Source organism: Prunus avium, chromosome 1 (assembly GCF_965620075.1).
Source record: "Prunus avium chromosome 1, drPruAviu1.hap1.1, whole genome shotgun sequence".
In the NCBI taxonomy this organism is placed as follows: domain Eukaryota; kingdom Viridiplantae; phylum Streptophyta; class Magnoliopsida; order Rosales; family Rosaceae; genus Prunus; species Prunus avium.
In genome coordinates this window covers 17486157-17558063 of record NC_142284.1, presented here as the reverse complement: position 1 = coordinate 17558063, position 71907 = coordinate 17486157, and the positions used below count along the sequence as shown (strand labels likewise).

The 71907-nt window shown below is 36.8% G+C and overlaps 6 protein-coding genes across 9 annotated transcripts in view; 3 read left to right on the top strand and 3 right to left on the bottom strand.

Annotated features, from left to right (window-relative positions):
- The window catches only part of BIO2 (Radical SAM superfamily protein), a 4570-nt gene extending 4080 nt beyond the window's left edge, over window positions 1-490 (top strand). The window contains exon 6 of the mRNA XM_021963025.2: window positions 50-490. Within this exon, the coding sequence (XP_021818717.1) occupies window positions 50-358 (309 nt within the window). The 3' untranslated portion in view covers window positions 359-490. The remainder of the gene's footprint in view (window positions 1-49) is intronic.
- Window positions 491-3056: 2566 nt separating this feature from the next.
- LOC110760716 (tRNA synthetase class I (I, L, M and V) family protein) lies at window positions 3057-14501 on the bottom strand. Its single transcript, XM_021963026.2, has 27 exons — window positions 13842-14501; window positions 13659-13724; window positions 13252-13395; window positions 12718-12938; window positions 12423-12588; window positions 12053-12166; window positions 11556-11653; window positions 11221-11299; window positions 10755-10913; window positions 10486-10575; window positions 10266-10399; window positions 9989-10148; window positions 9769-9852; window positions 9405-9617; window positions 8657-8782; window positions 7242-7379; window positions 6903-7006; window positions 6728-6791; window positions 5653-5741; window positions 5387-5528; window positions 4906-4969; window positions 4759-4826; window positions 4526-4648; window positions 4073-4138; window positions 3668-3779; window positions 3442-3533; window positions 3057-3330 (listed from the first exon to the last, which is right to left on the bottom strand). The coding sequence occupies exons 1-27, from the start codon at window positions 14373-14375 to the stop codon at window positions 3232-3234; spliced, it is 3549 nt and encodes a 1182-aa protein (XP_021818718.2). The 5' UTR covers window positions 14376-14501; the 3' UTR covers window positions 3057-3231.
- Window positions 14502-26469: 11968 nt separating this feature from the next.
- On the top strand, window positions 26470-27669 carry LOC148297452 (uncharacterized). Its single transcript, XM_088247099.1, has one exon. The coding sequence runs from the start codon at window positions 26470-26472 to the stop codon at window positions 27667-27669; it is 1200 nt and encodes a 399-aa protein (XP_088103225.1).
- A 12851-nt stretch (window positions 27670-40520) lies between these two features.
- On the top strand, window positions 40521-44139 carry LOC110745560 (putative phospholipid hydroperoxide glutathione peroxidase). The gene is made up of 7 exons (XM_021945662.2): window positions 40521-40709; window positions 41374-41450; window positions 42286-42347; window positions 42435-42553; window positions 42849-43016; window positions 43112-43152; window positions 43894-44139. The coding sequence occupies exons 1-6, from the start codon at window positions 40536-40538 to the stop codon at window positions 43142-43144; spliced, it is 633 nt and encodes a 210-aa protein (XP_021801354.1). The 5' UTR covers window positions 40521-40535; the 3' UTR covers window positions 43145-43152; window positions 43894-44139.
- Window positions 44140-44972: 833 nt separating this feature from the next.
- LOC110745559 (small ribosomal subunit protein mL104 (rPPR9)-like) lies at window positions 44973-46916 on the bottom strand. Of its 2 annotated transcripts, XM_021945661.2 has the most exons (2): window positions 46658-46915; window positions 44973-46409 (listed from the first exon to the last, which is right to left on the bottom strand). In XM_021945661.2, the coding sequence occupies exons 1-2, from the start codon at window positions 46840-46842 to the stop codon at window positions 45131-45133; spliced, it is 1464 nt and encodes a 487-aa protein (XP_021801353.2). In that variant the 5' UTR covers window positions 46843-46915; the 3' UTR covers window positions 44973-45130. The 2 variants fall into 2 exon arrangements, with proteins under 2 accessions (XP_021801353.2, XP_088101248.1); XM_088245122.1 differs by having other exon boundaries at window positions 44973-46916.
- A 2839-nt stretch (window positions 46917-49755) lies between these two features.
- LOC110745561 (Tetratricopeptide repeat (TPR)-like superfamily protein) lies at window positions 49756-57817 on the bottom strand. Of its 3 annotated transcripts, none has more exons than XM_088246875.1 (5): window positions 54743-57817; window positions 53039-53318; window positions 52448-52575; window positions 52205-52362; window positions 49756-50138 (listed from the first exon to the last, which is right to left on the bottom strand). In XM_088246875.1, the coding sequence occupies exons 1-2, from the start codon at window positions 57740-57742 to the stop codon at window positions 53274-53276; spliced, it is 3045 nt and encodes a 1014-aa protein (XP_088103001.1). In that variant the 5' UTR covers window positions 57743-57817; the 3' UTR covers window positions 49756-50138; window positions 52205-52362; window positions 52448-52575; window positions 53039-53273. The 3 variants fall into 3 exon arrangements, with proteins under 3 accessions (XP_088103001.1, XP_088103000.1, XP_088103002.1); XM_088246874.1 differs by having other exon boundaries at window positions 52205-52308; XM_088246876.1 differs by having other exon boundaries at window positions 52205-52308; window positions 53039-53297.
- Between the last annotated feature and the right edge of the window lie 14090 nt (window positions 57818-71907).

The following is a 71907-nucleotide window of genomic DNA, read 5'->3' as shown; positions in this document are numbered from 1 at the left end:
CAAGACTTGATTAGTTTAACAGAATTCATTTTGCTACATCTATGTGCAGCCAGTTGAAATTTGGGAGATGATACGAATGATTGCCACTGCCCGTATAGTCATGCCAAAAGCAATGGTCAGATTGTCAGCTGGCAGAGTAAAGTTTTCAATGCCAGAGCAGGCATTGTGCTTTCTTGCTGGTGCAAATTCGATATTCACTGGTGAGAAGCTGTTGACCACTCCAAACAACGATTTTGATGCTGATCAACTCATGTTCAAGGTGCTTGGTCTGATTCCCAAAGCTCCCAGTTTCTCTGAGGAACCAGCAAAGGCATACGAGGCGGAGGCTTGTGAGGAAGCTGTTTCCAGTTCAGGCTGAAATTGTTATACAAGAGAGTGTTGGTCTGTAGTTTCTTACATTTTTTAAGCTGTAATTTTAGTGTTAGTTTGTAGCTGAAAGAATTGCACTCAAAGTAAAATTCAGTTAGAAAATAAAAGCGAAATTTAGTAAGTCGATGATTGGATGATAACTCTATAAGCCCCATTAGAGAACTCACCATATTCACTGGTATGAGACCCAACATCACACATACACACACAAAGACAAACGCAGACGAAAATATGCGATGTTCTCTTTTGTTGATCAAGTCCTAGGCATTTGTAATTTCTTAGATTACAAATGAACCTGTAGAGAAGCAGCGCGGCAGGAGGCTTCTGCTGTGACCAATGCTGAAGCCCCACGTGGCGAAAACCCGAACAGCAGACTGGTTTTTGCTATGGTTTTGATAAAAATAAAATTTTATCCATTCTGAAAATACCAACGGCTCCCATGGGGGTTTGTTTTTTCGGGTCAAACGGCTTCCATGAGATGTTTACGTACAAAAGAGTTGGAAGAGGTTTTTGACTTCCTCTGCATTTACTAACACTAAAGTGAAAACCAAAGAGTAAAAACTAAAAACAATCCCTAACTTCCATTCTCAAGTTTTTATTTCATACATTCTTCCTTCATTCTCTCATATTACTATGCTTGTCAAGCAACTTCAAAAGATATGGAACCACTTATAAAGTTGTTTACAGGTCATTTGTTAGTATGTATTAAAATCCAGGACAAAACTGCTTTTAAATACATCAAAATCAGTTCCAGAATATCTCAAACAGATATCCTAAGAGCTTAACTAAGCACTATCAATCTTAAGAGACCACCGCCGCACCGCCGCCCCCCAATCTGCATGAATAAGAAATAGAGGCAAGTCCTAAATCTCAGAATGATTCCCAACAACGAACTCTCTTCCACAATCCCTACACTTCCTCCCACCCAAGGACCAACACACAGCAGCTCCAAAAATGTTTTGCTTTCTTCCCCCTCAAAAAACAAGCAACTTCAAACATAGAAGTTTTCCTCATGTGCATAGTTGGCAGTCAAGATAAATCAGATTTCACTAGCGGATCTTTCATAAATCATAAATTTAGACACTTTGCTGTCTGTCTCCAAGCTTCTCATCAAATAAATAAACAAGAACATGTCAACGCAACGCAGGGCCTTTGTTTTTCCTATGACAGCACAAAACAAAAGTCCAGTCATTCAAACCCGAAGGCATGGATATATAGTCACTCATGTGTTTCTGTACTCTCTTCCAAAAGGAGATGAGTCCTCATTTGAAGGTGGCTGATTTTGGGAGATATGATTATTTGGGCCAAAATAAAAGATGCTGGTCAAATTCATGGATTCCTTACGAGTGACAAAAGCCCATTATTGTTTACAAGCTTCACAATTCAGTTGGGCATAAAGAAATCCCAAATTCGGTGCAAAGTCGAATACACAACTTATTCTAAATCATTCAAAAAAGGTCACTAAATTACTATTGGGTCATATACTCGTTAGAAAAATTAAATTAACTTTTTTCGAAATACCGTCGGTTTGTTCCAGCCAAGGGTATACGTAGACAATCTAGAAATTCAATTTAGATGCAACCACAAAATCACTTCTCTAAATTGAATTCCTGATTTAACCACATTCATCCAAATTCCATAAATATTTTCCACATCCAAAATTCATCAATTTACATCACTATAAAATGCTTTCAAGGGGTCCTTCACTCCTTGAAAATCCAATTAAATTCTTCCGTGACTACAAACGGCTTGATCCCCAAAAGGGTATGTTGACAGTCTAGAGTTCCCTAGACACAACCAAAAACATCAAACAAACTTTCACTCTTCATATTTGCATCAAAGGGTGTTCTCTTTTCACAAGAGATTGTAATTAAGATATATTTTCATCCTGAAATGGGTCCTACTCAAACTATAGAAACTCTTATTTGCAATAAATACGAGTGATATTGTGTTGGATGAATCTTTTATCACTTTTTTATATTTTTATCTAACAGTGTTACGGAATGAAGGCGCGGCAAAACTGTAGGGGGTCTCACTGAAGGCTTAACTTCTTGTTCTGCTCTCCATGCGGAACCGGAACCTGCCATTCGAGGTCTTAAACTAGTGGCTGGTTTGGGATATAGACGAATGATCATGGAGACTGACTCATAAATTTTGAACCACAATATTTATGGACGAGTGAGTAAGAGGGCTTGGACTATTCTTCCAATTGTGCTGGAAATCAAACATCTTGCTTCATCTCTGGATGTTGTGGAGTGGTGTTGGATCTCTCGTAGTGTTAATCGAGCTGCTCATGCAGCAGCGAGGATTGGTTCCAGAGCGGTGGCGCAATGTTGCTGGGCAGATAGGCCACCACCGTCCCTAGTGGGTGCATTCTTGCTTTCATATTTTGGTGCTCTTTGTTCTTTGTCCTATTTCCTTTTTCAAGTTCGTCATATCTTATACTTTTGATCTGATTATAGAGAAATAGTTCCATTCTTTTATGTTCATCTAACGTACAAATGTTTGTTATCTTTCCTCAGACTTTCGTCCAATCGGCCTTATGAATTATTATTATTATTATTATTTCTTGTACATTTGAATCAGATTGAATGAATATTCAAGCTCACTTAGTGTTTCCCCCTTTTCGTTTAGCCATCTTATCAATAAACAAATATCGTATTTGCTTTTACAGCAAAGCAAGGCAATTGAAACAAAAATTTGGGCAAGCTGTTACATATGCACAGCAAATCAGAATGGTAATTTATAACTGCCCGCGATATGGGCCCGTATTTGTTTTCTAGTATATATATTTTTTTTCACCGGACGAAAAGCTTGAAGAAAAGAAAATCAACCTACAAAAATATTGTCCAAAATGAAAACCTACTGAGATTTTGTTCTGAAATCTCCAACACTCAAGAATACATGTTCCCCCAACACCAAATCCACTGGAGGAATGTTTTCAATGCAATCAACGGTTATCTGCAGAAAGAGAAGTAAGATAAGCAGAATGAGCACATGTAATGACATGCTTTTTTATTTTTTTTACTTTTGCAATATGAACAGCTTAACGGATTAGAATGTAAAACAAACCTTTCCATTTCCCGCCTGAAACTCAGACTTCAAAGTTGCATGATCCCTTGATAACAAGTATGTTTGCAGACACCGTACGGATTCAGCATTTCCTGCAACCATTGAGGAACAGGAAGAAGCAGATAAGACTTCAGTTGTGCAAGCGTCAAACCATATTAAATATGTCTAGAATCAATTCTATTTCGTTATTGTTCTTTTCTTTTAGGTTCTGGGGAAGAGTAGCAACCCGAATACAGAGGGAGAATTGCATCTGAGTTGAACACTAGGGCAGGTCGGGCCAAACTGATAACAAATGACATGCCAGAAATCCCATGGAAACTCTCCTCCGCAACAATGAGCTGCAATGTGTAAAACATTGAAATTAAAAATATCAAGACACAAGAAATTAATTGGTTACCCTATGTGTCACCATGAGAAGATGAAAGAAACTACTGCAATGCAAACGAACTCGTTAATATATTCCTGGTAAAATAAAGCATGCATATCTGAAGTCTCATGAACATGTTCGAAATATCAGGGAGATAATATTTTAGTCAACTTCCAAGTGACTATTTAACTTCCACACCAAAAAACAAACAAACAAACAAACAAACAAAACAAAACAAAGCAGAATCCAGTGAATGCAACTTACAGCATCTGATGGCATCACACTAGAAGGAAGCAGTGGCAAACCAATGGCATCCCTAATGTATTGTTCCTGCATACAAAATACTTATCAGCCCTTGACATAGAATGTCATCAGAAATGATCTTTGACAAGACACGCATCAAAAACTGATTTCCTTGGGGAGTGTGCTATTCTGGAGAAAAGTACGAAAGAGAACTCCAAATGGAAGAATTGTAAGTAAACCAAAAGGGAAATGGGGGAAGACAGCAAATAGAAAACTTTAAACCCTATAAATAAACCACCCTTAAAATCAAGAAACATATGATTCATAGAGGTAAATATACCGACAAATTGCAGAATTATGTTGTATTTCTTATGGTAAGTAATTTCTTTTAACTGATACTAAAAAGAATTAATTCCCGCATGCACATCTATCACCAACAAAGGGCCTAACACACTGCCTGATGAAAAGGAGTACCTGTGAGTGCAAAACCCGTTGTGAGACAGATTTGTCTTGATCCAAAGAATCAAAGTACGCTTCCACCATGTCAGTAGGTTCAAGGGCAGCTTTCTTCCGTAACTTCTGAATTCTGTTAACAATCTGATATGGATTGAGGAAAATGAGACAATGTTGCACGAAAAAGAGACATACTTCTACATAATTAGAAGTAAGAGTTTACCCAATAACCCAACAAGAAGTAGCATAAATACCTCACGAGCAATACCGGCCTCAAACAACGACTCATCTGGACGTAAATCCAAAATCACCAAAACATCACCTGGAATGTAGAACAAAGAAAAAATCAAGATACAGATACACGTCACATAATATATAACAAGATCTCTCAAAATCCCCACCATCTCCGGTTGCATCAATCTCCTTTTCTGTCGTTCCATTAGGACGTTTGAAATCCCTAACAACCTGGAAATTAAAGGAATGACAATAAAAATGAGTTAATGCTATCAATGGAGTTCAATGAGTTATGCTATTGATGGAGTTCTTGCCAGCATTTTAGGCAAGATCACACATGCCAAAAATGCTGTCCTCAAAAAAGATAAATCTTTTTCATCTTTTCCGTCATCCTTTTGATACAAAAAGGCTACCTAAATATAATATGCAAATACCATTGATACCATATAGCTAAGCTCTTCTTTTCGAATATTGATCTAACTACTAATATAAAATGGCTGTGATGTAAATAGATTGCAAGGGACAAAACATTTTATTGTAAATAAAATAAAAAAGAAATGTCAAACGAAGTGAGGTAGATATCATGGCAAAGAAGTTGAGCGGAAACAGAAGATAAAGGATATTATCTTAGCAATGGAAGATGAGCACCTTAATATCAGCCAGTTTTAAACAATGACCAGAAAGAGTAACTTCTCCAGCTTTCTCGAATCCTAAAATGCTTTCCTGGGACATAGCCTTGACTTCTTTGGCAACAACTCCCATAGATTTTCCTAGCCGCTTACCTAATACGCTATAATAAAACAAACGAACAAAGCCATTAAACATAAATACAAAGGCACATTCTTCAACCCCCACCCCACCCAAAAAATAAAAAAAAACTTTCAAAACAGTCCTCATGTATACAGTTTTCATACCTAAAATCAGGCTCTGCACGTAACGAAGCATACTTCAGTGTATCATTACATGGGACAAGCGACCGTATATTAAGTTCCTCCAAAACATACTGGGATAAAAGGAAAACAGCTAACATGTTAGTTGGGAAAGACTGATGCCCAAGACCAAGAAAAAATGAGTTCATCTACATGGGATCTGCAATGAGCCACTACTACTACTGACCACAGTTATAGATCACAGACATTAAAAAAAAACCCTGTAGTTTTACTATTCAACAAAAACCAAAAACAAAACAAAAAAGATGACCGCCAGTTCAAGGTTGATTGTAAGTGGTTTAAAAGACTTTCCTGGCCACAAACAAAAGTTAGCATTCACAAGAAAAAACAAAGAGAAACCAAAGTGAGCAAAACCAATTAATCAAGTAGCCACATTCTTTGATTTCCCGAAAGTTTTACACAACCAAACCAGTCAAGGACACCAAGGAGAACACACACACACGCTAAGACTACAAATATATTGTATTGAAATTTGGAGTTTGATGCACTTAATAAAATAGCTGAGAACCTGGAGTAACCAACAAAACATTGTTTCAGGAAAATCAGAACATAGTATCATATATTGGTCCTAGCAGAGACGTTTATATACTGATAGATAGAGAAGATGATCAGAAAATAGATAATATCGGAGAAACAACTACTTGTTACAAATTACATCTTGGTAAAACAAAATGGTTGAATAAAATGAGGTGATTTAAGAAGAGACATTAAATACTAAGATTGTGGAAAGCATTTCTGGTAGTAAAATCCATAATTAAAAGAATGTTCGTGATTGAACAAGAAGATATGGTAGAGCTAGGGCCATTGATTCAGATCACTTACTCAGAGACACATGTAATACGAAAAAAGAAAAAGGAACCTATTACTTGCAACACAAAGCTGAAAGGTTAATTAGATGTAAAAGATTGGTGGTTTCGACTGAAAGGCTATTATGCTACCATGTAGATTGCAAAAAGGCACTTTCACAAACAATACCATTAATTGGTACCACAATAACCAGACATTTCTACATGTATGAAAACGTATAAGCACAATATACCTCTCTTAGCTTTCCAGCAATATCATCAAGAAAGTCTGCATCAGGATGAACTATAACCATCTCCCTTTAATTTTCAGAAAAGAAGACTGTTTGTTAGATAAATATGAAGAGACAAATGGCAGAATAGTTTAACAACAAAAGTAACAAAGCAACAAATGGGAAGGTATGAGCACACCTGAGGGGTGTTTTGAGAGGTTTGTTGTGACGCTCACGAATATTACGGGCAAGATCAATTATTGTCATCATTCTTGTAACACTTTGCTCGATACGTTCATCTCTCTGTAATGGAAGTAAAATTTAGTTAATATGTCTCAACTAATCTAGAAGATCAATATGTCAAAATTAAGTTCATTGAATTACAGTCGGCCACACAAGAAGGAGCTAAAAATGCATTATTTAATTGTTCCACATTAGAAATATTAACTTGACAAATTCATAGCTTAAATAACTACAAAAGGTTTCAAAAATATTTGTTTGATAAGATCTTCATAAAGAAACAAATGACCACCAATACCTTTCCTTCTGCTTGAGGAAAACTGCAAAAATGAATGCTTTCCTCTGACTCATCCAAAACTTTCCGCATATTTTGATAAAGGACCTCAGTGAAGAATGGGGTTAATGGTGCCATCACTTTACATGACACTAAAAGGACCTGTAAACACAAAATAAACGATACTAAGTCATATCTCAAGAACTGAATAGTTACAAACTACTGAGGTTAATGGTGAATCTGAAGTGCATATATCTCAAGAGCTGAATAGTTACAAACTAAGTCATAGTTGAAGGCAATATGTAGAGAATAATTATTGATAATGATGCTCATAAGAATTATAACCATGGTATGCAGAAAGAAAGATGAGAAAATGAATGCCAGGTAGAAAATTTTCTGATACTTAACACGGTGATACGAAAAATAGATGATAGCTTACATATACTAATTTATAACTTAACAAGAGCACAGGAGGAGTAAGTCCAGAGAGAAATTAGTTACGGAGGATACTATGACCGAAAAGAATTTAACAAGTCAACACTATGCTTGCAGATGAAGCATTCTGATTCTTAGTGAAGAGTAATTAGAAACTAGGAGTCTTTTTTTCATAAGAAGATATTAATAGAGCCATTGACACTTTTACAGTCCAAAAACAAACAGGTCTATAAAGGTACATTCGAGTTAATTACAACTTGGCTCCAACTAGAATGAACCCTCTATTGGTTAACAAAAGAATATTATAGAACATCTTGGTTTCACAATTGGAAAAAACATAAAAAATAAAAAGTTGATCAGTAGTATAGCCTGTACATCACCCCTTCATTGGGTACTATAGTATAGTACCAAACAGAACATGATTCTGAAATCCAAAGAAACATGAAAACACATTGTTAGACTTTAAACTCCCAACAATGACACTCACAGCGTATTTGAGGACCTCCAAACGACAATCTAGTATCACATGCAATCTTTTTACACAACGTTAGGATTGAAAGGTGTTGGGATGGGGTTTAGTGGTATAAGGGGTGACAGGCGGGGGATAGATAGTAAAGATGAGGGGATCAACATAGCAACTCCCAAATGAATATTATAGTAATTTAAAATTGTTTTAGAAAAAGTCTGTTGATTCTTTTTTCTTTTTTTAACCATATACGCGTACGTTTCTTCTATTAACAAGACTTGAATATAAAAATGCCTATGGCAATAAATAAAACTATATATGCAAATGAGCCTTAAATACAAAGGCATTGCAAAATGTAGACAAAAAAATCAACAAGTAAATAATAATAAATAAAAAAACCAAAATCACATTCCAAGAATCGCAAACTCAACCAACCATGCACACCATCATTCATGAAAGACCCAGCTGTTGGTCACACAATGGAAAGTAACATAAAGAGAATAACCATCATAACACAAGAAAGTTACCATCACCATACATTGAAGAGAGTTGAGAGTGCCATCCTACAATCTTCTTCACCAGTACGACCCTTTAGCCTCTTGCGATTGAAACGCACGTATATATTTGTCAAGTTGTCAAGAAACTTCAAAAGATATGGAACCACCTATAAAATTGTTTACAGGTCATTTGTTAGTATGTATTAAATACATAATTAAAGGCATAGAATGATTTCTAGAATGAACACATTTCTTTATGCGAAAATGCAAAAAAGAAACATTTTATCCCAAAAAAACAGTAACTATGTGGGAACCATGAAAATAATTAATGACCTCTAGGGGGAAAAATCATTATAACTATTAGATCCAAAACATAGCAAATCCAAAGAGATAATAACAATGAAGCATGCATACATGAGCAAAGATGACAATGATATTTATGTAAACAAGCCCAAAATTAAATTCTGATTTATCCATTTTTTCATTAGTGGATTTTTCATAAATCATAATTCAGCAGAGATATACAAGTTTCATGTATATTCATGAAAAGGTACTGTCCCACACATGGAATATTATTGAAACCAGACACTTCAAGTATATTTTGAACACCTAAGACAGGATACTTTTATTGCAACGTCAAAAAAGTACTAATTAACTGTTACAATTTAGATTATATTCTGATCTTGCATTCTAATTATCTAATCTGCATAAAACCAAAAAGCACAAATCCACCTAAACTTTACGGGAAATAAAAGTTACTTTGAAAATAATGGTTGATATATAGCTAACCGTGTAAAGTCGATAACCATTCATCTCTTGCTGGACAAAATATACAAGACTCTGTGTGGCTGAGTTGATCCACTGGTCAAGGACATTTGATGACTTTTCTACAGTGGCACGATTTATAGGGCGGAAAGGGGCAAAGCCCTCAACTTCAAGTCTCTTAGCGTTCTGAACAAGGAACCTATATGCGTTGTACCAAGGAAGAAATACATCCTTGACCTGAAAAGAATAAATAAAACGTACTTCTAAATTAATTGAAGGGAACCAAAACTAATAAACATATTTAAGACCATATAATTGAAAATAACTACACAACCACACAGAACTCCAATGCAATAATAAAAAGAACAGTAGATATAATAGTACTTACAACACCAAAAACACCTTCTTTTTTGAAACGTAACGGCTCAGCACGCACAACAGGAGAGTTGATGAGGTATAACCGTAGTGCATCCTGCACAACAGAAATAGAAAACAGACCAAACATTGGTAAGATTCAACATCTAGAAAGGCTTTCATATCAAACAAAGAAACCCAGACAAAAATTTTGTATGTAAAATGAAAACTTGAAGATACTACAATAAACTTACAGCCCCGTAGTCATCGATGACTTCCATTGGTGAAGGATAGTTTTTCAAACTTTTACTCATTTTTTTTCCATCCTCGGCAAGGACAAGTCCATTGCAAATGAGGTTCCTAAAAGCAGGTTTTCCAAATAATGCAGTAGATAACACCATAAGAGTGTAGAACCTGCAGAGCGAGAAGGAAACCAACAAAAATTCAGAACATATGGGTTAGATATCATGTCACATATTTTCTTTCTAGGGGAAGACACTCAAATCTGGAAAAGAAAACAAACAAACTTACCATCCACGAGTCTGATCTAGCCCTTCAGCCACAAAATGCCCAGGAAAATTTTTCTCAAAAAGTTCTACATTTTCGAATGGATAGTGGATATAAGCATAAGGCATGGACCCACTCTCAAACCAACAATCAAACACCTGAAGAGAAAAACCAACACATCAACATCAAGGTAAAGAAGAAAATACCGGCTACTACCATAATAGAGTAGCTTGAATGTACTTACATCATCTATACGTCGAAGAAAGCCATATTCAGGACCACGGCTAGAAGGAATAGTGATATTATCAATGTTGTGGCGGTGCAGATCGAAAACCTATTAAAATCAGCATAAGAAAATATTAGTTTAGATTTTCTAATTCATTAAGAGAATAAAAATGAAATGAGATTAATTCATGCATGAAACAAAAAATATAAAAAAACATTATCCTTGAAAATCTAAGGATCAGCATTCATAAGTAATTGCAGACATGCAGACACAGAGAGGAATCAAACCTTAGCACCAGAAAGCTTTTCAAGCTTCTCAATAGAATCCATGACAACTATTTCCTCACCATCCTCACTGATCCACACAGGAAGTGGAGTGCCCCAAAATCTACTTCGACTAACTGCCCAATCTCTTGCATTTTCCAACCAATTGTGGAAGCGTTTTTCCTGAAATAATAGAAACCAGGGAGTTGTTGTCACCACAGTTCAAAATTCCATAAGTATCTCCCATCTGAGGACATACTGCGTATTTTTCATAACATAACACGAAACACGAAAATAAATTTTAAAATAGCATTCTCACTAGCCATTTGCATCCACACAAAAAAAAAAAAAAATCAAATCACAATGTTCAAGAAATGAAAATTTAGCAGCACCAAAAAAATCTTTTTTTAGCTTTTTATTTTCAACAGTTTAAGCATAGGATTAGATGATAGTACAGCCGCACTTGCCCATGTTCAGAAAAAAATTTAACCTTCACAAAATCAGGAACCCAGTAAGTCTGCGTGTTGTTTTCTAACAATTTTTCTTTCAACTGCTCCACTCGGATAAACCTGTAATCAAATGGCAAAACTCATTTAGGATGAGACTACACATTGGCAGGAGACGAAATAAAAATGGTTGAAACTGACACAAGTCGTAGAGTCCTACTATAAGAACTTGCAATAAATTTAGCATGCATGGAAGAATCTGTTCGAACAGAATCTACCAAAAAAACAATTGACCAATGAAAACTGAGCTTTTAATATATAAAAAATTAACAGAGTATAAAACTGAAGTGCGAGATTAGCTAGTTAAAAAAGCAGTTACCAGCTTGGAACAGCTCTGTAAATGAGTGGAGTTTTAGATCTCCAGCAAAAAGGATAAGAGTGAGTAAAGGTTCCGGACTTCACTAGCCTTCCGTTTGCCTGAGCAAATACGGAGAATTACATCAGAACAGAGGAGAAAAGCAATACTTACAAAAAGTACAAAATCATCTCTTGGCAAATAAATCGCCATGAGAATAGAACATCCACACACTGAAGAGGATTCTGATTTCTACTTTTTTTCACTTTTTTTACTATGATCCTTCAACTAATGATGATGACAACAAGAAGAACAATAATAATGACTAGCATCAGAACACATGAACCTAGACATTATTTGATGTCAAAACATCTTTAAATGATGAAGATAAAACTGAACATTTCTGTAAAAGTCTATTTCTTCTCAAAGTTGAATGGCATAGCTATATCTTTTCTTCTTGTTGAGTACAGGTTGGGTAAGTAAACCACCCTACTTATATGCGTGTGTAAACTGTCTAGTACCTTCACTGCTTCAATAATGGCTTTATCTGCATCCTTGACATAGCGCCCACTGAAGTCGGTAATTCTTTCCGTGAAGCATCCATCATCATCAACTGCTACGATCAAGTTCTCTCCCTACATGCAAAAAAAACAAAGGCAAACATAAAAAACATGGGCCTGAAAGTAAACTGCAAAAAATTGAGATGTTTAAATTTCTCGGGAAAATATTTAATTTAATAGGCCACTTAAGAGGAAAATTTCTTCGGGACTTTCAACACCATTAAAGCAGTAAAGGGAAGTTCCACAGAGTGTTGAAAATCAAAGAGAACTTAAAGATGGCGAAAATTTCAACCCTTGATATTATAACATTTACATGCAACCGGGTGCATACCTTATTGATTACTTTATTTTCCAGGCAAACACGATAATCATCTTCACCAAATGCAGGAGCACAATGAACAACACCAGTACCACTGTCATCAGTTACGTAGTTGTCGGCAACAACTCTGAATGCCACATCAGAGAACTCCTTAAAGTAGTCAAACAGTGGTTCATACCTGCAGTTCACAGTCTCTTTATAATTGTGATACGCATAAATAACTACATGAACTAAGTAAACAAAAGAAACCACAGACTAAACTCCAATCTGACAATAATTTGAAAAAATAAGGGACAGAAGTACTCACTTCTTTCCCACTAATGAAGCCCCAGAGACTTTCTCCAATACTTCATATGAAGTATCAACAGTTTCTTTTTTCCCACCTGAGGATCCCTTGGTCTTGGAATTGAGCTTTTTTGAATCATCAACAGATCCACTTGCAACAATTTCTTTTGGTTTATCACTCGGAAGAGCTGACAACCGAGATTCAGCAACAACATATACTTTTCCGGAGTACTTGTTGCGAACCTAATTTTTTCCCACCTCAAATTAGATTCTCAAGTGATATAGCATAAAAAAATACATGAATAAAGTTGAACAAAAAATTAATGACATCACAAAATAGTATGATAACCACTAGATGGCCAGGATATCGTATTATGACAAAAATTAAAAGAAAAACAGTTTAAGCGCCAATATGGGGTTTAAATTTGCATGATATGGTCAAAGTGACATTGAAACAAATAAATAAATGGATACACTTTTAAAAATAGCAAAATAGAAAATAGATATCAAAACTACTGTTATAGCAGAAGCAAAATTAAGTGACAAAGTAACTGACCTTCACGTAAGTGAAATTTGAATTGACACATAGGGCTAAATTGCTAGGAAGGGTCCACGGAGTAGTTGTCCAAGCCACAAAATTAGCCTTTTGCAGATCTCCGACAATTGGAAAAGCCACCATAATTTCAGGATCAGGAACATCCTGTGTTACTCCATAGATGTCAAATATGATAGGAGATTCTTAAACACAATAGGAAAGAAAACAAAAGGTTGAATTAATGGTAGAGCAATAACGCAGACAAATTCCTAGTTTCACCAGTGGAATAACTTTGACTAGCCACTTAACCATGGAAACGAAAAATACACGATCTCATCACATTAACAAGATTCAACCACAGCAATACAAACAAAGATAGAACTAATTCAGCAAAATTTGTATAAAATATCAACAGAAGTATCACAAACCCTATATTCTTGACCGGCCTCAAAATTGGAGAGCGGCGTCTTGCAGCCAGTACTGTATGGCATGACCTACATAAAAGAAAAACAATTATGTCATCTCCCAGACCAAAACCTGTTTAATTCAGAAATTCTCAATACCCAGTTGAAGACAACCAAAAGAAAACACAATGCAACCAACCAACCAACCTTGAAGCCTTTATAAACAAGACCCTTTTGAAATAACTGAGCAAAAACCCACCAAACACTCTCCATAAACTTCAAGTCCATGGTCTTATAATCGTTTTTGAAATCAATCCAGCGCCCAGTTCGCGTAATAACCTTCTCCCACTCCTCCACGTACCTAGTAACAATGCCCCTACACTTCTCATTATACTTATCAATCCCCATCTTCAGCACATCGTCTCGGCGCTTGATGCCGAGCATCCGATCAATCTCGTTCTCGACGGGCAGGCCATGGCAATCCCAGCCGAAGCGGCGGATGACGTGGTGGCCGGTCATCGAGAAAAATCGAGTAATGATATCTTTGATGGTGCCGGCCAATATGTGGCCATAGTGTGGGAGGCCCGTGGCGAATGGAGGACCGTCATAGAAGACGTACTCAGGCAGGCCCTCAGTGCGAGCCAACTGAGTTTCGAACGCCTTGATTTCGGACCACAGCTTGAGAATGGTGTCCTCTTGCTTGGGGAAGGAGAAGTCTTTGCCCTCGCAGACTTCCTCCATTGAAGCAAGGGTTAGGGTTTTACAGAGGTGAGAGAATAAAAATAGCTGAAACCTATATATCTATACGCAGACAACGAATCTATATATATATATATATATATGCACGCAGAATCCCCAAAACTCTCTTTAACTGTCTTTTTGTAGAGCAGAACAGGCAACTAAGCATAAAACCTCTAATGGAAAAGGGTTTGAGCGAATCACCGTTAAGAGAAGGGTATTTTTGTATTTTTACATGCATTAAAATGGGAAAAATTAGAGAAATGTATTTACAACGAATGGGATTTGAACCTTTTCCCACCACGCCTTTCAGAAAAAAATAGACTCAACCCCGCTGCGTTGCATTCAAGTTTGCGTTATTAACGAATTCGTTTTGTATTTATACATATAATTACAAATACGATATTAATTTTCCCATCTAGGTTATGTACTGTACATGTCCCTAAACTTGGCCCCCAATTGCAATTGGATCCGTAAACCTTTTTTTGTGCCAATTACATCCTTTAACTCGATAAATAGTTCCAATTGGATCCTACGGTCCAACTCTGTCAATTTATCTGTCAAAGTGAGAGGGTAAAAGCGTCCTTTCGGGTTCTTCATCCATCATTGACCCCAACTCCACCTTCTTCATCCATTATCAACCCTAACAACCCCACCTCCATCTTCACAAGTTTACAATACAAATCCATATCAAACAGTTTGTGATTGGTAGAAACCACATAGGATTTACTTGGCTCTATTTACAGTTTGTAAAACTGAAAAGAAAAACTACAAAAACTGGAAAAAAAAAATATAATTAAATAAACTTAAAAATAAGAAATCCAAATCCAAATCTCTCTCTCTCTCTCTCTCTCTCTCTCTCTCTCTCTCTCTCTCTCTCTCTCTCTCAACTCTTCCTCTCTCATGCAACCCGTTCCCCCTCCTCCTTAGCCCACCCCATCAAAACCCAGATCCTAACCCAACCTACAACCCACCCCCCATCTCCCAACCCGCAGAACCTAGAACCCACCTGCAACCCCATCCGTTCAAGCTCTCTTCCTCTGCTGCCGCTGTAACAGCGGCAGCACCCGCCATAATGAACGCCACAGCAGCCACCAGCTACGCCACGGCGTTGGTTGACATGGCCAAATCCAATGTCGTCAGCTTCTGCACCTACTTCGCTATCTACGCCAGGTGCTGCGACTCCAGCTTCACCACCAAGCTCACGATGGCCAGCTCCGTTGTGATTCTATTTCTCCGATTTTGCTCTAATTCTTTTTAGATGTTCATGTCTCGAAAGCTTTTGAAAAATTCTCCTTTTGTTTGTTATATTTGTTGAACTGATGAATTTGTGAACTGCGTTTTGTTGGTGTTTGTGATTAGATTAGGATTTTCGTATAAACTGCATGTGGGTTTTAGGTGTTTCGTTTTTCTAATTATGTTTGGGAATTATTATTTTTCCAACTGATTTTGTTTTTGGATTGTGGTTCTGTTCAATCCATTCTTGAAATGACGCTTTTATCCCTCATTTTGACGGACAAATTAACAGAGTTGGGTGGCAGAACCCAATTGGAACTATTTATCGAGTTAACGGATGTAATTGGCACCCAAAAAAAGTTCACAGACCCAATTGCAACTAGGGGCCAGGTTCAGGGACGTCTACAGTAGATAACCCTTTTCTTTTTTATCTCGTGCTTTAATTTTTAGGATTATATTGTTTCTAATTTTTTATTTAGGGATTTACAAATTAGGGGTTTCTGTTATCAATTGATGTGTAAATTTAATCTAAGCATTTACTATCTTGTTGGTTGAAGGTTACGGTGGGTGGGGATTGGGAAGAGGGTGGGTGAGGGGCGAGGGAGAAGATCAGGGAGAGAGATAAGATTAGTTTTTTTTTTTAAACAAAAAAAAATTGGACTTAACCGTGTCAAGTGTCAATATATTTAAGGCATAAGGGTAAACTTGAAAACAAAAGCTAGGTTGTCTTAGGTATTAACAACATTGGGTTAAGTGTTACAAAAATGACACATGTCATGAGGGAAAGAGAGAAGGTCCAAAAGAGAATGTTAGAGAAAATGTTGCTAGCATTCCCCTTATTGAAATCACTAACAGTGTGTTTGGATGCGGTAAAATAACTCGAGATTTTAACAAAAGTCGGGATTTGGAGCATGGAAAAGGGAAAGTTCAGCGTTTGGCAAAATCAACTCAGGATTTGCCAAATTACACGCATAAAATATCGTGGGAATTGCACATCTAAAATCCCGAGTTGAAATTCCATGGTAATAGGCGGAATTGTACAATTCCCAATAGAGAGGGAACTGTCATCTTCTGCCCGTGATAAACAATTTTCTGCCCGCCAAAATTTTCATCTTCTGCCCGCGATAACCCATTCCTTGTCGTTGGCCTTTTTTTTGTCTGCTATATTGTAAGTCCTCTCTCTCTCTATTAACTGCAAACGCCTTTCTTCCTCAAGCGCCTTCGACTTTTCGGTAAGTCCTCTCTCTCTCTCTCTCTCTCTCTCTCTCTCTCTCAAGTGTTTTCTTATGGCTTCTCTTTCTCTTTTTCTCTGAATCGATGTCCATATTCAAAATTTGTTTAGTTTGAATTCCTCTTTGCTTTTTCTCTAATTCTACCTTGAACTGAATCTGTTTCTTGATCATTCTCGAAAACAAGACATGGGTTTTGCATATTTTATCTATTTTTCCTTTTTCAGTTAATTGAATTTTATTTACAAGATAATAATTCTCTGTTCTTCTCCTTGTGCTTGCCCCTGCTATGTGCTTGGTTGTGCTTTGTGTTATATTTGTGTTTGTATTGATCGTATCGTTGATTAGTTGGAATGGAAAGTGTTGAGGCCCAAAAAAGTCACGAGAAGCCCAAAGACATTTAAGGCCCGATATAACATATAATTTTGGTCATGCGTTAATCCAAGCTATATTTTGGGAATTAATTCATTAAATAAATAATAGTGTCCATGCCATGCAAAGCCAATAATACATTTTTCATATGTCAATCACCTATCAAGCTTACATGAACCCAAGTCATGTGGTTACGGGGCTTGCATGAGGGATTGTGGTGTGGAAGGTTACAGAGGTCCACAAGCCCCACGGAAGCTCTTGGATAATGGAGACTTTGGGCTAGCTACTTGGGAGCACCAAAGTCCAAGCCCATTACTTAGAGTTCTCCAATGTGGGTAAGCAAATGAGATATTTTCCAAGCATTTCCTTTTATCCATAGGAAATAGTCATTTTCCAAATGCCTAGCTTTACCCGTTGGAAATAAGCCTTTTCCAGCACTCCCTATTACCCATTGGAAACAAGCCAATTCTGACACTTCCCTTTACCCGTTGGAAATAGTCATTTTTCAATGCTTAGCTTTACTCATTGGAAATAAGAATGTCCCAATGCTCCCTTTTACCCATAGGAAATAAACTAGTTCCAACACTTCCTTTTACCTATTGGAAACCAAAGAGAGCCTTCCCCCTCTATAAATTGGGAGGCATTTGCCCAGCCAAAACCAACCTCTCTTGGTTGTTGCATGCTTCTCAACAATCATGAGAACTCATCTTCTTTTATCTTTTTGGCTGCTGCAAGCATTCCAGCAACCATCCCAGCCATCAACCTCCATATTTTGACTGTTGCAAGCATCCCAGCAGCTATCAACCAACATCTCTTGGTTGCTCGAGCCCCCAGCAACCATCGAACCACTTTCCTTTCTCTCTTTGGCTGCTGCAAGCATTCCAGCAGTCATCCCAGCTATTCCTCAACCATCACAACCAAGATTTTCCTTCCTCCTCATACCCTTCCAAGCTATAAATACCATAGCCTTCAAGCCTCAAGCTTTTCCTCCCATCCTCCTCTTGAAACTCTTAAATCCCCATAGCCATAGCCATAGCCATAGCCATAGCCACAAATAACAAATCATCAACGCCCCAAACTCAAGCATATCCAACACCAAGCCAAGCACATGCATTCTCATTTGCTAAACTTGTGAATCTTTAGCTCCCACACTCCAAGCTCTCATGCCAAGCTAATATAATCTCATATCTACATCAGCAAGTCATCTTCAACTTTTCGTCAAGCTGTTGGAAACGTCAACATCAAACACGCAGCCGCTGGAAGAAGAACAGAGTACCCCCTGGGACATTCTTTTCCCTCGGGATGCTTTGGGCCTAGTCCTCGCTAACTCAGAAAAAGGGGCAACGAAGGCTTAATCCACCACTCTATGGCGGTTCGAGAATCAATAAGCCCGGATGAGCCTTCCGACGGAAAAAGACCCCAACAGAAAGCAGTCGCTATCACGTTCTAGAAATATTGATATATGCTCCTTATTAGAAATATTGATATATGCTCCTTTTACAAAGCCAATGAAAAAGACGGATCAGATGATCATATTCATAACAAGTTGATGAAATTAAGGTTGGTCTCTAGGTAGGACCAGGAACAATGTAGAGGTCTACCTGTGAAAAATCAGTCTAAAGCAGAAACCCAAGGGAGAAAACTAACTAAGGAAAAAACTCTCCAGGTTATATGCTAAATATTAGAACTTGAAGGAGATTTCAAACTGCTTTCAAGAGTTTGCATCTGCTGTTTAGTTTTAATTTCCTATTAGATAGTTTTGTCTAACATATCTTTCAGGTTAGTTCTCGTGAAAGAAAAGATTACTTCTTTAATTGTCAGGACCTGTTATGTAGGGCTTTTCAGGTTAGTTCTCGTGAAAAAACTCTCCACAAGTGCACACTTCTATGTAGGGCTTTTCGGTTTTTGTAGCCCAAGATTGCTTCTTTAAGTCGCAAGCGTGCTAGAGACGAAGAAGAAAATAAGAAGAAAATGACAATTATTCTTAGTACCATTACATGTATCATTGACATTGTTGGAGCATGGTATAATGAAAATTATTTGGTTAAAGAGCCCTCACATGATTGGGATGAAGAAAGGCGATGTCGCTTGAATCGTTTGTATAATGGGAAGGAAGTTGATTGTATTGAACAACTACGAGTTAGTAAGAAAGCATTTCAAAGCTTGTGCACTATTTTGCATGAAAAGGGTGGATTGGCTTGGACAAGAAATGTTTCAATTGAAGAATCCGTTGCTACCTTTTTAAATATACTTGCTCATGTTAAAGACAATTCCAACTGAGAGAAAGAAGGGAATGGTGTTGATGTTTATTTCACCAAAAGCGTAGACACATTTTATATTCAGTTGACATTTTTAATTTTTGCTATTTTGTTGAAACATTGGTTGGGATGATTAGCTTCATTTTTTTTAATTACGTGATTTATGCTTTTTTAAATTAGACAAGCTACAGTTGCAATTCTTTACATTAGTAACAATTGAGGTATATGTTGTTAGACATTTTCGTACATCTCAAGTCTTTCTAATTAGATATATAATTATAATGTGTTGAACGATGCTAATTATTCCTATCAGATTTTATATACAAGACTGTTGTAAAAAAAATAAAAAAAAAAGTTCTTACGTAAATTCTAATTATGTGATGACTATCCAAACAGGTGAAATTGTAATTTATGTCATTTCTTAAATTCCGCATATATGACATCCAAACGCTGAAATTTGCAATTGACGGAATTTTTAAATGATGTAATTGGAAATTCCGTCATTTACAATTTCCATGGAAATTAGAATTACTTCATCCAAACACACCATAAGATCATTTGATGAATTACTAAAATTCCTTCCCACACTTAGTTTTTAGCCATGGTGGGTTAGGGTTTCTTTGATGGACATTGACACGAATACGACCCAAAACCCGCAAACACAACCCGCTTGCCAAGTCTAAGATTTGTGAGAAATCTTCATGCTCCTCTTGTATTTAGATTAGGATTGGCATTTTGTACTGCAATATCGAAAAACTAACCGAACCGATAAAACATTTTACCGCAAACACGCTGACAAGTCATGAAAACTGACCGACATTTTACCGATATTTTACCAAATTCAATGTCGACGGTATAATGATATTTATTTATTTTTTTATCATTTTTTTTGGTATTAATACTCTCTCCTCTCACACTCTCAGACTCTCTCCATCACTCACTCTCTCGTCTCTCTCCTCACCATTTGACTGAAATGCACAACCCAAAAAAAAAAATTGTGGGTCTTAGCCTCGCCACTCTCTCGTCTCAATCGCTCTCAATCTCTCTTATCTCATATCTCTCCATCTCTCTTGCCTCATGTCTCTCGTCTCAATCTCTCAACTCGCTCAATCGCAGAGAAACTCATCAGGTAAACTTTTTAGGGTATTGGGAATATCTAGGGTTTCGAATTGGTGTTTGTCAATTTTGGGTTTTGAAATTAGGGATTTGAATTTCACAGGGGATTTTTTTTTAATGATTTATGGGCCCATTCAGTGAGGACGGTATTTGGTGATATTGATCGTGTTGTCGATCAGACCGAGTCACTGTTAACCGACCTCTATTGGGTTGGGACTAATCCCAAATATAGCCATATTGTGAATTGTCAGTCGGTTAGCCGTTGCTTGGAAAATTTGCGGTTCCCGAATTGAGACCAGTCCTACTATAGCTTGTACTTAAAAGAAGTGTTGCTATTTGGACTACAACAAGCTAGCTTTCATTTTTCAAGTTTATCCTTATTAAAGGTATTGACTCTCATGTTTCCTTTAATTTATGCTAAAAAATTTATAATTTTCTTACCATCTTGTTGAAAAATTTAATAAGAAAAAGAGTAAGGCAATGCCTTCTTCCCCACGACGATTCATATGTGTCCTCTGATTCGTTTTTTTTTTTTTTTTTTCATAATCTTTTCAATCTAAAGGTGTCAAATAGATTGGGCTGCCCCTAGCACGACACGGCTGATCATGGATCGTGTCGACCCGTTTAAAAGCCCACTTTTTAAATTTAATTTAATTTGCAGATAGTTCAACATTTAGTGTAACATACAATATATATGGGAATTTTTCGTATTCTACGGTTGTTTTAAGTTTAACAAAAACTCTTAATTTATGTAAATTTTGTGTATATTAAATATGTATCAAAAACTTTATGTATTTTCATCTTGCATTATTAATCTCTGGAGATTTTTCATTTCAACTAAAGAAAACTACATTGACAAATTCAATTATAAGACTGAAGGAAACATATATTTAAACTCTTTTTCTTAGATTATTAGCCACAATAAACATGAATCAAACATTCAAGAAGCGGAAGTAAATCTTTAAAACTTATTGAGCTAATGTCTATCCAATTTTAGCCAAGCATCTTAGAGGCCTAATTTCTTATATGCACAAAACAAAAGGGAGGAAATGATGAAGTTTTCTTACCCTTGAAGCTCTCTTGGATGGTCCCCACGTTTTCACCTTTTCTTCACAAGGTACCAAAGTAGCTACCCTCTAGTTCACCATACCAAATATTTAGAAGATGAAGAAGGAAACAACCAAGAGGACTTAGATGCTAGACTTCCTCTTGTTGACCAATTTTAGCAAAGGTGGAGGAGAGGATTTCTCCTTTCTTATCAGTTCTAGTTTTGATATGTGAGTAACACTTCCATACTATAACTCGTGGTTTGATCGCGTTCAGTGTATTTGTCCCTATAAGCACCTACATACTAAACTTACTGTCTCTACACGCAATGACTTGAGACTGGTTATTCTCCCAATTGAGCGGATATAGTGTGTACCAGTCTCTGCGGATGATCAACGCCGAATTGATAATCTTCAACTGGGAACGTTTAGGAAATGATGTGGAAGTGTGAGAGGTCTCCTTATATCCAATCTTATTAAATAACTCTCATATTATTTCATATTTCAAGGACTTGTTGTTTTACTGTTATGATAATAGACCAAATATCATGGTTGAAAATAACGATCTTGCCCATTAGTAATGGTGAAATATCCATAAAATAACATCACGTGTGTTGACTTTAGGGCATATTTCTAACAAAGACAACCAATACAATTGCAATGAAATTTAAAGCTTTTGAAGTCATGCATAGCAGTTAGAGGTGTCAAACAGGCTGGGCAAGCCCATTTAAACTCGTGTCGAGCCAAGCCGGTCCATTTAATTTTGTCGTGGTGGCCTATTTAGTAAAACCATTTATCCCAGCCTGGCCCAAAGCCCAAGTTCACATTAAAATGGGTTAGGCTAGGCTCGGGCCGTACTCGGTGAAGGAAACATGTATCTAATGCTTAGGAAATAAACTTTAGCCACAACCTATACAACAAAAACATTCTAAATGGCGGCTTCATTTTGTTTATACTAGTTTAGTTAAACCTTTTTCATTTTAAACCAAGTATCTTAGCCTAGTCTCTTTGAACACAAATAGAAAAAGGAAAAAGAGAATAGATCTTTACCCTTGATGACCTTTTCTTGATTTCTCAAGAATGAACACCTTTGTTGGAAAGACTTTTTGTTTCTCTTGATTTTGACTCATTCACCTTAAGGCTCCAAGATTGGAGTCCTCTACCTCACCACACCAAATGCTCCTAGAGATGAAGAGAAGGCAATTAAGAAGTATGGATGCTAGACTATTTCTTGAATGGACCAATTTTTGGTTTATGGAAGATGAGATACAAAGATGATCACTCATCAACCAAAGTAGGAAAACCAAAAATCCTAGGTAGGTTTTCTCCAACACTTAGCTTATATAGGACAACACAAAAGGCAATTGGGTGGGTATTTGGGGCTCCGTTTGGTTCATGGGTCATGTCATTTTGTGCCACTTATCCCTTGGGCCCAATAGCATTTTGGGCTATTTTGTCCCTTTCCTTTTAAATCATATTTAAAAGCATAATCCAATACTTCTATATGTCAATATTAATTCCATAATTAATCTTTTAATTATAATTTAACTATTATATTATAATTATTGTCTTACTTAATTGACCCGGTTGAACTATTTGACTTTGGTCAATTGCTTCGGTCAACATGTTGACTTTTGACTGTTGACTTTGACATTTGATTATCAAACCATTGACTTGTGTTTCCTCATTTCATTTCTCCTCATTTGTACCTCTAATCACATTCTTTGGGTGTGTAGATCCGTAGGTTCCCTTTAGCAAGGTAGTGGGTTAACTCAACTCCTCAGAGATGATATACGAATTAAATTCCACAATTTAATTATTCCTATTAATAAAGGTGAATTGAAATCTTTTAGGACATCCACAAACCATGGTTGTAGCCTAGCAGCAAGTCATGGTTATCCGAGCTAAATGAGACGTTGTGAAAGAACCTATTCAAATTGGAATGACCGTGCAATTGAATCCTTCTCTTATGTCAATACTCCTTATTCACATTATTAGATTATGGAATTCAATTCTCAACATCTTAATGTGAATCATTCCTTTTATATGATTATCCTGGTAAAATTTGAAGACTTCTTCTTTCAAGTCTTATCCACTACTCTGCGTAAAGATTTGACCAATCATATCTTGGAGTATTCTCTCTCCTTTACTGAGAGTAGAGATTCCTTATTGTGCATTCATTTGCTTCCATGACTCTATTGAGAATCCTGATGAGCACCTTTAAGCTATGCCTAATTCAGCATGACCGTATAGTGCCCTCAAAGATTAACAACATAGCCGCAAAACATCTATGATGCCTCAGGTCTAAGGATTAGTTTGCACCATTGCAATTTATGAGTTCCAGCTTGACATGTGAGTAAAGACTTCCATGTTGTAACTCATGTGTTGGATCGCGTTCAGTGTACTTGTTCTTCTACAAGCACCTACACACATATCGATGTGTCTCCACACTTAATGACTTGAGACCTTGCCATTCCCTACATATAGAGACGATACTGTGTGTACTGGTCTTTGCGGAATATTGACGTCCAATCAATATTTCTATGACCAGGAACATATTTAGGATTTAGAGATGATGAGAAGTCTCCATGTATGCAATCTCATTACATAGCTCTCATATCCACTTGTGTATTCCTTAGACTATGGTTGTTCTACATATTGAAAGATAATATAAGATGATTTAATGTATAAAACAACCTTTCTTGCCTATTGAAAACATAATATGTCTTTTATCAAAGATGTCATTAACTTTAACTATTACATAATTACACTACAAGAAAAAATCCCTTTTGTGACCAAATGTTTGGCGACAAACTAGATTTGGTCGCCAAAAGACACTCATAGGCGACGAAATAATGTAATTTGGTCGCCAAAGGTTTCGTCAGATGGAGTCATATTGTAAAATTTCAGTCAACCAATTAGCGTCCAAATATTATTCATGGGCGACGAACTGTTTTGGTGGCTAGGTGAAAATTTCACGACCAAATGCGTAGTTGGTCGCCATTTTCTTAATGGCGCGCGCGCGAAAATGTGAACTGCAAAGTGACGGAAATATTTGGTCGCTAAGTTGGCCTCCAAAGTAAAATTCGCGCCTAATAATTTCATGGGCTTTGGCGACCCACATATTTTGGTCACGATGAGGGATCCTATGATTAAAAGTATTGAAAAACTACGTCGTTTTAGTGATTTGAGTATTTTTTTTTGTTGAGACTACAACTTTAAAAACATAATAATAATAAGAAAAGAAAAAACTCCTTCCCAACTCGTCACTTCCCGTTGCGTTTCCCATCCCTTTCCTTCCTCACAAACCCCCCCCCCCCCCTTCCTCTCTCTCTCTCCCCTTGTTGGGGTTTTTTTCCTTTTCTCACGCACTTCCCTTTGCTTTGCTTTCTATTTTGGTTCTGGCCCAAATCTCTCCTTGCCCTCTTTTCTACAGCATCTGTTGGCTGATCTTGGTGGGTTTGTGGTTTTCTGGTGCTCCATCGGCAGTCTGCTCGGTGTTGGCTTTGATTTTGGTGCTCCTGTTTAGATCTACTCGCCCCCGTGGGCTGCCCATCGGCCTGGTCATTTTGGGTATTCTCTGCTCTTCCTGGAGTTATAGAGCTTGCTGTGCGGATCTTTATCTTTGCTGTTTTCTTGTTGGATTTTGTGCTTCAACTCGTTTGAGTGTGTTGCTTGTTACAGTCTCTTCTTGTTTGAGTGTGTTGCTCGTTTGAGTGGATCTTTATCTTTATCTTTGCTGTTTTCTTATTGGATTTTGTTCTCTCTAGCCGTCTGTGGCCATGTCTGGAGTCAAGGGCGGAACTAAAGAGGGGCTTGGCTGGGCCTTAGCCTAGTGCTGATTTTCATCCTATCCTTAATTGTGTTAACAAATGCACTACAAATAAATATTAGCCCACAACTTAGCCAATCATATTACATTGTTTTTTGTCTAATCACCCAAGGAACAAGACCAGACAAAAAAGATTTGTAAAAAACATATTTCATGGCTGACATAAGGATTAAAATAAGGAAAATCACATTCCTTTTGTAAGCCCCATTACTCCATGTCTCCTGCGGGCTGCAACTCCCAAGCTTCTATGATATTTTTGTGGCTGTAGCTCCCAAGCTTCCGGTGTATTCTTCTCCTTATTTCCTTCTCTCCTCTCTGTTTCTCTCCTCTTTTTTCTTTTTTCTTTTTTTTTTCTTCTTTTTCCTCTCATCTGATAGCTCAAAATAAATTAACCGGCTCTGCTCTCCGCCAATTTTCTTCTTCCTCCTTCTTTTAGTGTGGTTTCTCTGTGGCCAATTTGTCTGGAACGACACTAGCAACCTTTTTTTGGTTTCACCCCAAAAACCAGAGGCCTTCGAAACAGAGAAATAGAGGCAAAGATAACATCACTGGTTGGTGTTAGAAAACAACTCTACTTCTCTCAATTTTGTTTTTTTTTGGGGGGGGGTGGAGTTTGGTCGTACTTGTGTTAGTGTTTGGAAAAAGATGAACTTGTTCGATTTCATTATTTTTTTTGGGTTTCTAAATTTGCTGTTTTTTCTAACTTTATGGTGTCTAACAGAGTTCGTTTTATGTTTTGGTTTCAGTTTGAAATACTTGCTTAAAAGGCTACATTTTCTTAAGAGGTATGGATTGTTAACATTCTCGTTTTTTGCTTAAGAGGTATATTTGCTTCAAAATCTTCTTACCATTATCTACTTGAAATTGTTTGCAACTATGTATATGTATAATAGTTTGATTAGTGATCTGCCATGAAACTATTGAAATGCTTGAAGTTAGGCATTGTCCTAAAAAAATTGTTATATATCATTTTACAATTGAAACTTTTTGGTGTGTATATAGTGCAAGATGAACAGGGACTGGGTACATAATAAAAACAGGTTAAGCAATCAGTATAAGGCTGGTATTGAGTCATTTATGGAAGTTGCAAGTCATCATATGAATGAGAAAAATGAGACTCCATGTCCGTGCATGAAGTGCCAAAATATGAATCGTCATTCTCTTCCAATTGTCAAAGCACACTTATGGAGGTATGGCATGTCAGTGGTTTATCACACATGGATATATCATGGGGAACAATTTGGGATACAAAGACAAGATTCACCTCCTACAACTACTCAAGAGGCACCTCGACTCGATGATTATACATTTAATATTTTAAATGATGCTTTCCCTCGAGATATTGACATAGATGAAGATTTGGTAGAGGAAGATGACATGTTGGGAGGTACTGAAGATGTGGGGGATGATATGACCAATATGCATTGGGTTGAAACTGATAAGTATGAGAAATTGGTAGCTGAAGCTGAGCGAGAATTGTTTCCTGGTTTCAATGCATCAGTTTTGACAGCAATGGTACAATTCATGCATGCAAAGGTACTTAATCATTGGAGTAACAAGTCATTTGATACAATGTTAGAAATACTTAGTGATATTTCTCCTAAACCTCATAACATTCCTCCATCGTTCTATGCTGCTAATAAGATGTTGAAAGATTTGGGTTTGGGCCATGAAAAAATCGATGCATGTGTGTATGATTGTGCTTTGTTTTACAAAGAGCATGAAGGGAAAGATAAATGTCCAGTGTGTGATGAGCCGAGGTATAAGCCTAGTACTAGTAAAAAGAAAAGCAAGGTACCCCAAAAAGTGTTGCGCTACATTCCTCTGAAGCCAAGATTACAAAGATTGTTTATGTCAAATCATACAGCTGGTCACATGAGGTGGCATAAGGATAAAAAGGTTGATGAGGAAGGTATTATGAGGCATCCAGCCGATTCCATTGCATGGAAGGAGTTTGACAAGATGTACCCTCAGTTTGCTGAAGATCCACGAAATATTAGGTTAGGGCTTGCAACGGACGGGTTTAACCCATTCGGGAATATGAGCACATCTTATAGTATGTGGCCTGTGATGGTGGTTCCATACAATCTACCACCTTGGATGTGTATGAAAGAACAATATTCGATACTGAGTTTGCTTATTCCAGGCCCTAAAGCACCAGGCAAAGAACTTGATGTGTATTTGCGTCCGTTAAGGGTATATTTCTAACACTCGGGCCCAAGAACCAATCCATTTAATTTGAATTTTTTTCACTTGTTGAAAGTCCTAAGGCCCAGTAATACCATTCCTTTTATTATAAACTCCAAAAGCAGGTTGTATAAATATATCATTTCATTGTGATGATGCAATTAATCAATTTATCAATTTATTTGCCTCACTATTTTTTAAATTAATTCTATTACATAATCAAATTTGATACTAAAGTGCAAATCTGTTTAAAAAAAACTAGAGATCTCTCACTTCTTTCTTACCTTACTAGATCAAATCCGAACTCACTGTCTTGGATTGCTTTCGTAGGGTAGGGAGCATTGAATTGTATTATCCCCCATGGTTGCTGCTAAGCCTTGAAATCTTGTTGAAGCTAAAGTTTAGTTGGATTGAAGACACAGAGGTATCTGTTCCTAAATTTCCACCACGGAGTTTTGGAAGCTCTTAGCTGATTTGTCTTGTCAATATACTAGCAAGGTCTGCGGCAAGTGCATGAGATTTGGGTTTTTATGATTGGGGGTATTTCATAAAAATTTATGATATGTTGGAAAAGGAAGAGGAGATGCATAAATTGAGAGGAAGACGAGGAGACGATGCTTTGTTTTCATCGCTTCTTCACGCACGACTCCTCACACTTCGACATTTGACAGCTCTAAGCACTATTCGATGCTTTGAGTTTGAGTCCAACTCTCCAAATCCAAGTCTGTTTGTTAAGTCACTTAAGCCAGGGATGTACGACGAGATCGGTAGGTCATTAGTCATTGCATCACTTTTTTATTTTTATTTTATTTTATTTTAATTACTTAAGTTTTTAATTGCCGTTCCAACTTGGTAGTGAAAAAAATGCAGTAGATGATGGATCATGTAATTGTTAAGTCACTTAAGTGGGTTTTGACTTTTGAGACAAAAAAAAAGAAGAGGTTAAGTGGGTCGGGCTTGAAGTGGGCTCGGGCTCAAGCCAAGCCCGATCCATGTCGGGTCACGGGCCGACTCGGTCCATTAGATCTCATTTTTTTATCCTGGCCCAGTCTAAGTTTTCGTGCTGTGTCAAGCACGGCTCACTAATATTCGTGCTCGTCCTATGCCGTGCCTCATTTAAATGGGTTAGGCTCGTGTCGTGTTGGGCCGGCCTGTCCCGTCCCGTTTGACACCTCTAATAGCAATCCACATTAAATAAAAAGTCGATCACACGTTTGATGTCACTTTAGCCACATTTAGTTTCATATTTACTTTCATTTTCATAAGTTGTTTTAAAGCAATAGCATCACATAGAGTGCTTAAAACATGTTGGCTTATGCACATTAGTACCAATATATTGTATACTACGACATGAGATAAAGTTTAGAGGATACATTGTATAATTGAATATGAATCATTATAGCTAGCCTCTTGCATGTGATGACCACCCCGACCCCGAATCTATCTATGATTCAGATTCAGATCCGGACTTCGATTACGACTCCGACCCCAACTCAGGCTCATATCTCGATCCAGATTCCTATTGAACCTGTATCCTATGCATCTTTCGCTGCACAAATTATGAATTCTTGACTAACGACCACAACATATGGACGAGATTGCGCATACTGTGGTAATCCGAGACACACTCATGAGACTTGTTTTAAATTACATGGCTACTCCGAATGGTGTGCTACTCTCAAAGATTAAACGCAACACGATACGACTAGTAATGGTACTGGTTATGGATCCCATACTTCGGATAAGAGTGATTCCAAGAGTTGGATAATTAATTTTGGTGCAACTTATCATATGACGTTTGATCCTGATGATTTTCTACCCAAACCCGACGAACTTATATTGCTAACGCTAATGGAGTCACTTATCCTGTGACAGGGGCTGGCACTGTTGCACTCTCATCCTCCCTCTCACTATCTAATACTTTACTTGTTCCATCCTTATGCAATAAATTGATGTTTGTTAGTTAGATTACTAAATAATTGAATTGTTGTGTACTCATTTACCCGAGTTTTTGTTTGGTTCAGGATATTCACACTAGGGAGATTCTTGGTCGTCGTTCTAAGAGAAGGGGCCTCTATTATGTAGATGACTTCAGTCCCAACATGGCTAACAGTGTGACACATCCCTCTGATAGCAAACAAAAACAAATCTGGTTGTGGCACCGTCGATTGGGACATCCAACTTTTAGTTATCTGAAGCATCTTATACCATATTTAGTCTCATATTTCAAGGACTACGACTTCAAATGTGATACTTGTATTTTGGCCAAGAGTCACCGTGTGCCCTATCTGTTGAGTACGAGCAAATGTAATACTATATTTACGTTAATTAACTTTGATGTGTAGGGACCTTCACCTATCACTACTCCTTCTGGCATTTGGTGGTTTGTCACATTCATAGATGATTGTACACGGATGACATGACTTTATTTGCTGAAGAATAAAAATGAGGTGTTTTCCCGTTTTCAGTTCAATGCTCAAATACATATTCTTCGCTCAGACAATGATGGAGAATTTTTCAATCATGACTTTCAAGCTTACTTCCAACAACATGGAATTATCCATAAGACGACTTGTCGTCAGACACCACAGCAAAATGGTGTTGCTGAACGAAAGAATTGACATCTTCTTGAAACAACCTGAGCACTTCTTATTAGCTCACATGTTCCTCGCCATCATTGGGATGATGCTATCGTCACCGCAGTTCACTTGATCAACCGCATGCCTTATGGTGTATTGAACTTGAAAACTCACTTATAAGTGCTTGAATAACAAGCGCACATGCCCTCTGTTTTGGTACTCACACCCCAAATCTTTGAATGTGTGACCTTGGTTTATCTCCATAAAAATTAATGTAACAAACTTGATCCATGTGCGCTTCGTTGTGTTTTTGTGGGTTATGTCACTCATTAGAAAGGCTACAGCTGTTATCACCCTCCTACCCGACGTACCTATGTCACTTTAGATGTGACCTTTATGGAATTTGAGATTTTCTTTCATGACCCAACATTCAATTTTACACTTCAAGGGGAGATACGAAGTGAAGAGCAGAATTAGAGCAACTTGGAAAATGAAGAAATTCGTCTCTGTTGAGAAGCGATTGATCATCCTGCCCTTGAGGATCGATCGCCCCGAGGTCTGGAGCATGAAATTGCTCGGCCAAGAAACGATCAATCTTCCAAACTCAACGATCGATCGTCTCGACTTTGGAGCACGAGATTGCTCTCTGCCTAAAATCGATCAATCGCTCATTCGTAGCGACCGATTGCCTGACCTGCTTGAACCCTGTGAAGATGTTTCTAATTCGAGTCCCACGCCTATAGACAATACATAACAACGAGATGAAGACCCCTTTCTAACTCAATTGTACTAACCGACCAATCTCCTGAGAATATCCTTGAGGTAACTACTTCTACTACACTTGTAAATTTAGATGATAAATTGATTAGATACCAATTTCCTTTCAGGCAGAATCGTGGGAAGCCACCAAATCGTTATTTACCTGATATTGACAAGACATCAAAGTATCCAATTGTGAATCATATATCCACTGAGAAAATTTCTAAACCACTTAAGGACATTGTGTATCAGTTGTCTGCTATTCATATCCCAACCAAGGTTGTTGAACTATTACAAGATCCTAAGTGGGTTCAATCTATAAAGGAAGAAATGAAAGTTGTTGAGAAGAATTAGACTTGGACATTGGAAACTTTACCACAAGGAAAAAGGACTGTTGGATGTAGATGAGTGTTTACCGTAAAACACAACGCTGATGGATCTATCGAGCGATACAAGGCAAGACTTGTGGTGAAAGGGTACACATAGACTTATGGTGTAGATTATGAAGAAACTTTTGCACCAGTTGCAAAATTGAACACAGTCAAAGTCTTATTGTCCCTCGCAGCTAATCTGGACTGGCCACTAAACCAGTTTGATGTAAAGAATGCTTTCCTACGTGGACAACTCATGGAGTAGGTGTATATGAACATTCCCCATGGATATAATACTACTCAGATTGGAACAGTATGCAAATTATGAAACTGAAACAATCACCACGTGCATGGTTTGGGCGGTTCACCATGGCAATGAAGAACAATGGTTTCAGACAAAGTAACTCAGATCATACTATGTTCTTGAAACATTAGAAAAGGGAAGGTAACAACTTTAATAATCTATGTTGACGATATGATTATTATTTGGAATGATAAACATGAAATATCTTAGCTACAAGACTATTTGGCTATTGAATTTAAGATGAAGAATCTAGGTGGACTCAAATATTTTTTGGGGATTGAGGTGGCCCGATCACAACAAGGCATAATTCTCTCTCAAAGGAAATATGTCTTGGACTTGTTGACAAACACATGAATGCTAAATTACAAACCTGTAGACACTACTATTATTTAGAATCATCATCTTGGAGAATATTTGGATCAAGTTCCAACTAACAAAGAAAGATACCAAAGGTTAGTGGGAAGATTAATCTACTTGTCTCATACTCGACTAGACATTGCTTATGCGGTAAGTGTCGTCAGTCAATTTATGTATTCTCTGAGTGAAGACTACATAAATGTAGTTCTTCGGATACTTAGATATTTGAAGTCTGCACCCGGAAAAGGACTTATGTTCTCAAAACATGGTCATCTGAATATTGATGGTTATTCAGTTGCAGATTGGGCAGACAGTGTAACAGATAGAAGATCCACATCATGTTACTTCACATGCGTGAGAGGTAATTTGGTTACGTAGACGAGCAAGAAACAAAAGGTAGTAGCTTTATCCAGTGTAGAAGCCGAGTTTAGAGACATGACTAAAGGAATTTGTGAGCTCCTTTGGTTAAGGAAGTTGCTTACTGAACTTGGGTAGTGTAGGGGTCTTTTTCGTTCCAGCAGCTTGACGAATGGGCCTGGGCTGCTATAAAGAGCAAATGGCTAGAATCGCCCCTTGTGTTTGAGTTCGAGAATCAAACCCCAAGTGTGCTTCAAAAGGGTAGCTGAGCCTTAGAAAACACCTTGGTCTTCTTCACCAACGAGACTAATAGTTGCTTGCATGTAAATATTGTGGCTTGGCATGAGAGGCTTGTGGCATGGGAGCTGAGCATTCGTGAGTTTAGCATGAGAGAGAGAAAGAGCTGTGATTTCCTATGAGAAACAGAGTTTTTAAGGCAAGGGAAGAGAGTATCTGACGAGGGTTTGGCTGAAAAGAGGGAGAAGGAGACAAGGAGAAGGCAATGGGTGGCTTAAGTGATTTTTCGGCAGCTTGACGAAAGCTCTGTCAAGCACTGGAACAGTTCTACCAGGAGGGAAAATGGGGAAGAAGGATGAATAGTGCATGAAATTGCTAGGTTTTGAAGATGAGAGGGAAGCTTGCTCTCTGGATGTGTGTTATGAGAGAGAGAGAGAGAGAGAGAGAGAGAGAGGAAGAAGATGGAAGAACAAAGCATGAAATTGAAGGATTCCAAAGGGGATGCTTGCCTTCGATCGATTCTCATGGTTGCTGGGAGGCTTGCAGCAACCAAGGTGAGTTGTTTTGTTGGGTAGAAAGTGCCTCCTTTTATAGGCGCTGGAAACCCTTAATTTTGTCAAGCTTCCCTCCCATTTCTCTTCACTTTCTTCCATTTAATCTTGTTTGGTGAAACTTCCTTAGCCTGAAACCATAGGCACGCAGCTTTTTGGGGTTCCAAGGTCCTCAAGCAGTAGGACTTCTCCATGTGGGTGAGGAGCCACCCACTTTTCCTTCTTGTTCTCTCACCAAAGCTTGAAGAGGAAAGAATGGGTAAGGGTGTTGGTCAAAAAGTGATTTACTTTCATCAACACATGGGTTTGCTTGGTTTTGATGGTTTGGCTTTAATCTGGTTTTAACAAATATGTTGGATATTTTCCACGATGCTGGGCTGGGCTATTGGTATTTTATTTCCAGCAGCCTGTGAGTTTGCTCAAGCTGCTGGAAAACAACCTATTTGATCAAGGTGTTGGATATTTTGGCTGATGTTGGAATTTTCCAAGTGTTTGCAGGCCATTGGATATTTTCCTAAGCTATTGGGTTTTCTCTCTCATGCTTACCCATATGTTTGGGCTCAAGGAATGGGCTTGAGTTTTGGTGCTCCCAAGTAGCCCAAAACTTCCACTCCTTGGACCATCAATGGGCCTCGTGAATACTCGTAACCATCCATACCACAACCCGCTCAGCAAGCCCCAGGCATTCGCGTGGCTTGGGCCCACTTAAGCTTGTAGCGTGGTGTGTTGCTTATTTGCTTGGCGTGGCATGTGTGCAAGCGCATATGACGAACTTTCGCGTGCCCAAATCGGGTTTCTTCTCGATAAGGTATAGCATTGGGCCGAGATTATATTTGGGCCTAGCCTTGGATTTTTTGGGCCTCAACAGGTAGAAACCTACATCCACAATGAATCTCTTTTACGACAACAAGGCTGCTATAGTTATTGCATAGAATCCGGTTCAACATGATCGCACTAAACATGTTGAGGTGGATCGACACTTCATCAAACAAAAGCTTGAGGCTAAAGTGATTCAGTTTCCTTTCGAGAAGTCCGAGGATCAATTGGTGGATATTTTGACAAAAGTATTTCTAGTAGAGCGTTCCATAATTCACTGAATCAGTTGGGCATTAGCGACATCTATGCACCAATGTGAGTGGGAGTGTTTGCGTGACTTGTGGACCATTGACTTTCTTTCCTTACACACCAAGAATTCTCATTATAATTGTATTTGATTTACTTGGCCACTAAGGCTCCGTTGTATTATAAATATGACCTCCTACAAGGAGAGGAAGATACAGAAAACTCCCACAAACAAATATTCTCATATTGGGTTTCATATTTTAGCACATATGACTTCCAATGGCCCCTCCTCCTTATCCTTCTCCTTGAGCAAACTGGAACTGAATTGAAAACTAAATGGTATTTACTGTTGTTTGTTGGGTTTACATGAAGAGAGGGAGAGTAGAGGGGGAGAGAAAAATTGGAGGGAGAGGGAGAGAGGGGAGGTGGTGGGCGAGAAATAACAGAGGGAGAGTAGAGAGAGAGGGCAGAGGGGGATGGAAAAAAAAAAAGAGTTTTCAACTTTTTTCTTTAATTTATTTAAGGGCTAACATCAAAAGACCCCCTCTAGGTTTGGATCATTCTCAATATGGGCCATGGGGTATCAATTTCATCAATTTACACTCAAATGTTTTCAAACTTATCTAATTTTATTCTTCCAAGTTGACCGTGTGGTCAATCATTAACATGGCCGTCGTGGGACCCAACAATTTAAGATTCTTTAACTTAAAAAATAATTTAAAATTTTAGAAATTAATTATATAACCTAACAAAAAAAAACGTAAAATTGAAAAAAATAAAATAAAAGCAAACCTTACCCTGCCTCCACTTTCCCCAGCCGCATCAACCCCCACCGACCTCCATACCCACTGCCACCCATTCCAACCCTAGTCGTAGCAGGCCCCAACACCAACAATAGACACAATCTTCTCATCAGTAGCAGCAACGCAGCATCATCCCTCCCTCCCTCCCTCCCTCCCTCTTAGCCCTCTCCCTCCCTCTTCTCATCGTTGCTCCTCTCTCCTATCCCTTTCCCTCTCCCTCGATTGTAACCACCAAGCCAGCCTAGCAGTGAGAGGTAAAGAAGGAGAAGTCGTTCAACAGTAATGATCATGGGCATCAAAGCTGAATTGTTTAAGAGTTTGATTGCTAGAGGGATCAAAGCTGAAAAGTTGAAGACTTTTAAGAATTGGAGCATTTAAGAAGAGAAGCTAAAGGGTTTGGTGATTTCTAGGACACGACTGGAGTGGCTGAAATTGTGGGCGGTTCAAGCCATAACCTTGTTGCGACTGTGGGCTATAACTATGCAGCTGAAGGCATTGGGTGAGACCTTGTTGCCATGGATATCTAAAAGCTCTTTTCCACCTCAAAGTATGGTAGCCCTCTTTTCGTACCCAACCACCCCGACAATTACCACTTTTCCCTTTCTTTTCTTTCCCTCCTACCTCTGCCAATATTATATTGTTATTTGAATTTTTTATAGTTCTCCTCTCTGCCATTGTTTGCTTAATCAGAAAAGTTGCACTGCTTTCCCTTCTTGGGTCCTCTCTTTTGCTTTGAAAATCCCTTTGAAATTTGATTATGGGATTGACTTCATGCAATGATCCTTCTAGGGTTTTCTAAATCAATTGAGTTATGCTTTAAGAATTTTCTCCTTTGAAAAAAATTTGTGCGACACAGAGTGAGAGAGAAACAGGGACAAAGAGAGTTTGGGTCGTGGGTTGTGGGTAGGGATGGAGGTGGCTTGCGGGGACGAATGGGGTTCGGTATGGGGGCGGGTGGGACTAGTATAGGGCGAGTGGGGGCTGGGTATGAGGTGGCGGTGGTTAGGGGTTGGTGCGGCTGGGGAAAGTGAGGCTAGGTAGGGTTTGCTTTTATTTTTTTCAATTTTATGTTTTTTGGTTAGCTTGTAAAATTAATTTATAAATTTTAAATTATTTTTTAAGTTAAAAAAAATTAATTGTTGGGTCCCACGACAGCCACATCAGCACTTAACGAACTTAACAGAAGGATAAAATTGGACAAGTTTAAAAACATTGGGATGTAAATTGATGAAATTGATACATCGGTGCCCATATTGAGAATGACTCCAAACTTGGAGGGGTTCTTTTGAAGTTAGTCTTTTATTTTATGACTAGCCTCTCCGCACGCGCTTCCGCGCCTAAGAGAGGTTTTTTTTTTATAAAAAATTTAAATTTATTTTAGAATTAAAAAATATAACGGGTAGTTGTGTTCCATAAAAATAGTATCCATTATCTGATTTTTTTTTAATTTTAATTTTTTTTAATATGAAAGAGTGTGAATTTACCATATTATCCTCATTTAATTAATAATTTCAATTCTTAATGCTTGCATTAACCAAGAGTATTTTATGGTATTTTGAATGTTTCACCATTCTCTGCCTTTTGTTTTATATATATAAATTTTTAATTTTTAATTTTTTTTAAAAAAAATACTTTTTATCTTATCCATATGTCACGATGTCATTGAAGATATAGGTGCCACTTACCTTACATGTCAAAAATTTATCAGAGTTTTAAATGGTAGGGACTACTCTGATGTGTACAAGGTAACAACTATTAATGCCACACAAAAAAAAAAAACGAAAGGTGATAATTTCGCCAACCTCAAGAACCATTTGCAATAAAAAGTCATAAAAATAGAGAGATTATAAAATAATACGGTACTATCACGTCAGTGTACAGTATTCCCACTCAAATATGGCCATGTATATATATATATATATATAATTGTTATTTTACAGCTAGACTTTTTTACTTTATTAATTCTTAACTTTTGAAATAAAATTAGAAAACAGAAAACTTAAACGAAGAAAAACCATGGCAGCCACCCTTCTCTCTTCCTCTTCCTCCCCTCTCTCTTTCTATTCACCACTGCCATCGCCGCCCCTCATGAAGACCATCAACATCCAAACCCAATATCATCATCTTCCTTAATTCCCCTATATCTTTCTCTGAATTCGCTCATGACACTCTACACAATGTTAATTTCACCACCAGCTTCAACCCACTGCCACCTTGGAATATTTTCATACTCGGATCTAGACCCTCAAGAACGAACCAGTTTTTAATTATCAAGACTACTCCATTTCTTCATCATCAATACCAGTTTAATCCTCCTCCCCCTAAAACCCCATGTCTACAATTAGTATAGGGTAAATTACTCAAATGGTCCCTAAACTTGTACGCGATTTACATTTTGGGGCCTCAATTAAATTTTTCGTTCAAATGGTCCATGAATTCTATATTAATCGCTCAATTGGTCAACCGTTACATTCTGTCAATGTTGCTGTTAAATATTAGGGCAAATTGGTCATTTCGTACATTAAAAATAAATAAATATTAAAAAATGAAATAAAAACTCTCTCTCTCTCTCTCTCTCTCTCTCTCTCTCTCTCTCTCTCCGTTCCACCATGGCCACTGATCGGTGCATATTTACATATCATTTTGTACCCTTCTAATTTACGATTTGGTTATGTTTTTGAGTTAAACTTATGCTTTTAATAAGTTTTGTGTTTGTTTCAGTATTATAAGCTTGAGACTCACTAATTGCATTTTGGAGACAAGTTAGCTCAAAACGGTGTCTGCAGATCAGTCAACTTCACGGATTTGACTGTACTTGCTCAAGAAGAACCAGATGATGAGCCATACATCATTGGAAAGATACGGAAGTCTAGTTTCTGTAGAATTTTACGGTTCATGATTCCGAGTCTTCTAGAGAAAGTTATACATGTTTTGGCAACTTAAGATCAAATTCGGCAGCATCTGCGTTACTGGGCCAAAAATCACATTTGAAGGGCTTTCCGATTTTTCCTTGAGCTGGGCTGCATATGCTTGGAAAGATAAGACAAAGAGCTTCAAGATTCATATTTTTCCAGATTTTTCAGATTGAAGACACAAGCCCAAAACGAGCCCACAAGCTGGCTGCAATGCATTGTCATGCATGACATATGCATGATGAAGTGTTGTTGATTGTGGGAAAGTTTGGTGAAGCATATTCAATACCTATTTTTGAGTGGAATTTTGCAGCAGCCAAAAGATGATGAAGTGGGAGCTGAACACTAAGCCTAAAGACAAGAGGAATTGTTTTCAAATGCAATTGTGTGTTAGGTTAAGTTGGTGAATTAAGTGTTGTGTGTTAGGTGAAGTTAGTGTGTTTAGAAAATTCAATTGTATAATTCAGATTTTCACTTCCCCTAGGCCTATAAATAGGGAAGTTCTCTAAGCTTGTAATCACACCCCAAGGGGGGGGAGCTCTCAAACACTTCTCTAGAGCTCCCCTCCCTTCTCTCCCTCAAATTCTCTTAATTTTCCTTTCTAGTTCTCAATTCTAGCTTTCCTTTTGCTTCTTAGTTGTAGTTTATTTTTCTTTGTAATGTAAATTCTTTTCTTAAGTTTTCAAGTTGAATTAGTTTCCAAGTTTCAATTATGGTTTTTGTTCTTATTCATTATGCTTATAAGTTAATATGCTAGTTTGAATGATTGATCACCATTTAGGCTTGCATGTTAGCTATCTTGGTTTGAATTAAGAGTATACATCATGCTTTAATTCGAATTGAACTATGAATAGGAAGAGTATGTATGGACATTCGACAACAGGGATTAGATACATGCTTGGTTGTTTAAATTGTTCTTCTATGCTTAATGGGTTCCTAATGCTTAATTTTAGGTTAGACAACAAATGATCAAATTAGGGAATTAGGAACACAAGGTTATGACCACACACCATGGCTTAATCATACTTTAGCTAGAATCAATCCATTAATCTAATTGAACTTGGGAACTTATTTGCTTGAGTTAGTTATTTCTTCTTCCTTGTTTTATTTATTTCCTTTCTTTTTCATTTCTGTTTTGTGTAGGGAAACTAAATTGGATCATTCAATCACCAATCCCTGTGGAATCGACCTCGCACTTACATACGCTAAACTACCAACGGTTCGTGCACTTGCGAGTATCACAAGTTGAGGATGCAACTGAATCCATTTTGGTGCAGCTGTATCTACGCAACAGCCACCACCCTCAAGCTCCAACCCCCAAACCCATCCAACAACCACCGTTCTCTCCACCCAAACCCATCCAACAACCACCGTTCACCGTAGGCCCCATGAACCCAGAACCCAGCTCCTCCCCACCCTCCACCCGAGCCAGCAACTACAAAAAAAGAACCCACAAAACCCAGAAAAACGAATTAAACCAGAAATCCCAGAAAAACAAATTAATCAAACCCAGAAAAACAAAATAATGAAAGAAATAAATTAATGAAACCCATAAAAGAAAAAAAAATCCAGCTTGGGTTTGATTTCGAGGAGTTGAAGAAGAATGCCTAATGGGGTTTGAAAAAGGAATGCACAGCTTTGATCTCTTTCTCCATTTTTCCCCAATCCAACTTTGACCCCACTCTCCCTTTCTCCCTTGCTTAACCCACCCTCCACCCTCTGTCCCGTCAGCCTCCAGCCATTGCCTCCCAAACAATCGCACCTCACCTCAAGATCTCCTCGGCTCAACCCTAGAAAACAAATGCTAGATCGCTCCTCACCTCTGTGCGACTTCTCGGAGGCGAAATAGTGAATTAAGAGCTGTGTATGTCGAAATTGCTGCAAGGATTTTGGGGATTTATGCCTATATGGAGAGGTCTGTGGGGAATGGGGGAGAAGAAATCGAAGGGAGGGGTTTGGGTCTCATGATTTTTTTTCTCTTTTTCTTCCACTTTTTTTTCTTTCTAATTTTGTATTTATTTTAACCCTATTTTATTTGTTAATTATGAAAAGTCGTATTTACCCTAAAATTTGGTTAAATCTAACAGAAAATTAGACGGTAGGACCATTGGAGCGATAAATATAGAGTTTATGGACCATTTGAACGAAAAATTTAATTGAGGCCCCAAAATGTAAATCGCGTACAAGTTTAGGGATCATTTGAGTAATTTACTCATTAGTATAAGGGGTGAAGATTGTGGAAGGAGAGGGGTGGCCGTCACAGCAGGTAGTTGGGATTAGGTTTGTTGGGTTGGGAGATAGGTGGCTATTAGGAAATTCGTTTTTTAATTTTAATTTTTAAGTTTTTATTTTTCTAATTTTATTTCAAAAGAAAAGTTCAGCTGTGAAATGATAATTAATTTCTTTTTAAAATGGACATGTGGCTGTATTTGAATGGGCGAATCAGTCTATAATTTCTAAAACAATGGGCCGGACCATTCGAAAGGTCAAATGATTTTATTAATAGTCACAATTCTCGAACACTAAATTGTATTTTTCCGAAAGAGGGAAACAGGCAAGAAATGTCAATGCTGACATTAATGACGACCTTATCACATGTTACTCCTTTCGGTGAAGGGCGTGGGTATGCATTTGTTGAAATTCACCAACTGGGTCTCGCTCTTCTCTCTGGGTTTTGCTTTCTTGTACTTGTATTACGCCTACCAGTTCTCTTCTTCCCAAATTATGGCTGAAGAAAGTTCCAAATCAATATACGATTTCACAGTCAAGGTATTGGCTTTGCTTCATCTTTTTTTCTTCTTCTTATAGCTTTCTGATGTATTATGCTTGGTTGCTGGGAAAAGAAAGATTTGATATTTTGCAGTAATAAGTTTTATTGGTTTCAAAGTAACACAGAAGTGAATCCATTTAGTTGGACCCTTGATCCATAGTGGCGTTAAGCTTGGCTGGCTGAGTGGAAAAGTGTTGGTGTTTTTTTTTAAAGTGATTTGATATTTAGCTTTTAGTTGTAGCTTACTTATGTGGGTTTTCAACTTCCAATATTGTATATATTTTTCTTTGATCACTGATATAGGTGATGTGAGATACTTTTCTGTCAAGTTGTCTCTTCAGATAACATTCATGAGTGGCTTTTAAAAATTCCCCTAAATTTTTTCCAGCTTTCCCAATCTCCGCTAATTGTTCCTGATATTTATTTTTAAAGACTTAAAATTCAAAAGTCATTGGCCGTTCCGGCCAGATCAGGTTACTTGGGGTGGTACGTCTTTTGTTTTGTTTTCTGCTTCAAGTTTCTGGAGTTATTTTGCCATTATATTTGATGAAGTGATTTTGGAAATTTCCGATTGAAAGCTGAGTGAATACAGTGAAATTGATGACTATTTTATTTGATAACTCGATCTGAAATGGATTTGTATACCATTTGATTTAATTGCAGGATATTCATGGTAACGATGTAAAGCTGAGTGAATACGGTGGGAAGGTTCTCCTGATTGTAAATGTTGCTTCCCAATGGTAATTAACTTGATCTGTTGTGTGAATTATTTCTCTTCACTCTTAATCCATGTTAATTGTGGCTCAAACTGTGTGCTTCGTTCAATTAATTTCAGCTACTTGGAGTTAAATCGGGATGTTTGTTAAGGAAAATTATGATACAAATCTTGTGGTCTATAAAACCTTTTTTGACCAGTAGTTCAAGGAAGTTTACCATAGGTCTCGTTTGATAAATCTCAACAAATGTTTTCTAAAGTATGAATTTTATAAAGTGGAATGAAAATTTATGATGTATTCATTTTTTTTAAAGTCCATGGCATGCGTGTATATGTTTGTGACTTTTCTACTTGAATTGTAATTAAAAGTTTAAAAGCCATTGGACCATAATTAATATAAATGTATATCAAGGACCTGAATCTGAAAATTCCTTTTAAAATTGTACTCAATGTCTTACTGTTGGGTACTATGAATAGCTAGTCATGTAGTTATGTTCCCCAGATGGTCAGATTTCTGTGGATTGTTTCTTAAAAGGGAATTTTAGTTGTATTGCTCTCTATAGCAGTGTGGCAAGTTATAGAACCCCATGAAAAATCATTTTATCTGATACTTAGATGTTCATCCTTCAAGGTTCAGAGGCAACACTAATTATTTCTTTTCTTTTCTAAGATCTTGGCAGACCATTCTGTTTTTGGAGCATTTGGTGGTGATTCTACATGTTTTCTATGCTTGGTTGAACTTGTTGATTATATAAATTTGCTTGTGTCATAATGAATTAAGGCATTCAACCTGTATTACAACTCTATATCCTATGTTGCCTCTATTCTTACTTTTTAATTGTTTTTAATTTTTGTTGCAGTGGTTTAACGCAATCCAACTACAAGGACTTAAGTGTTTTGTATGAAAAATACAAAAACAAAGGTATGTGACTCCTATGAGCAATGCCAAAAATTTGTTGATTCATGTGTTTCATCCTTGTCCATGACATTTCATTCAATTTTGTGGCAGGTTTTGAGATCTTGGCATTTCCTTGCAACCAGTTTGGAGGACAAGAGCCGGGAAACAATGAGGAGATTCAAGAAGTTGCATGCACAAGGTTTAAAGCAGAATTCCCAATCTTTGACAAGGTAATCCTTATTATTGAAGAAAATAAAGAAATGAAAAGTTTCTCAGCAATCTATACGCAAAATTCTAATTAAAAATTTCTTTTCTTCTTGCTACTATTTAGTTGTGCTAGATTTTTCTGTGCACAAGACTCTGCGCTGTTCAAACTAATAAACATTCAGAGAACTGGTTCTACCTTAAATAATTCTTTGACTGATTTGACTTTGCTAATAATTTAGCAACTACTACACATAGATAAAGTGACTAAGATTAATTAATCCATGCACAAGTTATTAAATTTATATGTGGTCATTGTAGATTGAGGTGAATGGGAAGAATGAGGCGCCCCTTTACAAATTCCTGAAATTACAGAAAGGTGGGCTCTTTGGAAATGGCATCAAATGGAACTTTACCAAGTTTTTGGTTAACAAAGAAGGAAAAGTTGTGGAGAGATATGCTCCTGTGACATCACCTCTTAAAATTGAGGTCAGATTTTGTGGTTATTTGTTTGTTTGTATTTGGTGAACTAATTCAGTTCTGCTGACGACAACTGCTGATTTATCTTTCTTTGCTTTGTGCAGAAAGACATCCAGAGTCTGTTGGAATCTTCTTGAGTATCAAGGTCTGATATGTTTCTTTACGAAAGGATATGCATTATAGTCTGTTGCACTGGTGTAATGAGTTTTCATTTTCATCGAAAAAAACCTTCTTTTTTTTTGGTAAAGGACATTTGAATTCCAAATCCCATGGCCCTCTACATGTCATCACCTCCTTTGCTATGTTGGCATTTATTTTATGATAGAATGGTTCAGACGATTTTAAAGATCTTTAAGGGTGCTTTCACATGATGTACAATGCTACCTGTAAACTAGTTCATACTCTGTTTAGTTATTTATTCCTTTTAAGCTAACAGTTCTGCAAGGGAATTGAATCGGCGCCAGGATTAGAATTATCTAGTCTATTACAGATCTGGGTTTTATAGATACTTTCTCGATTGCCCTTCCATATAGATAAACAGGCACATAAGAGATCTGGTTTCTTTTTCTAATTAATGGATTGTAAGGTAAACTTTAGTTGAGAGTTTCAACCATGCTTATGTAATTCAAATACCACAATGTTGGTATCTTTGCTTTCGCCTTTGGCAAGTATTGCATCATTATTGCAGATCATAACTTGCACAAGAACGTCTTATGTGTGAATATGTATCTAACTCGACTCTGATACGAGGGCCTCAGTTGGAAGGATTTCTGAAAACCCAAATACAGTTTGGATTCAATTTTATTTTGTTTCTTCTGGAGATAGATTGGGTTTGAGAAACTTGCATCATCTGACGCTTATAATTTTCACTTTGATATTATTGCAGGACAACAAAAAGTGTATGCTTTGGCTTTTGCAGAGAATAAAACGTGTGGTAGATGGAGTAAATTGATCAAAGCATGATGGATGTGTAAAAGTATGATTATGACTCTAAACAAATACATGATTTGTTTATTAAAGAATAGATGGAAACTTGTTCAAGGTCTCTTTGTATTGTACAAGGGGAAAGCATATTCCCGATTAAAGCTGTATACCCACATAAATTATTTTATCATCATTATTTATTTAAATAGCTTGTTTTGTCCGCAGCTTAAAACATAGTTTGAGAGATAAGCATGCACAAATGGCTTCCATGGAACAAGATGATGGATTCTCCATCTTTGGAGAGCTTTCATATTAACAAGCAATGTGAAATGGGCAGTTAGAGCCAAGAATAATTTTCAACCAGAGGCAAAGAAACACCTTTCCTGATACAAGCGATAAGAGGGGAGAGGTAACTACTCACTTGAGCTACAAGCCATTTACCTCTCCATGAGATTTAAAATGTTCTGTTTTTTGGTTGAGTGCCATCATAGTGGAAGCCACGCGATTGACCTAATCCATTTTCTCACTACCCTTAACTCCACGGGCTTATATGGTACGGATTTGTTAATGACCATACAACTGATTAATTTTCAAGTATTTCCGCTGTGCTTTTCGCATTAATTTTCCAACTCTTGGATATATTACAAAAAGTCTAAAAACAACAGTTAGGCCAATACATTCAGATTCAAATGTGGGCACAAATGAAGATAACAAAAACATCTCTTAGCATCCCAATATTTGATAAGAAGCAGTTGACTACCACAGAGACGATGCTACAGTTAGGTGAGTGATTTACATCAATATATTAAAACTTTCGGTCGCACCGTCTTACGAGTGACTCCCATATTTATATTGACACATAGAAACACATACAGCAAAGATGCACACATAAATCAACAAAATGAGTGGGCCCACACGAATGGTTCGGATCATGAGATGACATTGTGGAGTGAGCTCAAACAAGTGTTAGCGTCGTATATACTTACTAAACAGTTAGAGCGTTTCTGTACAGTAAATAAGCACACATGAACCAACCAAGCATTGAAATTAAGGGACTATTTGATTGCCCCAGCACAGTATACACAGATGCTACATGTATGGAACCACATATATAAAAGAATTGTAACAAGAAATCGGTTAGAACTCACAACTCTTCAGTTAAAGGAGGAAAATATTTCTTGTTAATAGGTCATCAACAGCTAAGTTCTATCTATTTCATCTATCTTCTCTAGCAATTCCTGAGCTATTTTTGATTTTCCATACCTTCGGAACGCATTCTGAAAAGCATCCCTCACGTAAACTGGTGGGTAAAACCCCTTTTCAATCATTGTCTTTAGTTTCTCATATGCAGCTTCTAACTGGCCATCTTTACACAGCTTCTGCAACGTCAGGGTTTCCAACTTCCTTTCCAATTTAAGACACAAATCCATCTGCCCATTTTCCCTCAAAATTTTGTCAACTAACCTATAAGTGTGAAAATGTGGTGAGCAGCCCAACCCAAGCATTTCTATCAGTAAGCCATAAGCAGTTTCCCAATTTCCAGCTTCACAAAAAGCATGGATCAACGCAGAATAGGTCATACCATCTGGAAGACATCTATTCTTGTTCATTATCTTAAAGACCCTTTCAGCATCATCCACATTCCCTAATTTGCATAGCATAGTGATAACATGATTATAAACAGCCAACTTTGGTTTCATGGAGTGGGAGAGCATCCTCCCAAACAAATTGCTAGCTTCATCAACGTAACAGTGTTCACACAAAGCCTTCATCACAATGCAGTAGCCCTCTTCGACACAACTCAGCTTCTTACCCTCAATGGCCTTCAAGACCTTGACAGCCTCTTCCGCTTTTCCCAGTTGACAAAGCCCCGATATAAGCCGGATTATGACAAATGCACTAGGTAATAAACCCAATTTATAAACTTCCCAAAACACTCCAACTGCAGGCTGTATAGCATCACTGTTTCCACCCACTTTAGGAACTAAAATTGTAAAGGTTCTATAAGGATCTTTCACTCTTACTTTCTCAACAGCTCCTTCTTTCGCACTAAATGAACACAAATCGCCAATAAGAGCATTCACTGCAGACCGAGTAGGAACCAAGCCAGACTTACACATATCACCAAAAACTTCAACGGCAGTTTCAAATCTACCAAATTTACATAAACCAACGAGCATGTTACTATACGAATATGTATCAGGGGATTCGATTCTCCGAAAAACTGCAAGTGCAAAATCAATTAAATGCCCAGATGACTCCTTCTTACAAAGCACGTAGAGCATATTATTGTACACAAGATTATCAGGTTTACACCCAAATTTTGATTCCATTTCTTCAAACACGCAAAGGGCTTCTTTAATCCTCCCTTGCCTACCCAGAAACCTAATACAAATGGACACAGAACGACAGGAAACTCGACCCTTGTGCGAGGACACAGTCAAAAGAAGACACTTCATATCGTCAAAGAGCTTCCTCCTACCAAAGAAATCAGCCATGTACTCAACCACACAGTCATCAAACTGAAAACGCATTTGAAATCCAGCCCAAGAAAAGAACTGCAAGGTTTTACTCCTACCCAACTGCTTATAATTCATCAAAATTTGAAGCACAAGTTCTGAGCTCAACATTTCTTTGAAGTTTTTCAACAAACTATCAACGCTTGTGATTTCATGAGTATCTTTAGAGAGTAAAGAGCATACTGAATTGACAATAGAAGCACTTACTGTGTCTGGAACTCGTGGGACTGGTGCAGCGAGAGAAATGGGTCTTCTTGTAGTGGATTTTCTTGGGATTGTGGTAATGTGATTCTGGGTTGTGGATTTAGGATTGGATTTATAAGAAAATGGAGAAAATTGGGAAAAGGGTATGAGAATTTTGAAGAGAATTGAAGAATGTGTGAGAGCTCCATGTTTAGTTCTACTCAGGGAGAGCATTAAGGTGAAGTGTGAGAAGGTCCAGACGGGAAAGGGGTTTAGCAAAGGCAAGTGCGGGTCGGGTTTGCCATTTTCACTTCTGTAGGGTCTCTATAGGGTAAGCCCATCTCTTAACCGTCAGATCAAATTGATTAGCAATTCGATCAAATTGGTTAGTTTGATCGAACGGTTAGAAAATAGAGACTCGTCTAATAGCCTTAGATAAGGCCCACACTATAAAATAACTACCGCTTTCGGCCATCTCCAATGCACAAACACAAAACTCAAATTTAACTTTTTATCAACCCAAAATTCATATATCAGTTTGAGCTTAACTCAAAACCCAAAGAAAAAAAAAAAGCCAGGCTTATAGTGCTTAAGACCATGGTCTTAAATATCGGAGGTATCGGAAGTATCGGAAGTCAAAAAACACGGAAATATCGCAGGAAATATCGGGATATTATCGGTATCGGAAAAAATTGAATAAAAACCACGGAAATTGTAAGAAAAACTTGGAAATTTTTATTGAAACTTTGTAGGATGTTTATTTAGTCAATTATTTATTAGTTTATCACAAAAAATTGGAAGGAAATGCATTGCATGATGGATTTAATTGATTTAAGTTGATTATATAGCGAGCTGGCAAACACCGTAAGTGTAGAAATATGTAGTAATTAATGAAAGAAGATTAAACACACCATAATCATTTATATATAATGAATTACTACAATATTTTACACTTTATACATTGCATGGTAAGATACATGAGTGACTTAGTACCACATAGAGTTCCTATGAGGTTCAAAATTTTCACTATCTTCATCATCTCTATGTGTAGAGTAAGTATATTTTGAAGAGTAGTCATCAAATGATAAATCCCCAAAATAGTTTTCCATGTAATTGTTAACATGCCACCCATATGGATCCGAGATTGGTTGACGTTGTCCATAAGCAAAATCATTTGAAGATTGAGTCTCGGATTCTTTCCATGTGTCACTTGATTCCATCCCAACAGGAATGGGATATGAAGGGTAGGGAAATGGTTGGTTATGAGTATAACCATAGTTACTACTTCCTACTCCAACAGAGTCCGAAGTTATAGATAACGAGTCATCTTCTTGACTTGACAATGTCCCCTCGCCTCTTTCTCTACGAGTATAGTTCTTCCCTATGGCACCAATTCCTAGTCCTGCCCGCCTACTGCCATGGTAGGGTAAGTAAAAGCAGGTGAGTGGTTGAATGGTAGGGTAAGTAATGTAAGTTGAAAAAACGTTGGTGAGTTTTATATTTTATCCATTTTGTAAACCAAGCCAGGAATCCAAAGCTAAGTTTTATATTTTATCCATTTTGTAAAAGCATGTGAGCATTCTGTCGGCTAGACATGCTTTGTTTATTAGCTCAATGAGCTACTTTTGTATTACTCTAGGAGATATGCTTTCCGTAGAGTACCCAAATCAGTTCAATGAGCTACTTCAATTCTCTACATTTTTTGAGTTTCATATCGGGATATTATCGGGATATTATCGATAATATCTCGATATATTGACCAAATCATTCATAAAAGTGTTGAAAATATCTTTCCGATATTATCGGGATAATATCGGGATAATATCGATATATTGACGATAACTATATGGTTAGTTGTTAAAATATCGGACCCCCAAAAATCAGATATTATCGGAATAATATCGGGGATATTATCGATATTTAAGACCATGCTTAAGACTATTTATCTCTTTTGAGGTCCTAAGTTCAATTTTCTCTTTCCAATATTGCTTCGGTTGTATAAAAAAATAAAAATAAAAATAAAAACGCAAACATTTTAGTCGTGCAATGGAGCGAAAACGGCTAAAGAATTTGTATTTAGCATTGGAGATGATGTTAGAGCGATAGCATCTCTCAATAAAAACCAAAACCAGAAATGAAATATAAAGCAGAGAAAGATTCATATCCTTTCTGTAACCCCAAATAGGGTATAAATACATCATCAGATCTTAAGAGAGAAATGGGTTAAGGATGACCCTACACTTAGACAGGGATGGGCTAAAGCTGGACAGAACCCAATTCACTTATGGACTGATCTCAATAGCCCATTAGTGAAGGATCCTAACAAAATAACACGTTTTTTCATTAAAAAAAACTGCACATTCCTAACCTATGTAGCATAATAAATAATGAAGTGTGGGCGTTGGTGGCTGAACTGTGGGCGTTGTATCATGGTCTAAAGCTAGCTCAAAGTTTGCAAGTGACAAAGCTTATTGTTGAAACTGATTCTACTCTTGTTTTGCACCTTTTGAATGCTAAGGTGGAGCCATATCACCCCCTCCTTACTTTGCTAAACATGTGCAGAGTCTATTGGAAGAGTTCCTGGGACTGCAGCATCTTTCATGTTTTCAGGGAGGTTAACTTTGCTGCTAACTCTCTGGCTAAGACGGGGCATGAGATGGAATTGGGTTTTCATTGCTTTGCTTTGCCTCCTGGTGGTATTACTGGTGTCCTCCAAGAAGACAGGGATGGCCTTTTAAGGTCTAGGTTGATTTATGTTTAGTTGTTGTTTGGGCTTAGCCCTCTTTGGTACCAAAAAAATAAAATAAAATAAATAAATAAATAATAATAATAATAATAATAATAATAATAATAATAAAGTCTCTTTGGACGGCAACCGTAGCAAAGCTTGAGTTATCTCTTTTGATATACAAGGTTTTTTCAGCCAGAAGATCACAAATTCTCACACGCAGATTGTTCAGGATATAATCGAAGCTTTAACATCAAATAGTAGGATGATTCATTCTCAGCGTTTGACAAACAAAAATCACCTTGTTTTGCTCAATTTTATCCTCAACCATTTTTCCCGACTGCAAATTGGATGTTACAGCCTCTGAATCTTTAAGCCGAAGCTATGAAGAAGATAAAATCAAAATCAAACATAAAACAATCACACTTTGGTTTCAAATGATGGTGCCCTCTGGCTCTCAGCTACAAATTACTTTAGGCATTAGCAAATGCCAGCACTCATTTTACCATCACATGGCATTTGCAGTCACCTTGAGCTTGCTTGAAACACAACTTATTTTTGTTACAATTTCATCTGTATCCTCTTTCTTTCTCCTTTTGTGAATAAATTCGAACAAGGCAGCAGACATTCCTCGCATATTTATTGAACACAAGAATGCCACTTAGTGAATCGAACTCATGTCCTACCGCTCCTACTTGAAAAATGAAATCCACTTCACTATGATTCGAACATGACTCTAGAGGTTGTTGAGTAGTTTCATCATATTGGTTAGATACACTACAGCACACCCAGAGAACAAATAAATCAATATAAATGATAAATATAAAATCACTATCATTAATACGGTTCGATTTAAAAGTGAAGCAAAACAAAATAACAGCAGAAGTCCAAAGAATCTAAAATCTTGCCCAGGAAGTACAACAGAACAAAATAACTACGGAAGTCCAAGGAAGCTAAAAATTACATTACAAAGAAGACACTGTTTAACCGGCAAGCCATTCAAATATGGATTATCATCATGATCATTTCTAGGTTTATCGAAACAAACATTGTGTTTACCTATGTATTTATTGACTGACACTTAGATGACTAAAAGATTCCAGATCTTGTTGATTGTTGCATCGACATCCTTGAAGAGGAACTTAAGAATTGATGGCTCAGATCATTATACCACATTGTGGCATGGTCAAACTATGAGATCCCTACTTTTTCTAAAGGGTTAATTACAATTTTGGTCATTGGGGTTTGGCTCGAAATCAATTTTAGTCACCATGATTTCAATTTTCCCGATTTCGTCACCGATTTCGTCACTGTACTTGCAGTTGTTAACAAATCAGGTCCAATCCTTCATTTCCGTTAGTTTGGCAGGGGCTTTATTGTCCTTTCGTCCCAGCCCAGCTCTCTGTCTGTCTGTCTGTCTGTCTGTCTGTCTGTCTCTCTCTCTCTCTCTCTCTCTCTCTCTCTCTGTGTCTCTCCTTCTCTCGCACAGTCGCATCCTCGTTCATTCATCCAAACCCATAGCAAATCCCTCATCTTCTCTCTCTCTTCTCAATTCCCAATCAACAACTTCCACCCCCAGCCCAACTCTCAAAGAAATACCAAGAGAACCCCAACAAAGATCACTACCTCTCACTCACCCTACTCACACACTCACAGAACCCATCCAATTTTCAACCTTCAATTCACAAAACAATAAAAACTCATGTAACCAAATATGAAATTAAATACAAAAAAGATATAAAAAAAGCTTTGGATCTTGTTGCCCTTGCCGACCTCGTACATGCACCAAGAGAAGGCACCAAAGGCGCCAAAGAAAATGGCCACTGCACTGGGACCCTTGTTTGAGTGGCAGCGGTATCACTGAGGACGGAGAAGAGCTTGATCTGGACAGAGGAGAGAGAGAGAGAGAGAGAGAGAGAGAGAGAGAGAGAGAAAGCTGGGCTGGGAATGGAAATTGGGAATTGAGAAGAGAGAGAGAAGATGAGGGATTTGATCTGGGTTTGGATGAACGAACAAGGATGCGACTGTGCGAGAAAAGGAGAGAGAGAGAGAGCTGGGCTGGGACGAAAGGACAACAAAGCCCGTACCAAACTGACGGAAATGAAGGACTGGACCTGATTTGTTAACGATTGCAAGTACAGTGATGAAATCGGGAAAATTGAAATCACGGTGACCAAAATTAAATTCGACCCTAACCCAGGTGACCAAAATTGTAATTACCCCTTTTCTAGGCTAAACTAAGGTCATCCTTATAAGAGACTAATTTTATCTCATACCTGATGTACCTAATAAAACCAAGTACAGTATTTTGTTTGTGGATTAACTACTATCCTCAAGGTAAATGAAGTAGAAATAAATGCTTGCAGTACCACAACAAATCCCATACACTACTTTTCTGGCAACGCTAGCCGTTAAAAGGAAGTTTAACTTGAGCTCCTAGCATCTGTATAATGCCTGCTGTTTGAAATTTGATACCCTATGAGATCCTGTGGAGGAGATCCAGATAGCTCCAATCCAATCACATCATCCTTATCCTTATCTAATCAAATTCAATGTATAATTCATAAGCAATAATTGCTATAAGAAACAGGAACTACGCAAAATAAGTTCAAGCAGATACAGACTGAATCACATGCACACAAACAAACGAACAAAAAGAAAAAAAGAATGAGAAGAAATTGTGAATTCCTTTCTAAGGTTTTCTCCCTACCCTAGAAATTTCATCCTGCAAATATTCTGAAATGTAAATTACAAACTACCATGTATGTGCCTCTGTTTTTGTTTGCATGCATATCCCATCTATCAACAAAACTGCACAAGGAATAATTTAAAAACAACCCTACCTTGACATCATCAAGTGAAAAACGAAGACAGTTCCCACGAAATGAATTCCACAACACCTGCCAGCTTTGCACTCAACGAGCAACATCAGCGGTATGTGATAGAGCTGAACAATATCATACTTATCATGATCAAGTAGCAAAGAACACAGTGAATTTATCTGCACCTAGTAAATTAGTAAAAACAACGATATACTTAAAAACTACTGTCCGGAGGTATGAATAATAAGATCCTAAGTTCCTGACCTTGTGATGATTCATAATGGAAAGTGGTATTGGTCCTATTGGAGCCGTAAATAAATTCTAGCAGCTGTGACCTGCTTACACTCAAGGAGCATCATCTGTAAGCCTTGGTGCAGAATATAAAACCTATGCTGCATGCATACAGTTATAGAATTTGTGAGACGATACGACAATACCAAAAACCTCCAAAAACAAGATACAGGTACCACAACGGATACAACAATGAAATAAATTTTCTTTTTCTTATCTAACTTACTGTTTTTTGTTTTCATATTAACTCTTTTAACATCTTAAAATGACACTTAGATGCCCTTTTTCGGACACAACTCCAAAACCTTTTAAAATGACACTCTTACCTCCGTTTTTCCTATACTAATTTTACAAATAACCCCTTTTGTATCTATCTTGATCACTTTTGTGTACATCATGTATGCCTCACATATCCATGCCATATCCAAAAATCAAATTTTCCTAAAGGGAAACTGGATACAGACTTGGAGCATATGGTATCTGTCAAGCATGCCTTATCGGTATCAAATCCTCCATTCTGAAATTTTTGAAGTATCATGCTTAGGACATTTGAATAAGATTTACCTCCTTCGTATAGCAAGCAGAAATTTCTTCTAGCTTTCTTGCAATTTATAGCCACTTCGCAAGGTAAGAAAAACTGTAGGGTCACTCCATTAAGCAGGCAACTGTCATTCATATCCTCACAGTGCATATGCTTGCACAAAGACTCCCACACAAATACTTTTCCACTCCTCAAGAGAACCTTAGACCAGGGTCCAATGAGTCATCAGTGGCAAACCACAATAGTCCAGAAAACACACTACTTTCTGTCAGATGTCTCTTCCTGCAGAAGCCAATGGATGTCCTGCTCAATTAGTTGAGACTAGTACAATGAATATAAGGAATAATAATAAACAAAAATAAACAAAACATAATTAAATAAATAAACATGTCCAGTGAAAAACAGAGGCAACTTAGATATCAGCTGCACCAACCGTTTCAGATTATTGGTCCAAACTATCAAGTAAACTCATGCGAGGGTTAAGCTGGCCTCAAATTAGACGAGTCTTGGAGCTTCCAATACTTTGAAGTTTTCACAACACAAGCATAGATTACCCCCTTCTAAATGATAATAGTCTTTAAAAATTCCGCTTTCCTAGTTATAAATTAAAAAGACGAGCAAATGAAATAAACAAAACATATTATCTAAGTCATTAAACAAAATACTTGGGAGAAGGGAAAAAAGTCATTAAAGATTGAGTTTACACAAAAGCAAAAACAAAAACCCCATTCTAAGATCCACAAAGCAGAGCTGAGCAAAAGGTTAAAGCATGCCTATTCCTGGACTGAAAGTCTTGCAGCACAGTCCAACAAAGGCAATGTATGCTTTTTGATGAAATATCCTACTGGCTACTGCTGTGTTATTCTTGCTCATTCAATTGTAAAGATCTTGTCAAAATGAAACTACAATTCTTCCTAGTTCCTAGTGATCTCTACATGCTACGTCAAGGGTCCTCATAACCTAAAAACAAAGCACAAAAGACAGCTTAATATACAGCTTGAGGCAGCTCAATCACATAATGTAGTTATGATGGCTTCATCTACAACACATCAATCGGTACCGACATTTTTTCAGGGTAAGCAAATGCCAGTACGGCAAACTTGAGGGAAAAAAAACTGCCAAGTGCAAAATTCTCCAACTAACCAATGATCTTACACATGTAAAGAAAATTTTCTTTGCAATAAATGATGACGAACTACCAGACACTAGGTTGATCGCTTAACAGACAGGTCCACCCAACCATTTACTATCAGATTTACAGACAAACAATTGGTACAAGTAATTGTACAAGACTTTTAAGTTAAGTGCATTTCCTTAATCCAGTCCTTGGATAATAAATAATGGCTTAAAGGTCCATGCATACATGCAAAACGTATGACCACTCATAAAATTTACATGCATACACGGAGAGAAATAGACATGTAAGTGCACTTGCTTAAATGTGCATGTACTCACACCAAATACTAAATCCCTCACCTTAAATTCAATACTTTTCAAACAATATTTAAAGTTATTAACTTCAAAGAATTCTAGGAAATAAATAGTTTGACACACTATCTATGCAAATATTTTCAGTTAGAATTTAGATTTTCCTCATTTTCTAGGGCATATAGTGTATAACATTCACTCCTAAAAAATAGAACAATGAAATGAAATGGTTCATAGTATAAATAAAGAAAAAGATATATTTTTATGTAAAAGAAATTAGGTGAGTTGGAGAGACGAACCATCTGGCATATGCTATCCGATAGTTGAAGCGCTTCATCCCACTTATTAATTTTAATGAGCCCTTTAATAAGGTCAAACAATGTCATAAGCTCTGGAATACCACCTTGCCTTATCATGTCCGCAAACAGCTCCAGTGCCTTACCAACCTTATTTGCATGTAAAAGACTTTCAATCAATGAAGTATACATATTCTTGTTCACAGATGTAAAAGGTGAAGATGACGAAATCTCGTCATGCAGCTCAAGAGCAAATTCCAATCTTCCAGCCTTTACAAAATTATCAATCAAAACTCTGTATATGTGAATAATTGACACTGAACCACACTCACTCATCTCATCTAAAATCCCAAGAGAGTTCATGAACTCTCGGTTGTAACCTTCAATAACTTTATGGTAGCCTACCATATGCTTTGGCCAATATGTTTGTTTCATTTCATCCAAAAGCTTATGAGCTTCATCCAAAAGGCCAGTTGAACAGCAATGGTTTATCAAAACCCTGTACGTGACAAAATTTGGAGCACAACCTTTAGAGCTCATTTCTTTAAAGAGCTCAAGACATTTTTCGATTTTACCTGCTTTCCCAAAGCCATCTATCATTGCAGTATAAGTAACAACATTTGGATAACACCCTTTTTCTTCCATCATCAGCATAAGCTTATAGGCTTCATCTGTCTTCCCAACTTTGCAAAGACCATCAATCATCTCTGTGTAGATAACAACATTTGGTGCACAAGAGTTTTCTAGCATTTTAGACAAGACTTTTAAAGCGAGATCTAGTCTTTTATCCTTAAACAACCTATCAATCAAAGAGCTGTAAGTATACACATTTGGACTGTATCCTTTCTCTGACATCTTGGTAAACACCTCTTGCGCTTCATCTAGCTTCCCACACTTGCAAAATCCATCTATAAGAGCATCATACACAATATGGGTAGGTTCACAACCTTCTACCGACATAGCATCCAATAAGTCACGGGCCTCTTTGACCTTGTGTGCTTTGCATAAACCATCCACCAAAGCTCCATAAGTATAAACATTAGGTTCTTTCATACTCTGATCGTCAATTCTAAAATACATATCAACATCAGGGATTTCCACATTACCTCTCATCCTTTCATAAATCAGGCAGGCCTTTTCGATTCTACCAGCTTTACAATGACCGTCAATTAAAGCAGTATAAGTAACAACATTGGGAATGCAACCTTCAGTCAACATCATCTCAAAAAGTTGATTTGCATCAGACACCTTCTTTGCTTTAAGGTATGCATGTATAAGAGCAGTATAAGTCACCACATTAGGAGCACAGCCATTTCCTACCATTTCATTAAACCAGCTACGAGCCTGTTCAATAAGGCCAGCTTTAGAAAAACTATCAATTAAAATAGTATAGGTATAGACATCAGGAATAATACTATTCCTTTTCATTTCTTCAAACAACAAAAATGCTTGTTCTACCTTGGATGCATTACACAAAAAGCCAATAACTTTAGAGTATGTACTAGTGTCAGGCACAAAACCCTTGCTCATCATTTCACGGATAACATTATAGGCTTTCTCATATTTTCGGGTGTCACAAAGACATCGTGCAAAATTGCTCACATTGACCTTATTTAACACAACCCCTGCATCAAGCATCTCACCATAAGCTTTTTCAGCCAAATCTAACATATCTGAGCTAGGTAATTCCTCGTTTCCACATATACCACCAATCAAGATATTGTAAACCACATAGCCTGGGTGGCACCCGCATTTTACCATTTTCTTAAGCAACTTGTAAGCATAAAAGTAATCTCCTAACCTACAATAAGCATGTACAAGAGAATTAAATATCTTACGGCTTGGATAACAACCTTCTGTGATCATCATACTAAGAATCCTCTTGCACCTACCGAGCTGTCTTTTTTTTAAACACCCACAAAGCAAAATCCTATAGGTTACGACGTTAGGAATGCAAGAATCACACCGCATTCTGTTCAAGAAATCCATAGCTTCCTCAAAAAGTGAAGCTTCACACAACCCAGATATCATCTTTGTATAAAGAGCAGTATTGGGCACAAACTCTTCCTTCTCAATCAATGTGAGCGCTTCCTTCCACCTCCCAGCTTTGCAAAGGGCGTGAACAAAGCAACCAAGTGTATACTCATCCATCTTAAACCCCAAATCTGACATCTCCACATGAACCAAGTGTGCTGTATCCAACCTATCAGCCTTTAAAAACACTTGAACCAAAACATTGTAAGTTGCTCGAGTTGGCTTGTATCCGAAATCCTTAAGCCTTCCAAGCTCTTCCAAAGCTACATTCCACAAACCATTTCGGCAACACTTCCGTATCAACACATTAAGCAACTTCCCAAGCACCTCTCTATCATCACCCTTAATTTCTCGGAGAAAATGTTCTGGTACTCTATCATTACTACCACACTCCAATAACTCTAACAAGGCATCATACACAGGACCAGTGTGACTATACCCAATTTGTCTACCCGCCCATATGAAAAACTTCACACCTAATTCAGGATATCGAATAAGCTTCAGTACTTCCATCACCAGAGTTTCATTCAGATTATCCCTAAACTGCCTAAGAAACTTCTGGGTTTGGTCACCAAACGCATCATTATAATTCCTAATCTTATTCGAAATCAAAATGGCATTATTAGAAAACTTATCTGATTCAAATTTAGGCGTTGAAGACCCATCACCGGCACTGGTATCTAACACCGAATCGCGCAAAGAGGCGAATTCCTCTGCCGAAATAGACTCAACTCCAGAACTCCCAGGCATTGACAAGTCGTCAGGATCGACCAGACCATCGAGATTGTCAGGCGAAGAAGTGCAAAGGAATCTGGCCTGGCAAAGTTTGAGATTTTGGTGAAAGAATTTGGATGGAGAAGGGAAGGCTTGTGATTGACTTGTGGTGAAAAGGGGGTTGGATTTAAGAGGGGACGATGACATGGTGGAGATTGAGTGCAAGAGCAGAGTTTTCAAATGTCTTCGGCTCATTTTTGAGCTGCGAGAGTTTGAAGTGAGTAGTTCTTTCAGGGTTTATGATGGGGTTTTGTTTTCAGGCCAAAAAAAAAAAGGAAGAAAAAGGAAAAAAGGAAATAAATAGGGTTAACAAACAAAGTAAAAAATACGGGGTTGACCAAAAAAAACAAAACAAAGAAAGTAAAAAATACGGGAGATGTTCTCTGGTACGGACGCTTATTTGAGGACAACACTTTTAGTCGTTGGATCGAAATCAACGGCTGGGATGAAGACCCGAACGTGAATGCCCATTTTTTCTATTGTTTTTTTTTCTTTCTTTTCTTCTTCACAATCTAATCTATTGTCTTTTCTTCTTCACAAAAAATAATCAAACTCAAACACCCCAAATTAGTTTTTTTTTTATGAAGCTTGTTGTTCCACCAGTTTGGTTGATATTTTTACTACAGGAATTGAAACATATAAATGTTTCTTCTGTAGAGTATGAGTGGAATCAGTGAGTTGAAGTACATTCCTTATATATATCAAGTTGATTTGAGATCAACCGTTCTTGATTTAAGCAATTCTATTATTTACTTCTATATCTTCAACTATATTATAAAAGAAAACCTTAATTATACATAAATCAAAACTCAACGGTACAAGTGAATTTTATTGATAAGTAAGAAAATATACACATGATCAGAGGGAATGCAATGAACCTTACCCATCAAAATGCATACTTATACATAAGTAAACACTTAGATAAAAAATAACAATACATTAAATAAACATGCAATGCAAATACAATCTTAAACTACTTAAGTGGTACCCTACGAGTCTTCAAAGCATTAAATTGCAATATATATATATATTATCAACAAGTTTTCATTCTTTCTATGTAGAGAATCATCTCCAAGAAACTCATCCTCCATCTTGTTTTGAAGACAGGTTTTAATGAGTTTCATAGATGAAAAAGCTTGCTCAATTGTTGATGTAGAAATTGAAAGAGTTAGACGAATTAGTCTCTCAATCAAATGAAATGTCTTTCTTATTTAAACAAGTTCTTGGAATCATTGAGAAAGATACATATTCTGAAATTGTAAAAGATGAGAGAGCTCAAACTCATAATGTAGAAGCTTTTCTCTTAAAAGACGAATCTCATCATCTTTGAAATCTTCATGATAGAATTTCTTTGCCAACCCATTTATTTTGTCAATATGAAATGATTTGAATGCATCACAAGGGTCCAATGTTGAGCTAAGAGTAAGCAGTTCAATTGCGCTATTTCCAAATATGTTTTCTAACTCTATCAACTGAAAATCTATTACAACATTAAATATACTAGTATGAATGCTCAACCGTAATAAAATTTTGTTGATGGCAAGAACGACATGTACTCTTTATATGAGGAACACTCAAGTCTGGAATATCAATCCATTTCTTTTCACAAAATGATACCATACCCCCAATGAAAGCTTCCCAACCACTTTCCCTCAATATTGAAAAAAGAGACTTTGTGCTTAAAACCAAGTTCATAGCATTTACGATGAGATTGAAGTTGGAATTGTTTACAAAGAACATTAGTGATTGCCATAACCTCATCCATCAAATGCAAGTTAAATACAAATTCAAAAGACATCAAAGCTTTATAAGCACTCTTAGCTTCCTCATGTATTTTGTTGTTGAGTCCATTCATTCACATGTTTTGTGGAACTATACCAACATTGCTTAAACAAGACAATTAACCGCCTTATAGAACCAAAAATGAGAACTCCAATGAGTAGGTCTAGCTCATTGTAATGTACACATTTGATTAAACCTAAAATCAGTTTCAATTTCTTCATTTACAAGTTGGTTTGCAAGTTCAGCTTCTTGAGCACACTTTAAGTTTCCTTTTAAGAATCATCTATAAGTAGATTTATCCATCTTCTTATTTGGCCTACCTCGAGTCTTGGTATTCACAAATGGTTCCACAAGTCACGTAGTTTGTGATGCTACTAACTCCATAAGTTTCCTTTTAAGAATCATCTATGAAGTTGCATCAGATTTCATCCAACGCCTATGACATAACTCTATCCCTGCATTATAGGAACACTCCGAAGTTTTTCTTTTAAGTGGTCATGTCAAGGATTCCTCCAATGAGGATTAATGCACTCAAGTGGAATATGATTTACCGTCTTTCTTATATTTTACAATCTCATAGGCACATGGCAACCCATGAGTTTGTCGTAAGACACATCCATACGCCTCAGAGTCAACACCATTCAGGTTAGCTAGCTTGGTATCCTCGAGGACCATATACAATGCACTAATTGAGACAAAACCATGAAGTTCCTCAAAATCTTAACTTCTAAAATCATAATGCACCACTGTCAAACTTTTTTCGAACAAAACCTTAATTTCAGTGTGTTGCAAATCAAGCAAAGCATGTATATTTTCGCATGTTGTGGCAATGTTCCTTGGCTTGTTCCAAGTTGTCTTTTTAATTTTTCATATGAAATTTCAGCAATGTTGAAGTAAAAGTATAGTCGCATTAAAACAATTTGTATATACTACTATGATTCAAATAAAATAAAAAATATATAATTAGAACCTATAAGTCAAATAAAGTAAAACTCAAAGGTTATTTATCTCTTTTGCACCTATAAATCAAATAAAGTAAAAAAAATAGAAACATAATTGGCATTACCTATTTGAAGTTGTATTCCCAAAGTGCATGCATTTATCTATCCATGCGGCAACAAATCTGTCCTTTTATGGGTTCAATAAGTATCTGTCACATATTTAAGTAAATATGGATACTTATTAAACTCAGTGAGTAGTTCTCTTGTCTTCCTTATGAATTTGGCTTCAATAGGGGACACAACCATTGAATTTCATTTAACCAAAAACCTATCACAATCATCCTTACTTTTACATTTAACTATGCACTTGGCTAGCACCATTTTTTTTTTAAAATGTGCCTTTTACATAATAGATACTTAGCTGTACCAAACACAATGTTAATGGCTTTCATTAAAGCCAATTCTTTACATGTCACAATAACATCTGGCATAGCTATTTTCTCTATCACTCTCCGCAGTATACTTAGTGACCATACATAATTATCTTCTTGTTCCAAATAAAGATAGATAAAACTAACAAAAAATGTCATATAGGTTTATGTAACTCCAACAATATTTCTAACAATGGCATGCGGTACCTATTGGTCTTATAGGTAAAATTAATTATTAAAATACGTGGAAATGAACTTAACAAGTCCAAACAAGTATGATGAATCCAAAACAAGTCCAAAATAATATTTGTCTTGAGGAAACTCTTATGCCACTTAATGTAATTATGCTCAAATAACTTATTCCTCTATCGTTGCATTTGAGATCTTCCAATGTTGACGTGCATTATAGATAGTGTAGATGCATTATGCTCATCTCTTCATTTTAACGTAGTCAAAATTTCCTTTGTTCGCACCAAACTTTTTGACATATCAAGTAACAATAATGTCTCTTCAAACAATAATCTACCATCAACTAAATGACGCTCCAAATGTGTTGCTACTATATGATTATGCACTCCGGTAATTATTATCAACATCTAATAATCATCTATTTCTAGCTTCTTACCCTTTAATTGAAAAGAGCATCCACACTTTTTAAAACCCGCATGTCTTCTATCCTCATGTTTTATATCCTTTTTGGGAATTCGCTTTCTATATTCTTTATATCTCTCCAAATCGAAAGGAACTCTAGGTTTCTTATTTCCTTTTCCACCTTGATCAAATCTTAATGTCACAATAACAAAACCATTCGCCCTTCCAACTTCACGAGCCCATCTTGTTAATTCTTATCTATAGTTAAATATGTGTATCACTAATTCCATATTATACATAAATTTACAAGAGTGTAAGCAAAACAATTATTTATTCCAATCAAACCTAATTGTATACACTAAAATTGGAATTACCATGTTTACACTAACCTCATTTGTGATAAATTCACTAGTACAATTCACTATATGTTCAAAATCTACGTTTCAGTTATATGTGTATAGTAATTCTAATAAAAGTTGTTTTATCTTTATGTGAACAAGAGAAGAAAGCTATAATAATTCATACCATTCTTTTTGTTTATGGCCTCAACACTTTATTGCAGAGTTGGTACGCCTTTATTCTCCCTGCAATATTTGCTTCTCTTAGGTTCCGGATAGAGGAACCGTATCTAGTAAGTTCATATTCTTTATTTGTATTTTATGTCATGACCCATTAGAAAATATGCGTTTGCAAAAAAGCATGAGACCTTATTTGTTATTTTCTTTTTCTTCTTATATAATGTGTAAGTACTCATTTTATAATTGTAGGCTGATAGTTCACCATAGAACTAATCTTAATATATTAACATTTTCACTTGATCTTTACATGCACTATTTCAAAACTGCATTTTTACATAAAATTCTATTCTGACAACTGTTTTTCTGTTGTGCGAGGGGCTTTTTAAAGATTTATATATAATATGAGAGTTATACAAAGAGCTCTTTCACTTGCATCAATTTTCTATGTTTTTATTGGAGCTTTTATCATGCCGACTTTTGGGAGTAGGTAATGACAATAAATCTAATTATGTGTTACACAAAACACCTTCCATGACCTGCATATTGGTCAAATTAGACGTTAATTTTTAAAAAAAAATTAACTTGGTATTAATGTTGATTTGATGCATATTACTGAGCCAGCTCACCACAATACCTAGTTGGACTTGGCACATTCGTTTACGGGTTCTTTCATGTAATTATGTTGAACCCTTTTTGCTTCGGTGTACTAATCAATGAACCCCTGAAACCTACTTTCTTTTTTGACAAAATTAACCAAACCTAACTGGTCATTGACATGTTGTTGATATTAATTAAGTTTTGGGGACTTTCGTTGACTAAATTCATCCCTAAACCTTTACAATCTTTGTAAGTAAAGCGTCACAACAACATCTAAAGATCACCTTTGGATGGAGGCAAGGAGTCGCTTACTTACTTTTGTTGTAGTCAGTTCAAACACAAAAACGCAATCCACTTGCAGCCATGTTGATAAAAATGACTAAGTTTCATGACTTAACCAGTCACTCGCCCTTGTATTAGAAGATCATCTCACCTCATGGTCGATAGTCTATTCCCTTTAGTCATAGGTTTTAACCCTTTTTTAATGTAACTTCTTCTTACCTTTTGTTTTTAATGGATAACATTCTTTTTTGCTAATTAAATGGTGAAGCTAGGCATATGTGCTTTAGTCAGACTGACTACAATGACAATTCTATTTCATAACACATGTATATAGCACCATTTAACCATCATTTTCTTGTATTGAGCTTTAAATGGCTAATGCAACTGTGGATTGTGTTGTAGTTCCTCCCTTATATTGTATCTAAATCTAAAGAAGAACCATTTAATATATTCAGGTTTCTATGCCATTTAAGGGAAAAGCCAAATGAAATTCAACAATTTGCACATATATTTTTAGTACCCTTTGCATGGCCATTTGCAGTAGTTATGTCCCGTGTATATGGTCGTACTCATAGCAATTGAGCGTTCAACCATCTGGACATTTTAAGGGTGCTCATGGGTAAACTCTAACTTGAGCTTCTATATTTTTTATCTTATTGTAAGTTGTGGAAGTAGTATGATATTAACAATTGTGTATCACTAAATACATGTTATGGATCCCAAATCTGTTTAACTGGGGTTCTCGCACTCTTGATGTTTGAGATGCAATTGCGATGTTGGTGGCTGTTTTGGTTTCCATGGTTGAGGTAAGATAATATTATGCTAATGTAATTTAAGATATAACATCCTTTTTTAAGAGTAATATTTCAGTTGCATTGATTTAGTTTTCTCCCTGTCATTTTTAACTGCAATTGATGGGGACGTACTTGTCAGGTAGGCATCAAATACTTATATGCCTTCATTATTCTTGTTAGAGCATCTACATTGTTGGGGTGTAAAAGAAAGTGTATCCTATTTTTACATCCCTAGCCATTGGAAAACACTCCAATTCTGAGGTGTATATGGATGTATATATACACAAATGACCGAATATGGGAAAATTGATCCACATTTACATCAATTTTTACAATCCAAAACAATGAACTCCACAGAAGAAAATGATGAGATGTGAAAGCTAGTAGGGTAAAAACTGAGGAAAAAGAGAAAGTCACTCCTAAACGCGCATATGCTAGGTTACTTGATACACAAAGCTAGCGGTGCAAGGTCCATTTCATTCACAAAATCAACTTTACATCCACAAAATCAACTTTATAAAAGATATGAAAATTTAACATCTATCTCATTGGATGAAAAACTACATTTACATATTCTAGATGTGTAAATTAGATGTACATGTGGCTTTACACCTCCAATTTACACCCATCGTAATGAAAATACTCTAATGCTTCTAGGGCATAAACACCTTACTAGATAGAGTTCTTGGCACAAGGACTAGCTCCACGACATTAGTGTAATCATTTAACTTTTATAGTCTTGATATCTCAAATCTTTATTACAAGTGCCCACTTGTTGTCTAATTGGTTGTAATCTTATTTAGGTGTAGGCCATGTAGCGCACTCTAATTTTGTTTGTTTTTATTATGGTTGTCAATGTAAATATATATTTACATATGTAATGACAATATTATATTTTTTTTAGTGAAAATGTCGAGCTATTATGATTGATTTGGCATGGAAGCATACGAGCTGTATAAGTTGCTGTTTCGTTTACGATTGGATTCTCTATATTAGGTATGGAGTTTAAACTTATATGTTAAATGGTAAGAGTTGCTCATGTTTTTGCAGAGTCAGTCACAAATTAACTTGATCATTAGAGTTGCTCATGTTTTTGCAGAGTCAGTCACAAATTAACTTGATCATTCATAGAAAAGGTTGCGACATTTCTTTCTACTCATATGTGGCATTCCCGAGATAACAATTGTTGTTTCCACCCAAGCACCTTTACCAATCTCTCTTTTATTTAAACAAGAGCCTCCTACTTTGCTCTCCCTCATATTGTGGGAAGGCTAAGGTAATTCCCAAGATTACTGACTTCTGACATACCTAAAATCTCACAAATATTAAGGCACAAATCCTCGAATGAGTTCGGGTTTTTAAAAAAAACCCAAATTGACTTGTTAACTTGAGGCGTGACAAAATGGATCAAGTAATAGAACCATGTTGCGGCAATTCTGCGAACATAAGATGCGTGAGAACTGAGCGGCTTGATCCCAACTTAATACTTAGTAAAAAGTTTGTTGATTATTGCATTGTTGTGAATGAGCATAGAGAGAACCTCACTTACAATAAAAAAAAATAAAATAAGTCTGGTAACATTGGTTCACCCTACGTAAGGCCCCTCATAGGCTTGAATTTGCAACAGGGCTAGCCATTGATGAACACATCGAATTTCATTCCTAACATAATCCATGATTAAGCTGACCCAAGTACTGGCAAAACCCCATCTTTAGTATCACAGTTTTCAGGAAGTCCCACTTCACCCTATCATATCCTTTATTCATGTCCAACTTCACACATATTTCAATTTTTTTTTTAGATTTCAAAAGCTCAAGGTAGTGGAACGTCTAATGGACTCTAATAATATTGTAATGAATTTGCCTTTCAGGAATAAAGGCATTCTGGCTATGGGAAATAATTTTGATAAGATGAGGCTTTAATATGCTGGACAATAAGACAATATGGGTGAGATTAAGAGTATGAGAGGATAAGACACCATTAAGGAAGTCAACAGTTGTACCATGCACATCAGCACACAAAGTGTCCAAATATGACTGGTAGAAAACACGCTCGAAGCCGTCGGGTCCTAGGGCTTTCATATTTTCCATTTGAAAGACATCCTCATGAACCTCCTCTTTAGAGATTAGGCAAGTTAAGACTTGGTTGATGGAGTGATCGATCAGCGGATTGAAAAATGAGGTGTTAGAGTCCCATTCAGTAAGCCAATTGATATGAGATATTTGCTTCCAATAACACTCATTCTCCTATAAAGCATTCAACTTGTGAATTATAGGTTACATAACATCCTGTTTCGCTTCCCAATCATCCCGTAAAACATTAAGTTAAGACATTAAATTTCATTACGACTATTTTGAGGCTTCGTTTTGCACCAACCCCTCAGCTGGTCCCTACATTTGTTAAGTTTTTTCCTCCATCCTAACCAGCCCTAGGTTCACTCAAACATCTCTAAACAATGCTTAGGTAGTCTTCCTCCTTCACCCACTTCGCCTTGAACTTAAAAGTACGTTTGTTCCTCTTGAACCTTGGGCAACACTTAACAAGAAAAGGACAATGGTTGACCCCTGTTTGTACCATATCTGACCCTCCACTCATTCAGTGACACGTGGATTAATGAGACTCCCCAACTGCCCAAGGGTCCTAACAATCGGTGTCGGCTACCGATGATATGGCTTCAAAGCAGCGAACGGTCGATGCCACCTAAGCAAAGTCCACAATCGGTACCCCCTACCGATTCTACAGAATCAACCTCGAAGGGCCCGCCCAAAATATCTAAAGACTCGTGTCAACCTCATAGGGCCCTCCCACGAGTCCCACATCGAAATTAAGTACTAAGAGCGTACCAAATGCCCTCTATAAATAGGCCCCTTCACTACAATACAAGGGTAAGACTTTTCAGCTTGACTTTTATGCTAAATATATTGTCAGCAGCAAAAGCTCTTAGAAAACAAACTTACTTTGGCATCGGAGGGTCTTAGGCTAGTTCCACACCGGTTTCATAGACCTTACGAGTCTCGACTTCCTTCTATTCAGGATCAGCATCCAAGGACAGGAAGAATCAGCGTCTAGCACTCAATCGATCTCTAGATCGTCCACATCATTTGTAAGTTGCACTCATCTCTATCTGTTCAGTTTTAGTGCCAACAACCCCACAATAGCTTTATGCGTAACCTTAGGAAAGACAGTTGCCAATCAACACCTAACTGTGGCCCTTCTTATCTCCTTCCTTGGACTTCTCTAGTACCTGATATCCCGCCAACTTTTGGCACCATTTTCATATGTCGTTCACTTTTGCCTCCATATTACGCACTATCTTGGCATCCTTCAAAGGTCCCTCCCAACTAAAGCTATCGAACCACACCTTCACGGCTGCTTTGATATTGATTTCTATCATTATTTATGTGTGTTTGTAAGCCATAAGGCATTGAATTGCATTAGTTTATCACTTCATTCATATTTCATGAATTTCATAAGTTGTATTGATTATAATTACATAGATTCTATTGATCATAATGCTTGAATGTTGCTGAATTAGCTCATGTTGGATTGAATATGTAGATTGAAGTGGATGAATTGATGCAAATTTTGCTATTATTTGCAAGCAACAATCGTAGTATCGAAATGGTAATGTATCATATTGAAGAAGCCGGTCGACTCCAGTATAGTTCAGACACTAACCTTAAAATGTCAATCCCACATTGTACCGCACCGTTTTCAAATTTCTGTACTGGGAGCATAATGGCCTAGTGAAACGTAATTAATGCACCTAGTCAACTTCATGGTCCGACCTCTATCACAGCGCTCCTCCACCCAACTGCCATGCCATGTCATACCTCTCCATGTGTAAACATGCCCCACAAACCCCAAATCCAAAAGCTCCATTCTTGACATAAAGTTCTGTAGAAATTGAGGCCTGGTGTGGGTAGAACCATTCCCTCATTCTTTTTCATGGCTCCATAGATATTTGTTAAAATCGCCGCCACAAAACCACAGTTGCCAAGTTGGTGAAAGCAAGTTCTTCTCTTCCCTATATGGTGTGTCATAGACCTAGGTAGTGTGAACAACATTATCTGTTCCCACAATAATAAATAAAGCATCCATGAGATTTTGTTATGAAAATCTTCACCCCAAGACTGTCATCCCATCATAAACTTAGGTCAACAGCCATACATATAGGATCCACATTAAACCCATTAACAAAACCCAACCTTCTTCTTATTCCACTAATCTTGCCGCTTTTCATTTTTGTCTCCATTATGAAGACGACATAGGGTCTCCGCTTACGAATGAGTCCATGAAGTTGTTAGGTTTGACTTAAGTTCCAGAGGAGGTAGATCATGATGGCCTTGCGCTCAACATTTGCACCACATTTCAAGCCCAAAGTATTAAACAACTTGCCCATATTTGTAGGCTGCCTAACGTTGACTAACTGAGAAGGTAGCCCAGGTGGATCCACCATCTGTAATTCAAATTGCTGAGGTGGTCCATTGCGTACCATGGGATCCCGATCCCCAAGACATGTGGACCGGCCCAATTAGGAGAATGCATGTAACTCATCCACATGGAGATTATTTTGTTGGCCCAAGTCATAGAGGCCAAATACCTAAATAGGGGCCTGCAAACTATGCTTAGTCTCACTAATATAGACGGGAACTATTAATATTCGTTTGATCATATAAATTACATTGGTTGGTAATTGCACATTATCTAGAATATGAGCAACTTTCATGAAGGCATTGATATGCCACTAGTTAACTAAAAAACTAGGCATTTGAACTCATTAAAGGATAAAATATCATTAAATGGATACATTTTACTGTAAAATGTCGACATGTTTCCAAGGAGGATATTGGAAAGAAACCTTAGTGTTTACTAGAATAATGACCCAATTTTACTTCCACAAGGTCCATACTTACCATTTTCTTGTAATGTGATCCCTATTGCTGTGACTACCGGACTGCAATATTATGTGTTGGGGTGAACTATAACGTAAATTCATGTGCAAAATTTCATAAATAGGCAACCAAAGTTTGTAATTTACAAGTTTAGAAATCTTATTTACGACATTATAGTACCCTTGTATTTAAAACCTTGTAACACCATTTTTGGACTCTTGTATTTTTGTCATTCAAGGTTAGTTGGACATTTTGAGTAAATTACAATTATCAAATAGAGTGATGGTAATTGGAAAATGCAAAACTAGAATTGCATTCAATATGCTAAATTGTCACCCGGTTTGCCAATTGCATATTACTTAGAACATGAAGGCTTTGGTATTTTGTAGTTATACATTGTTTTGGATTGTAGCATTCCCTAATAGAAGGTAAATTTTGTACATACTTCATTCGTATTCATATTGGAGACGATCCGAGCATGTTTATTTTTATTTTATCCTTGTAAAATTACCCATCAAGATTAATTTGTTTATTGTTATTGAAGGAATTTTTTAAATTTACATGTTAAGGTAGGGGTGTATCTTGGAGATTTTATATTGAATGCCCTAATTTTTGCTATAGCACAACCATGTCAAGTTGGTAATTGACAAACAGACACTCATTAATTGCGATTCCAATTTGCAAAAACCGAATGCCTCGTTGATAATTTCCAAACGAACTCTCTCATTTGATATTTCTCTTTTTCCATGATTTAAGTACCTAAAAGTAAAACAATGGATTTTATTGTACTTAACCATTCTAATCACACAAACCATAAGGGAAATATTATTAATATATATACACATGTCATTGCCAAATCTCGGAATGCAAGATTATGGAACGCCTTTGTCCATAATAGTGTAATAATAGTCCTTAATGTTGTGAAAATACCTGTAGGATGACTAAAAATGCCTAGATGGGGGGTGAATATGCCAATTTAATATTATAATCAATAAACAAAAATTAAACTTTGGTAGCAAGATTGATATGGCTTATCAATCCTGAAACGTGCCGGGCATAAAATAAAAGAACACGTAGAGAATTATTTTACGTGGTAAAACCCCACCTCTGGGGAAAATCCACGGGACTTCTCAGTCCAACACAAATCCACTATAGAATGATGATTACAAGAAGTACTCACACACTTATCCTAGACACATTCTAGATAATGTTTACCGATTTCTTCGTAACTCAACTTCTGTCACGGGATGATCTTCGACACTCCTTATGTTGAACGCAATATTGGTCACGATTGCTTCAAGCTCGCCGGAGGAAAACTGCCACCACGGTCTTGGTGCACTCAACCATATGAGTCACCGACATGCATATTTATGCAATATGAATGATGAATAAATTCGATAAGTCACCAAGAAACAAAGGAGCACTTGATGAATTACCAAAGAGAAATAAGCACGACAGACTTTTGCTCAAAGATTCAATATGCTCAAAGATGTAATTGCAAAAAAGCCTTGATTGAAAAAGAAACAACAATGCCTTTATGCAAAGCAGGTTTCTCTCACTAGAGAGCAAACCACGAGACTACACTTCCAAAGCAACTATGACTCTAAGACCCATTCAGACTACAACTCCTTTTTGCAAGAGAAAAGCACAAGGCCACGTGCTCACTCTCTTGCCATTTAACATATTTCATTCTCTTAGATTCCTATTGTAATTTCGTCAGCTTTTGTATTATAAAATATGGTTTTCCAACAATCAATTGTTATCCAATGAAACAATGTTTATCAGCATGTAAACAACAAAGCCAAATAAGATATTCATTGAAACATGCTTTCCAAGTCCAAGATAATGAAAACATAATATTTTAACTTAAATTAAAATAGAGTCCAACTAGGAAAGTAATCTCAAGAGATAAAATCTAATCCTATTAAGAATAAGATTAACATAAAAACACTTGAGTGAAAATAACTCAAACTAGGAATCCTATAATGAATGCATGATTATGTCATGATTTACCTGTTGTCAAGTTTCTCATATGGTCAAGTCGTGCCTCGGAAGTATGTGGTTGAATGAGTTGTGCCAAAACGTCCAGTAACAATTCTTCACACACTAATTTTCAACCTATGCTAGAGTCTAGGAAATGACAATACAATTTTCATACTAACATGTTGTAAACCATTGTGTTTACAAGCATAAGGGCCCAATTTTACTTCTTCAAGATCCACTTACCTTAGCATTGTACTAGGGTTCCATTTCTTTATAAATTAGGGTATTGCAATATTAAGGATTAGGGTGGACCTTAAAGTTGTAACAGAGGTACACACTCTTGTAAATGCGAACCCAAATGCTGTAATTTATAAACTTAAAGATATGGTTTAGAATATTATGGAACACCTTCTTCCATAATAGTATAATAGTGATCCTTAATTTTGTGAACCCTTGTGTTTAAAAGCCTAAGGATCCATTTTTACTCCTTCAATGTCTACTTACTTTAGCATTGTACTAAGGGTCCTTTTCTTTGTAAATTAGGGTACTACAATATTAAGGATTAGGGTGGACCTTAACGTTGTAACATAGGTGGAAAGTCTCGTAAATGCGTACCCAAATGTTGTAATTTACAAACTTAAGGATCCATTTTACAAGTTTATGAAATGCTTACGTCCAAATTATTTTAATACGAATCCTTAATGTTGTAAACCATTGTGTTTACAAAAATAAGGACCAAGTTTACATCTTCAAGGTCCACTCTTGCCATAACCTTGTAATTGAGATCCCTTCGGATGTAAATTACGATATTACCAGTATATGGATACACTGTATCAGTTTATGGAACATTGATGTCCAAAAGATTGTAAATGGTATCTATAATCTTGTAATAGGAGGAATTTACAAATTAAGGACTCATATTACAGTGTTTGCACATAACTATTCCATAACATTATAATGTCTATCTTTAATCTTGTAGATTACAAGATTTGGGTTCGAATTTATGCATTTTTGCACCTTGATTACAACATTAAGATTTACTTGAATCTATAATATTGTAATAGCCTAATTTACTATTAAAATGATCTCGATTACAATATTTTTGTCTGGTGGACCTTAAACAATTATTGTTTATTCTTGTAAAAACTAGAATTTACAATATTAAACACTCATGCTACAATATTTGGGACTTGAGAGTTCCATAACATTGTAAATGTTATCTCTAATCTTGTAAAAACAAGGGTTTACACCATTAAGCAATCATATTATAGTGTTTGGGACATGAGACATCCATAACATTATAAATTGCATCCGTAATCTTGTAATAACATGGGTGTACAACATTATGGACTTATGTTACAATGTTTGGCACATGAAAGTTCCATACCATTGTAAAGTAGATCCTTAATCTTGTAGATTACAATATTTGGGTTCAAATTTACGAGATTTTACATCGTGATTACAACGTTAAGGTTCATGTTAAGCCATAATATTGTAATAGCCTAATTTATAATGAAAAATATCTCAATTACAATATTAAGGTAAG

Bases quoted from the DNA above. Each gene is read 5' to 3' on its own strand.
- LOC110745560 (XM_021945662.2), top strand. From the start codon at position 40,536: ATGTTACTCCTTTCGGTGAAGGGCGTGGGTATGCATTTGTTGAAATTC. The intron at 41,451-42,285 runs GTAATTAACTTG...TTTTTGTTGCAG, and splicing joins GTAAATGTTGCTTCCCAATG to TGGTTTAACGCAATCCAACT. The intron at 42,554-42,848 runs GTAATCCTTATT...TGGTCATTGTAG, and splicing joins AATTCCCAATCTTTGACAAG to ATTGAGGTGAATGGGAAGAA.
- LOC110760716 (XM_021963026.2), bottom strand. From the start codon at position 14,375: ATGGAGGAAGTCTGCGAGGGCAAAGACTTCTCCTTCCCCAAGCAAGAG. The intron at 4,139-4,525 runs GTACTCCTTTTC...TTTTGTATGCAG, and splicing joins AACGGGTTTTGCACTCACAG to GAACAATACATTAGGGATGC. The intron at 3,534-3,667 runs GTTGCTACTCTT...CAATGGTTGCAG, and splicing joins AATTCTCCCTCTGTATTCGG to GAAATGCTGAATCCGTACGG.
- LOC148297452 (XM_088247099.1), top strand. From the start codon at position 26,470: ATGAACAGGGACTGGGTACATAATAAAAACAGGTTAAGCAATCAGTAT.
- LOC110745559 (XM_088245122.1), bottom strand. From the start codon at position 46,867: ATGCTCTCCCTGAGTAGAACTAAACATGGAGCTCTCACACATTCTTCA.
- LOC110745561 (XM_088246875.1), bottom strand. From the start codon at position 57,742: ATGAGCCGAAGACATTTGAAAACTCTGCTCTTGCACTCAATCTCCACC. The intron at 53,319-54,742 runs GTTCGTCTCTCC...CTAATTGAGCAG, and splicing joins CGGATAGCATATGCCAGATG to GACATCCATTGGCTTCTGCA.